Source organism: Argiope bruennichi, chromosome X1 (genome assembly GCF_947563725.1).
Source record: "Argiope bruennichi chromosome X1, qqArgBrue1.1, whole genome shotgun sequence".
In the NCBI taxonomy this organism is placed as follows: domain Eukaryota; kingdom Metazoa; phylum Arthropoda; class Arachnida; order Araneae; family Araneidae; genus Argiope; species Argiope bruennichi.
Genome location: NC_079162.1, coordinates 125,748,726 through 125,813,275, shown reverse-complemented (window position 1 = coordinate 125,813,275; position 64,550 = coordinate 125,748,726). Strand labels below are relative to the sequence as shown.

At 30.1% G+C, this 64,550-nt stretch overlaps 1 protein-coding gene across 2 annotated transcripts; it reads right to left on the bottom strand.

The window, feature by feature from the left end:
- Nucleotides 1-32,091: 32,091 nt before the first annotated feature.
- On the bottom strand, nt 32,092-63,340 carry LOC129958494 (uncharacterized oxidoreductase ZK1290.5-like). 2 transcript variants are annotated; one of them, XM_056071009.1, is made up of 9 exons: nt 63,157-63,340; nt 53,969-54,081; nt 51,360-51,484; nt 46,785-46,908; nt 45,253-45,354; nt 43,660-43,823; nt 41,796-41,906; nt 36,260-36,319; nt 32,092-36,000 (listed from the first exon to the last, which is right to left on the bottom strand). In XM_056071009.1, the coding sequence occupies exons 2-9, from the start codon at nt 54,051-54,053 to the stop codon at nt 35,824-35,826; spliced, it is 948 nt and encodes a 315-aa protein (XP_055926984.1). In that variant the 5' UTR covers nt 54,054-54,081; nt 63,157-63,340; the 3' UTR covers nt 32,092-35,823. The 2 variants fall into 2 exon arrangements, with proteins under 2 accessions (XP_055926984.1, XP_055926983.1); XM_056071008.1 differs by lacking the exon at nt 63,157-63,340 and adding an exon at nt 62,779-62,887.
- Between the last annotated feature and the right edge of the window lie 1,210 nt (nt 63,341-64,550).

Below are 64,550 nucleotides of genomic sequence, written 5' to 3'. Positions count from 1 at the left end.
TGAAAGATTTTTAAATTTATCATATTTATATGAAGGGTGATAAAAATTACTTCATTCATGGCGCTTGTTTGCTTGTTTTTGGATAAAACAGATTTAACCCTAAACAAATTATTATTCCCACTGAACCTTTAGCTATTTTACCTTTTCTTGTTTTATTTATTGTCGAGAAATCTAGTATTTATAACAAATTCTAGATGCATGCCTCTTAATTCCAAAAATGAAAGGAGTTTTTCTAAACTAGGAACTTCAGTCGTTGTCAGACTTAATTGGAATAATCTTTGAGATTCTTTATCAATTTTATTATTTAACACATGCAATATTTTAGCATCAGATAAAGGATTAGATTCAAATTTTAGATTTTTTAAAGATCGCATATGATTTCTAACTGCATCGATTAATGACCTAATTTGAGAGGGATTTTCATTATGTGGGAACTGTTAACAGATCTCATCTCCTGTATGGCGCCATGTTGCGCCATGCATCACATGATGGTTTCCCGCTATTATTGGCAGACGAGAGTTGGGTAGTGAGTCTGTAAGACATACAGCTCACGCTCATGTATCTTTTTGTGTTCTATGTTAGTAATGTTTTGTCCATTCTCCTTTAATCTCAATAAATATATTCCTCATATTAATGCTGGTCTTTGCCTTTTCCCACAATTATGTAATATTATTAATCGAAAGTATTTCAGATATGTGTATATCAACTAACGCTCGTTTATTTTGATATCTAGTTTCTAAGGTATTCAACAGAGAATCAAAAGTATCTTGATCGCTTTGAATTAACGCTGCTTCATTTTTTAAAGAACCTTTCAGATATATGAGTTTTTGAGTCTCATTCAATGATGGGTTGTTTCCAATAACATCCAATAAATTCTTGAAGTTTTCCACTAAATGTAGGCAAAGGTAAGTCAGGTATTTTAATATTTGCTTTTTGGAATAGTGCAAACAGTTTTGCTTTCAGTTTCATATTTGGAAAGAAATACGAGAAGGCTTAATTTCATTTCTTAAGCATCTTCTTCCAATTCAATAGTAAGCTCTAAAGCATCTTTTAAATCCACATCATCGGGCAGAGCACATAATTCACACTTTATTTTATCGAGTCCTCGTAGAATATCGTTAACTGATGTTAACTTACTGTTAAATATAGTATCCTTTTTGTAGTCATCAGAAGGCTGGAATTCCTTAATGAAGGTTTCAATCTTATTAATTTTAGTTTTAAATGCGCCTCTTTGATGATTTAAACTTGAGCGACATTTTTATAACGCTATCTCCCCGGCTCGACGGACCAATTTTATGTTATGCCGGTAGGTCTACTTCTGGCGGTATGCCAGCAAGTAATAAATTCGTCGATAGTGAACAATTTGAGATTAATGGACTTCATCCATATTAATTATAAAAAATAAATTTATTACTATTAACACTCATAATAAAGGATCAACAATTACAAGGAAAGTAAAAGTACGTCTATTCTGTATGAGCAGGACAGGTAAAATGAAGTATTTTCTAACAGGATATAGGGGGTGACACCATACATTGAAACAGGAAGTGACACGTGGTACAAACATTAGGTTTGTTAAGTGATTTATTTTATAAGAATTATTTATTTGATTACAGGAAATTCTAAAGCTTATGGATGTATTTATTAATGTTCAGTCAGTGCATGACAATTCCATTAATGACGAAGCAGGAGTTGAAACTTTCATAGGTTTTATTTTCACACATATATAGACACAGACATTTCTAAGCTACCACACAAACACATCACAACACGAAGGACAGGAGAGAGAGTATGTACATGTCGCCGCGTCGGCGTCTCGAATACATACATCTGGTTTAGGGAACAGAATTTCCCCTTTTCTCCACCGGAGGGAGTTAAAACTCTAACAATTAATAAGAAATGCATCAGCTGTTGTAACGTAAATTTGTAAATCAAGCTTTCAATGTAAATTTGTTACTAATTTATGCGTTATTAATTAACTTTTATCTAATATATAAAAATGAATTTTTGTTTGTTTGGATTTTATGCGCTGCCGTACCGTTTATCCAATTATGATAAAAACTTTCCCATCTTATTCCATGCACTTGCGCGAAGGTTATAGGCATAGTACAATTATCGGCATTTATTTTGAGCACAATAAAATAGAGAAGCAAATCGTTTCATACTTTTCTATTATTCAACACTAGCCGCCTTTGGCGACCAGCCGGTTCGCAATCTTAATGCTCGTTAAAATTTTAATAATTAAATATTTTATGTAACTCTTATTTTAATAGTTTCTTCATCAAAATATTTTAACGCTTCAAATTTTGATAGTCATATAATTCATTCATAATATTATAAAGGCCTTCAGCCATAACGTAATATGTATCCCTCTAATTTTCTGTTAGCTCCCGTAGAATTAAAGTGGAAATAGTTAAATTGTAATTAATATAAGAACATTTTTTACTGAAACGAAGCATTTTTTTAAAATATGAGTACTAAAACAGAGTCGCCAAGTATTTAAGCCTTATGGGCATTAAAGAATATCTTTCTTAATTTATGTAATATCTCAAGAAGTTTTCTACAAAATGTTCTCAGATTCATCATGAACAGATCAATTAATTAGCAATGTTTAATTTTAAATGCATGAAACTATAAGAAAATAAACAGAATCGTTTGAAATAATCGGTCGGAAACATGTTAAGCCTTCAAAACCAAGTCCATGTCCGTTGAAAATAGAGTTGTCAACAATCAGAACACAATGCCCATGCGTGAATTTTCTACGCCAGTTGGGGTAACGCTACGCAGATTAGAAATTTTTAATTTTATTTTAATTCAAAAGTACTTCATTATGAATCTGAAAGATCGATTAATTAACAATGTTTAATTTTAAATATATCAAATACTAAGAAAATAAACAGAATCGTTTGAAGTAATTGGCCGAAAATATGTTAAACCTATCCTCGTTAGCGTGGGGAAAAAAACTGAAGCCTTACTCATTTGGCGGTGGGGAAATGAAAAGATTTTTTTGCGGGAAAGTTAGTTTTTAATTAATAATTAAAATTCTAATTAAAAATTCTAAATAAGGGACTCTAGGTGCACATTCCCGATCTCCAAGGTATGCATGTGCCAAATTTGGTAGCTGTAGGTCAAACGATCTGGCCTGTAGAGCGCCAACACACACATTGAACTTTATATAAGTATAGTTTATTTTTGGCAAAAGACAAAAAGTGAACGGCAAACGGCACATGTCATTTGGAGTTAATAGAACTTATATCAAACAAAATAAATTTATTATCATCGATGTTAATCAATGTGAGTAAAATGAAATCGAAAATATTTAGTGCAAGCGTTATTTTTTTTTCCTTCAATGATTAGTCATTTACACAAGATATTGTCATTCAACGTGCACAATATTTTGGTTGCGGCGAACCGAACATATTATTCAAACAGAATCACATATTATCAAACAAAATTTAGTTACAATACCAACACATTTTCTCGTTAAATATTCTTGTCAACAGCTAATATATTTAGAAAACCTAGACTAATCAATGTCTGACTTCTTCTTTCAATGAGCTGCGAATGATAAATTGGACGTTTATAACCCAGATGAAAATTTCCCGCAGAGAAAAGTCAAAATAAAGTTTTACACTTCCTTAAAGTTCAAAAAAAAAACAAAAAACATTTATTTGAAATTTTCTTCGCCTTTCTGTGAAAATGAAAACAGAAAGTGGGAGCGAGTTAGAGCAATGAAATTTTGTATTTGGACTTTTAATCGAAAATGTAGTATTGCATCAGGTTTTGACTAAATCAAAATGAAGAAGACTATTGTTACGGATTTTCCTCCGCCGGGTTCTTTTGATAGTGGGTGTATAGTGTGAGAACACAATCAGCATGCCTCAGTAGAAAACAACGACGTTTATTTACACGAAGAACACAAGTACAAAAAGACGACATATATTTTCAGTCGAGACGAACACAGGACAGCACACAACAGCAGCTCACAAGTATTAGAAAAAAATAGTAATCGACCACAGCACGCGAAGCGGCTAGACAGAATCCCGCAGGAGAGATCTCCGGAGCTTCGCTCTACGGTCTCTCCAACGGCTGAACTTCTCACTGTCTTTTCTCGCTTTATCTGCCGACTCATTACTTCTCATAACTGACTACTACACAAAAGATACGACGCTGCTTCCATAGTAGACAACAGAATTCGGCACACAACAGTTCAGTACTCTCTCCAAGCAACGCTGTCACTCCGCGGTTGCTTCGCTATCCTCTTGAAAACTCGTTACTTGTCGGCGACTCCGACTACAATTTACGACGACGACTCTCGACGACACACCACAGAATGAGAGTGCTGGCCTTTTATACTTCCGGGGAGGCGGGCCTAGAATCTTCTAGACCAATCAGGCGTATCTCGGTTCCTAATGGACGGATCGACAAAATTCTCGAAGTTTCGAGCATTATCCATAGGTCGCCAAGCTCTGGGATTACTGGCTCGGCATCCGACAGCATCCAATACAGATGACTGTAAAACGGTCTTTCTTATGATGACATTATTCGTGTTGTGATGCAAAATTGCAAGTTTGTTACATTATTATGTTTGTTTATCCAACATATGCATAAGAACACGATTGCTCAAAAAAGACTTTCAAGTTATTTTAATTTTATTCCTGAAATAATAAGGCACAAAACTAAAACAATGTAAGCATCCTTCCAGTTGATTAAGAACAGGGATGGGCAAACTCCGGCCCGCCGGAAGGTTCTATCCGGCCCACGGATATAATTTTAATTTTGCCGATCCAAGGCAAATTAAAAGAAATATATATTTTTATATTATATATTGATCTCCTTTCTACTTTAATTAAATATTAGTTTTTTTTTATTCCTTTTTCAAAGGACTGATGATCTTTTTACTTTCTCTTATTTTGTTCTACAAAACATAAATCGACGAGCAAGCACAGACATCTTTCATTCGGTGAAGCGTTAAAAGAGGAAGTTCTTTGTTAGTTATAGCTGTAGATTGGTGCCAACAAGCGTTATCTCTTTCTCCGGGATCAGACATATGGGAATCCAATATAGGTGAATTAGATCTCAAATATGCGCATTTTAAGCTCCAGCCAGCGGCGGGTTTTTTTTGGCCCGAGTTCTAATATTATTGATTGCGTATGGAAAGATTGTGGACATACAGCATCATTGTGAATAGTGATGAAATTATTAAAAGTATACCGTAGCTAGTGCTTGTTTGGGTTATTCGTAAAATATTTCAACCCCAAAATGGCTACTAAAAATGTAAAGTTAATTCAGAGTGCCGTGCTTTTAATGATGAATGAACCTCGAAATATTTTTTACAGTTGTAAAAGATAAACCAGTGTGTCTCATCTGCAATGAAGCTGTAGCAGTCTTCAAAGAATATAACATTTCCCATCAGTTTACATCTAAGCATAAGAATTTAAATTGCGAAACAATGTCCGAATATGAAAGAAAACAAAATGCAACAAGTCTTTGTAAATAATTATCAGGCCTACAAAAAATTTTCAATAAGGGAAGCAGCAATATCCAAGAAGCAGCTACACATGCAAATTACATTGTAGCAAACAATATTGCTAAAAATAATAAAGCTCTCAGTGATGGGGAGTTTGTTAAACAATGCATGCTCCGAGTTTGTGATGTTTTATGTCCAGACAAGAAAAATAATTCTGAGACTGTAAGCTTATCTCGAAAAACGGTGACTTCTAAAATCGAAGACATCGATAAAAATTTGACATCACAATTAGAGTCGAAGATTGGCCAGTTTAAATTTTGATCCATAACTATGGATGAAAGCACAGATATAAATGATACTGCTCAATTAGTATTATTTATAAGAGGTGTTGATGAGAATTTTGAAATTACCGAGAAACTGGCGTGCATGCGTTCTTAAAAGGGAAGTACAAAGGGATGTCATATTTTTCATGAATTTCAGGAAGGGCTTTTAACTTTGAAAGTGTCTATAACAACTATATGTAATATTACGACCGATGGAGTACCAAATATGACATGAAAAAAATCTGGATTCCTTGGACTCTTTAATCAAAACATTCCCGGGAACAATGTTGTTTTTTCTACATTGTAAATTTCAAGATTCTCTATGTAAATCTGCATTGAATATGAAACCCGTGATTGATGCAGTCATGAAGCTTGTAAATATTATTCAATCTCATGGGCTTACTCACAGGCAATTTCGAGATTGTTCTTTAGTACGTGCAATATTAATATTCTGATGTACTGTATTACATGAAAGTAAAATGGCTTAGTGCAGGATGTGTTTTCGAGCGAGTTTGGCAGCTGAAAGACGACATTGTGTTATTCTTCCATGAGAAACAGTGTTTTGCGAAGTGCGAAATGTTAGAAGATACAGAATGGCTTTCGGACTTTACATTTTTCAGAGATCTTCTTTGTCATATGAGCAACTTGAATGTCAAGATGCAAGAGAAAAATCAATTTATCGACGATATCTGGGCCCATCTCAAAGCTTTTAAACTAAAACTTAATCTGTTTGCTGGGCAGCTAACTAAGAACGATTTTTCTCATTTCCCGAGGTTAAATTCAATACCCACAGTAAATGAAGAGAAGCTTAAGAATTATGAAGGCTTGAAAAAATTGCATTTTGAGTTCGAACGCAGATTTCAAGATTTCAGTGCCATTCAAACAAAATTGGATCTTTTTGCCATGCCTTTCAACGTAAATTGTGAAGCAGTGAGGTTTGATTTGCAGCTTGAATTAATTGAGTTGCAATATAACAATCATTTCAAGCAGTTGTTTCTAAATATACAAAAGTTAGAGTTTTACAAATCATTATCGAAATTTAATATCCCAAATTTAATATCTTAAGCCCAGAAATCAGTGCTATGTTTGCTTCATCTTATATATATGAACAAGTGTTTTCAACTATAAATCTTAGAAAGAATTATTTCAGACGTAGACTGACAGATGAGCATTTAGCCTCGTTCCTTAGAATCAATGCATCTCACTTCGAACCTCAATATAAGTAACTTTTAAAAATGAAATCGCAATTTCATTCATCTCATTAACATATATTTAAACTGCAATACTTTTATATTGTTTTTAAAATTTAGAAAAATTTATTTTGGCCCGCCAAACTTTTTTTTTTTTTTTTTTTTTTTCGATTTTTGGCCCGCGATCGAAAAAAGTTTGCCCATCCCTGATTAAGAAGATCAGGATTCTTTTGAAAATTATTTATTTATTCGCAAGAAAATTCATTAAGTCTAGAACACATTGCAGCATTGTATTGAGTCAGAAAAATGCAAATATATCCAATGTCTACATAAGGATTTCGCAACAAGCGTCGGATATACGCTCAAAACTAACTACATTTTGAAAATTAACGGAAATCGAGCTCTGATTTTATGCTTAGGAATCCATCCTGAGTAAAATTATTCATAATTAAGAAAGATATATTTTGAAAGAATCGTCTTAAATATAGGATTTGAATTAATATTTTTTTTCTAATTTGGTTCTTTGTTGGTTTCTGATAAAATTGTCTTTCTTTTCATGAATTATCTCCAAAGAGGGAAATAAATTTCAGTGCTAGATGAGTCAGCGGATTTTCATAATCCGTACATATACATACCACTAAAGGCACAAGCACACTTTATAAATATAGAATAATAAGAAGAATTTAATATCAAAAATCAAAAAGACCCCCTTTTAAGAGATACGATACCTTTACGGTAAAGTAAAGTATTCCTTTATATTAAAGGGATAAGATTTCTGAGAGATTTTTCCCTTATTTACTCAACTAAAGTAGTAAAGTAGCTTCTTCAAGAAAATTTATAATGCATTTATTTTTCCCAATAAAGATGAAATAGCACTTATTTCAAGGACTGATTTGAAAATGGTTCTGCCACCGCCTTTGGACATTGGGGAAACGAAGAGACAAAAAACATTTTTTTGGTTTGAAGTCGATCTTAATTCGTTGTATTTTGATTAAATGTTTCTAAATTCAAAAAAAAAGGGAAATTTTTAGTTAAATTTAATTATTTAAACTTTAGTTCAATAAAAGTTCCTAATTAAAACATTTTCTTAGCATTTTATTTTTAAATATGTACCTGCAGCATAATTAAGAAAAGTATAAATATCTAATGTCAACCTGCCCCGCGTATGGTGCCAACGTACCCTAGCCGATGGAGTTAGTTCATTCAACTCGATATTGCTCTCTTATTTTTTAACCAAATTGTAATTAATTCCGTTTTATACTGACCAAAGGGTTTCAGAATATGTTCGAATACTTATCAGCTATTTAATCATTACCGAAAAAAAAAAAAAATTCGCAATCAAAATTGGTGTCAACCAGCCCCGGTCTCCCCTAATATATAATCTTTTGATGACCACCTAAGTATTTTGATTGTTGTTGTCGAAACTTTCAATTGAAAAATATTTTAGAAATAAATCATAGAAAATATGACTTAAAAAATTCGAAAATAATAACTATAAACCGCAATAACGGAATTTAAAAATTTATCAATAAGAAAAATTATATGAAGAATTTTATTATTTATCTAAAACAGCTTAAAAGAATTTTGTTTCAGTTTTTATCCGGATATTTGAAGGTGATGTTCAGTGAAATCTTCTAAAACGATAATTTTCGATATAGTTCAAAAATGTAATTTTTGTAATTCGTTAAAAGACAAATGCTTCAAGGAAAGAGCATTTTAATCCTTATTCCAAACAATTTTTGTTCCCTAGCCTGAGAATAGAAATGCCACGTCTACGCGTTTCTCAATGGATCAAAAATTAACTCTTTAATCTTTGCCAGTTTGGGGGAATTCCAGTCCTATCTTTCTTTTATCTGAAGTAAAGTGTAAAGTTTGGATTCGTTCAAGCTTGTTAGCACAACATTTTGTTCAAAATCAAAAGATATTCAGCAATTTTAAAATCGCATGGTTTTATTGTTTTGTCGTAGTTAAATATAAAGGTTATTTACTGCGAATTGTCTGAAAGTTGCGAAAATTTGGAGCAGTTATTTCTACGCTGAAGGGACTCATTATTTATTAAATGAATGTGTAAGTATTAAAGTCTGGTTAGTTGTACAAAGTGAATTACATATGTCTGAATGAAACTGGCATCTTCCTTATATCTTCTTTTAAAGGTATTTACTTTAAATAATTGAATCAATTCCTGTAAAGTAAAAGCTACTTGATAAATTATTAGCACATTCTCCTGTTTCAAAATGAGCAATAAATTTCTAAAATATATGCATTTTATCAATGTATCAATTAATAGTTTTTTTAAAAAAATAGTCATGTGCAATGAACATTGCCTCTATATTGTCATTCAGATAATATTAAAAAGCTTATATTTCAAATTGTTGTCCCAAACCTTATTTATTATCATTTGCGTGCTCTATGGGCTTTCATGGGATGCACGACGAATTGCTCCGATTTGCGTTTCTTTTGCTTATTGATTCCTTTTCTATTGTTGTTGAAACTTTGTTTCATTGCTGAATTTTACGTTTTTATTGGTTTTTTTATTTTTTTTCTATTGATCACCAAACTTTCAGACTGAAAACGCAAGCAAACTGCACCGAACTTTCTAAGTGAAAAAAAAATAGATAAAAAAAACCTAGGATGTAACTTTAAAAACTAATTTCAGAGAGTGCTGCAGTTCTGCTGCACTTATGGACAAGCCGCCACTAGCTTAGAAAAACAGACAGATGTTACAGATTATGCTCGCACTATAAAAAATTTATTAGAATTTTTATGTGATAAAAATTAAACATAATTAAATTTAAAAACTAAAACAGAATAAGTAACAATATTTGAATTCATGTGGGTGGAAAAAAAATCTTTAATATTTATTAAAAGAATTTGGCCAAAGACTTTAATTCAAAAATCGCAGAATAAAATGCAAAGGTAAAATATGTTTTTTTTTCTACGATGTTTCTGCTGCTGCCCTCTTTTTTTCTGCATGGAAATCAATTTTATTTCTAATAATTATTTTCAAAACTGATGAATCCAAGAGAAAGCCTTTTTATTTTAATAAGTGTGGATAGCTGCAAGCAACGACTTAACATGAAAATAATTACATCTGCTTGTTTACGAGTGTCCATTTATTTCTCATTTCCACTCAGTTTTTCCCTTCAATCGGAATGCAACAAATTTTTGTTACCTCAATTTGTATAGGTTTCTACAAAAAAGATAATAAAGCAAAGAAAACTTCTATTTCAAATCTATTCTCAGAAATTTTCGGTATATTTTTAATAATTTGTAGTTTCCCTTAAAATTGATAAATTACTAAAAATAATTATGCAGAGTCATACATTTATTACACAAATCTTAATATGTGACTTTTTAAAATCATACATTACGTATTATATTGATTGGACAATAAAGATCTTTCAAAGCAAATTTGATATACTTGATGCAAATATTGATGTGTGTGCAAAATATTATATGTGTTGGTAGATAAAATTATGTGTTTGTGCAAGCATGCACAGTTATCTGTATATGAGTGTCACAGTTCATGCTTGTTCAAGAAACACAACCAATGAACACACGATGTCGCTGTTTTTTCGGATTATCTCATTAACCGTATGCATTGCAATTTTAAGAGTAAAGATCTTTCAAAGCAAATTTAATATACTTGATGCAAATATTGATGTGTGTGCAAAATGTTATATGTGTTGGTAGATAAAATTATGTGTATGTGCAAGTTATCTGTATATGAGTGTCACAGCTCATGCGTGTTCAAGAAACACAACCAATGAACATACAATGTCGCTTTTTTTTTTTGATTATCTTATTAACCATTGTGCATTGTAATTGTATGCTTGTTCGAGAAACACAACCAATAAACATACGATGTCGCTTTTTTTTTCTTTGGATTATCTTATCAACTGTATGCATTGTAATTTTTCGAAACATGTATTCAGTAATCCTGTAAAAATAATTTAAAATATCCACCGTTAAAGAATTTTTTTTAAAAAAATCCTTCTTAATTTTATTCTATTAAAGTTCAATATAACAGCAGAAATTCTGTCAATTCAGTTCAATATATATCAGAAATTTCTTAGCAGAAGTTCTGTCTATATCACAACAACGTATTTTTACTGTATTCAAATGCTAGGAATAGACTGCTATTGAATAATAATTTATGTAATTTTGTAACCCCGTATTTATTAAATCTAACCTTTTCGGTTGATATTATTGCACCGAATTGTTATTGATATTATTACACAAAAAAAGAAAATCGAAGTTTCGGAGGAAGAGTCAAACTAAATTATACAAAAATACTACATCTGCCGTTTCTAACTAGATCTTATAATCGAAATTATCACGAGGAAAAGCTTGTTATTACGTTAGGTATTTAAAATTCCTTCAATTTGCTCTTTCTCAATTTGTTAATAAGACATTTAGATTGTGAAACCAAAAGCACTTTCTAAGATACTCTTCATGTGATCCTGTCCATTACTTACCAACCGGTATTTGTAAGCCTTCGAGCGAAATTATTACTTTGTCCCTATAACAGAGCCTCCAAAGAGGGTCACTTAGGATCTGCGGATTTTTTTTCGTTTGCTCTACATCAAGGAGTCATGAGTGGATTTCGTTCGCCGAATGCTGTGCAGTTCAACCTCTTAAAATTCGATCGAAACTTTCTGTAGGGTATTCAATAGTGCTTCCTTCAGGGCATTTCGTAAAAGAAAGGTAAATATTTATTTTTATTTCGCTCGGGCTGAACACAGGTGACTCTTCTTTTGAGACGCGGGTAAAAATCTTCAAGTGATCAGGTCTGTAGGTCAGTGGTTCCGGGCAACACATTTTTTACGAGCTGTCAATAAGAGCTTATAATTGATATTTGATCGGTAAATTTCATTTCTTTTCACCTTTATATTTCAAGTTTCAAGAAATTGAATTAATAAATATAGAATTAACTCCATACAATTATTTTTCTATAACAATCAACTTTATGCAGTGCATCTCAAAATTAGTTGCACAGGCAATTTTTTTAAATAACGAAAATTTCAAAAAATAACGTAATAATCGTTAAAAAAATAAGTATATCGAATTGTAACATAAGTGTAATACAACAAATAAATATACTATAAGTTTTACACGAATCTGTAAAATATATAAAAAATTGACTTTTCGAGCTTTTTGGATTCAAATTTTGATCTACTCCTTTGATAATACTACCAGGCATACTTCCATGTAGTATTTGGGAATGTGTACTAGAACGAAAATCAACTATGCTCTACTTATTTCTTTAACTCCTGAATAGGCGAAAACTGATGACCATGGTGGCGATACATATCTTGCATAGGTACTCCCCTAAGGTTTTCAATTAGATTCAGGTCTGGACTGATGGCTGGTCAGGTTATAACAACAGTTTATAACAATCATTTGACTCTGCATTTACCAAACTCTTGCTGAGTAGGAGGTGTGAAATGACGCCTTATCTTGTTGGTATTTCCAGTTTTCTCTTCCTAAGATGCCCACAATTGGAAGTAGGTGGATTTTCAGGTCATTTTAATAATCCTAAGAACATTGTCGACCATTAAGAAAAGGAATATTTGTTGTTCCGTTGAAACAGAACGCGCTCACTTCCATGAGAGAACCCTCTCTATCGTCGACTAAAGAACTCGCGAAGTTCTCTTTATCGATCATGCTAATAGTAGTCCCAGCCATTAGGACCAACCAAACGCTTATAACGCTTTGCTCATACTATCTCGTGAACGGATAACTAGAGTAATTTTTTACGGGGATTTTAACTAGCTTGGAATGTGTTGTTAGATATGTAAATATATCGGATGAGTTCGTGAATGGACCAACTGGCTCAAAGGAGGTGGAAATGGTGGGGTGTAGAAAATTTCATTTCGCTATAACGTTCTTAATTTTGAAGAGAAAAAAATAATCCATTTAACCAAATTAGCGCCTCATTAAGACAAACAACTTTTGAATTTAAAGTTTTTCGATAACTTCAATATCTTAGAAGTTAGGAGCTGAAAAGTGATTTTCAAGGCCCTCATTTTGACTGTTTCTGACATCAACTATTTATGTTGCCAGGAAGTAACTTAGATGTAAAGGAATCTATTTTTGTCTTTAAGTTTGTACGAGAGGAATTTTTTTTAGTTCAAAAAACACACGCCTTCTATGGTGCCATTTCAGCATACGTGTCCGACAATTAGCATAAATGTCTATAGACATTTCATTATAGATATCTGAGATATTTATAAAATTTGCTTGCCTGTATGCGGCGGTGAGCTATAGATCTTGAAACAGGAAACCCTAAAATCCTCGAAATTCCAATAACAAACTTCTTTTCAAATTGAAGCTGCTCGCAAAATCTCTATATTTTGCCGCTGAGGCGTCTTTCTTGGTCGACTTGAACGCTTTGTTTGCAGTCGCACTATCACCTTTCGACAGAATTTCACAAATTCCAGATCTGCTATATTTTGTTTATTTATCAATATCAGCTACTTTAATATTTTAAATCTTTAAATGCTAAATGTTAGCTATATCAGCTGCAAAGAACTGAACATTGCGTGGTATTTTCCAACAATTCGCAAATTGATGAACGAGCAATAGTGGTTACGCCATATGTACGGAACGCAGAATATGCAATATTTTTATATACAATGGTTATAAAAACAAATTTTCTCATTGTCCACATATTTTGAGGATAGCTTATTTTGAATTTTATTTTTTCACAAAAAATTGTGACATACGCTTGATATTTCTGCATTGTAGTAAATTTATGTTATGATTCTACTTACGTATTATTTTTTTGTGATTGTTGTGTCACTTTTCGAACTGTTACTTGAAAAAATCGGTTGTCCATATAGTTTTAAGACTCACTGTTCCATAGTAAGGAATATATTAGTTACCATTCGTATTTCCAGCTGCTTTGTGATACACAGAAGATTAATCATTACTATAGATAATTGAGTATTTAATTAGGTTAAGACACAGAATTACAATTGTAGTCACAAAATCACATACCAAGTTAATATATGCAAGTCATTGTGATTTTGTGTTATCGCGTTTACATGCTTCTTAAAATACAGACCGAATATGATCCATCCTTTGTTAGATTTTATTCAAACTTAGACAGATGTCTACACTATCGATATTTCATCTTGTATCGAATTTTATCTATGTAGCTCTCTTTGTTTTGTAATTATCGTGTTAACTTATATTCGAACAGCCCGACAGACAAATTTCCTCTAAACAAATTTTGCTCAAAATTTGATAGAAATCTACTCATTTGATGTAAAGACTATATACCAAATTCCATCTAACTAGCTTAACCCCCTTTTTTAGTTGTGTGTTTAGTTGTGTTTAAATGTGTTTTTCAAACTCAGGGAGGTCTAAAACGTAAAGATACATCAAAATCTCGAGTTCGAATTTTTTGGCGATTACAGTACTTTCTCTACACTTCATATACGAGAAAGTAAAAATATCTGTAATATAAAACATTGTTGCGTAATTCACCAAAAGAAATAAAAATCAGCTAGCTCGGAGTACTTTTTTTCTTTTCAAAATCATTGATTCTACAGGATACAATTCCCTCTTTTCACACAATTAGTCCCACGGGGGGGGCATGTCGTAATTGAGGATGAGAAGGTTCCGACATGGTGGTTGGTTCCCGCCACCCTTGTGGGTATACGAACAGGTGGGGGTTGGTTATCTCCCATCGATGACGAGGCGTACTTCCTTAGGGAAGAGTTGTACCGTGGGCGGTGATGGCTCTTAGGACTCAACCACAGTTCCCGCCAGTGTTGCTGTAGCGGCGGTTCGGTCATTCAAGTTTTTCCGTGTGTCTTCGGGCGGGTCTGAGTAGTCATCTATGATTCTCACACAATCAGTCTGGGTAAATTACTTCGAGAAAATGAATGAAAATGAGTAATACTATGATCAACAAAATTAGATGTAAAAAAAAAAGGATATTATGTGCACAAGCTGTTTCTAACTATATTTACAAATACTACGTTTTTATTTTATATGTATTTGTTTCACGTTATCAGGCATAATTTTTTTAACTCTCATTTCTAAATTCATTAAGTTCCCTGCAGTATTTCTTACTTTATTTTGAAATTATTTTTTTCGGCTTTTCCGTCATAGTATTAGAAGTAGATTTATAGAACCGTAACGGTAAAGACTGCTATGAAATCTATTAAATTTTAAATTTCCAAGACTTCTGTGGTTATATTTACCTTCGCCTTATAGCATTTTTTTTTTCTGAAACATTCTTTAACTTGTTTCATTCATTTACTTCTAGAAAATATAGTCTTGCATTTTATTTAGAAATAAGAAACATTCAAAAATAAGTTTAGGAAGTTGCAAACTCCGAAGATTTTCTTATACCTTCCGTAGTTTCATAGCTCTGAACAATATTTGTAAAAATTGCAGAGATATCGTAGAAAATAACTGATTTATGTTCTAAAGTTGGTTTTAAAATCAGCCAGTAATTCTTTGCAATAAAAAGTGCGAACAATAAACAAAGATAACATTGAAAATTATGTCCGTTATTTTATTAAATTGTGTTTCATGGAAGTTAACTTATTTATTCTATTTGAAGAGTGAAATGAATGCTCGCAATACGCTGTTCAATCATAATTTCCCTAATGTAAGATTGAATTGATAAATAGTTAAGCAGGGTTCACACGAGGCCAACTATTGAGCGCAATAGAAGGTCACGCCTACTTCAGGAAGATCACGTGATCTCAATGGGACAATGGCAAATATTTGTCCGTATGAGACAACCATTTGCTATTGCCCTTTGGGATCACGTGATGTTACTGAAGCAGGCGTGGCCTTCCATTTCGCTCAAAAGTTGGCCTCGTGTGAACGCTGCTTTACACTTACTAATTTATTCATCAAATTCTCTTTTGTTTCCATTTTTATTTTTATTTTTTAAAAATATTTTTAATAAAAAATATTTGAGAATTTGCATTTATTAGATTCCATTTTTCAAGAATGAATTCAAATATTTGACTCAAGTTATTTCAGAAAAGGCATATTTTTATGGCTTCAGTGATTACCTGCAAAATATGACTTTCTTTAACAAATTTGAATGATATAAATTCGCAAAAAGTTTCACTGTCTGCTCTTGTGCAAATGAACTCAATAATTGCAAAACATAAAAAGAAGATTGGATAAAATTTGTTACATATATGTTTTGACATCTAAAGTGTAATCCATATAAAATTTTGAATCAAATATGTCAACGGGTTGGCCGTCTGTCGATCTGTATATTTGCATGAAAATGAACACGATGATCCAAAACAATATTGGCTTAGATAAATGAAATTTGGTATGTGATATTGTAACTGAAATTGTAGTTCTGTGTCAAAATTTGATTTCTTTAAGTCGGGGGTAAAAAAACCCCTCAAAATGCTCATGCGCTGAATTTCGAAAATAAAAATATGTGCCCTCGGGTGCACCCAGTCCACAATTTTTTTTATACGGGGGGGTGGGACCTAGTGCGGCTCGTTCATCACGGTTGCAGCACTCTTTGAAATTATCTGTTAGAGTTACATTTTCGGTTTTTTTTATCCAATTTCCTTAATTTTCCATTCAGCGAGTTCGATGTTCTTTGCTTATTTCTTAAGTCTAAAAATTCGACAAACAGCGAAAATAAAAAAAAAAGCAATAAAAATGTAAAAATCAAACAGATAATGAATCAACGTGCACGAAAAATACAGATCGTGGCGACTTGTCGGGTAGCCCATGAAAGCCCACTGCGCACACAACTGATGGATTGGTTGAAAACCAAAAGAACTTTTTGATTTTACTTTATCTCTCTCTCTCTCTCTCACTGTATGTTTCCGAACAGGAGCATATCTGTTTTATTGAATATTCAATTTCTTTTGTTGGAAGCTATTCTTCGAAGAAAAAGAAAGACACGTAGATTATTTTCTAAAAAGTTATTTAGATGTACAGTACACTCCCGAGTATCCGGCCTAATGTGGCGGAAGGACAGACCGGATAACAAAAAAGCCGGATAGACCGGAGTTCTATGAACTCATTTCTTTGTCTACCAATACCAGTAGTTTTTATACCAAAATTCACTGTTACAATTCGTATTTTCTCACTTCTTATTGAATACTAAGCCCTCCATTTATCTCAAGCTACGTAGAATGTGAATGCAGCCGCGGCCCGGTGAATCATAGAAGCAGTTGCCGGTAACGTGCTTAGTTAAAATAGAAGAGATAGAATAGATGAAGAGTTAAAATAGATGAAGGCTACTAATAGTTTATATATGGCACCGTATGTTTCAAGAATTTCTTTGAGAAAAGCAAGTTAAATTATATAAACTGTTCAATTTTTAACTTAAATTCTGTAATGCCTAATTTAAATGCAGGAAACATAAACAAAACATTAACGTAAATCAGAGGCCTAATTCTTAAGAAAATTGACTCAAACTGCTTTAATTTCCACTGATAAATAAGTACACCGATATGAAAAAGTAATCCTAAGATAAGAGTCAAAACTTGCAGCTTTGAATTTTTGAAAAAGTCCATGATTGACATCCGTTACACACTGACGAAACAATGAGCAACAAGCAGAACGTTGCTCTTTTCCTGTCATAACTTGTATTTTGCTCACGACACGCAAGAGAATCGTAGCAGACGCTCGCTTCCAATGCCCTGTCAATAATGCCAATACAACGCCTTGCATTCCTCATTTAATTATGATAAAAGAAAACTAGGCCGGATAGTACGGAAGCCGGATTCTCGGGAGTGTACTGTAAATTTTTTTTTATGAGGCATCAATTATTATTGATTATTATGTGTAAAAAATGATGAAAGTTACAGATAATTTATTTCATGTATTATTTGATATTTATTTTTGAACGAGCATTGTAATGCAACAGACTTTTTATATGGATTTCAAATTATGAATTTTAGTTTACTTAAGGGTAAAATAGGATATCTTTTTTTAAAAAATTGTAATATTATGATAAATATTTTTTGCAGTACTGTCTTTATGTTATATGCTGTTAGTTACCACTTGATTTACGAAGAAAGATCATTTCGGCTGAATATTATTTTTCAACATTTTGCGTTCCTCAGTATCAGATTTCTCGGATAAAGCGTCCTGTTTCTCACCACAGACTTTACGATGCGAGCTCCCTCTCACATTCTTCCTTTCAATGAGAAGCTTAAAAACATTGTACATGATTCGAACCTAAAAGACGTTATTGATATTGACGTTTTGATATACCAAAGTTTCCGTTCTTGAAACCCTTCGATAAATCTATAACAGCTCCGACTGGTTTTCAGCATTTTTTAAATTTTCATCATAATTATTATTATTTCTATACTTTTATGCAGACAGTTGAAATGGATATGCTGGCTACTGGCGAGTTTGGGATCTGTTATTCACAATTACGTTTGCATAATTTATGTCCAATCTTTAATACAGGGCTAATAGCTATCTTCTATCCACTTCAGGGGGATTTTCCTTTCTGCCCAGTTTAATTTCTGTGTCCATTGTGATATCATGAGTACTTTGCATACCCTTTCTAATTTCAACAGAGTCACCCAATTGCTATTGATATGCTGTCGTTTTTACATACCCTTCACGATAAGAGTTTCAATGTCATTATTTTATTGGATTCTGAGCCAATTCTGTGTTTTGGAAATGAATTAACGGATTATGTTATCAAAGAAGCTTTTTTATTTCTCCAATAATTTTGGATATCGCAAAATTGTTGGGATAACCATAAATTTTGGATATCCCAATGCCAGGAGAGTATTGTTTAGTTATTACAGAAATCTTGGGCTCAACTGATTCTGGTTCAATAAGACCATTCGATTAAAACTTCCATAGACTTGTGGCTTTTCTTGCTCATGCGAAAGACTGATGTAAATTTGGCTCATCTTCACACAGTGTATACCCGCTTTACCCATAAATATTCGTTATTTGAAGAAAATATACCATTGTGTCGAACTTGCCAAATGAGTTTTACTGTTTTACACTTTTTTATGCAATGTCCTACTTTTAATCATCATTGCAAACATTTGTTTGTATCTTTATCATTAACGATTCAAGAATTAGCGGGAGAACATATTCACCGAAATGTTTTTCCGATTCCTGAAGATCACTGATTTGTTAAAATTCTATTACTCCTTGGATTTAGATTTTGTTACTACTTCAAATTTTAATTTGGTTCAAATTTTTCATTTTGTTGATTTCTTGTCTTCTTGTTTATCAATTTATGAACTGGTTGGCTTTTAAAAGACATTGAGCAAAATCAGACTAATGTTTTTATTTGGCTTTTCCTTTTAACCTCTGTTGAATTCATTTTAACCATTTATCTGACGCAGCTTAGCCAAATTATATTTCATACGTCTATAAAATCCAGGCAACCGATGAATGAAATTTTTACCATTATTTCAGGAAGATATTTCGTATGTTTATAATCAATTGAATAAAAAAAAATGATGAAATGAAGATATTTATTTGACACTTACAACTAAAATGCCGCCTTAGAATTTTGGCGTCTTTTACAAATGTTCGCCGGAGCCCAGACAGCGAGCCCTGGTTTTTAATGTTTTTCAAATTGCAGATAAAAATTTTAGAGCTTAAACAGATGCTTTGTATTTTGAAGTGGTGCAATCAAATTGAAAGTATTTAACGCTGGAAGTGATAAGAAATGAAATAGATTCTTTAAAAGTTTACGAATCAGGCTTGATTAGAACATGCCATTTATTTGCAAATGACTTTTTTTTATGCTTTCTAATTCTATGAACATTGTTTTTCTATAGATTCAAGAAGTCACTGGCGAAAGCCTATCTGCAAGAGGCAACCAGTTTTACAAATCCAACTTTGGCCGCAGGATTATACAGTGTGCCTCCAGCCTCACGAACAATGACTAGCGAATCAAGTGCAGAGATAGACAGCAGTGTCCGGACTCCACCATTGCCCCTCAAACAGATGCTACATTCAACAAATTTGAAACAATCATCTTCGCATGTGAAAAAAAAGAAAAATAAAGCTTTAAAACGAATGAACCAAGCATTGAGTAAACTGAAATCCTTAACAGAGGAAGCCACGCTGGAGTATCGTAAGAAAGAACCTGAAGACGAATTTACCCATTTCGGAAGAAACGTAGCATCACAATTACGGGCTTTGCCGATCACAGAAGCTCTTTCCGTGCAACGAGAAATTCTTCATTTAATCCGAGAAAGTAGATTGAAAATAATAAAACCGAGCAAAAATGTTGACCCCTCTGCATCACGTGTCACTTCGCGTCATTCATCTTCAGAGTCAAGATCTGATTTGTTATTTGAAGCAATTATGAGTGTTGGAGGTTTAGAAGACACTTTATCGGAATAAGCTCTAACTGCTTAAAGAGTCGTTTTAAGTTTTGATACTTGGATGGATTAGTAGACGGTAATAACTTAAGGTATGTTCCACATAAGGATGAAATAAAATTATGAACCTTAAAATATTTTAAGCAAATAACGACATTGTATCCAATGTTTTTGTACGCTTATTTTATATTAAATGTATTTATTAACTCGACGCATCTTTTAATTCGTTTTCTAATTTTTCCAAGCATTTTTTCATGATTCATTCATGGAATTTACTGTATTCTGTTATAAACTGTGACAAAAAATCGGATTCTTTCTTTACTTTAGAATACTTATATCGAGTAGTTCATTTCAACTTTCTTAACTTTTTAATAAAGGAAATTGCTCTGGGTCTGTGCAAATTAATTTTCCTATTTTCAAATGTTCACTGCATTCGGTTGCATCATGATTTGTTACCATATCACTTTAATGAAAAAATCTTAGGCTTGAAATTGAAAATTGATGAAAGAAATTATTAGTTGTTACAAACAATGTTTTAATTTAAGAGAGCCCCTTTTTTAATATGTTTTTCCATTAGAATGAAAGATATTCCTAATTTTCACAAATAAAGTTTCTAATATTTATTTAGGAAACTTTCGGGCTGGGATAGCTTGGTTGATAGGGCGTTGGATTGCGAGTTCGAACCCCGCCGGCCGAAGACTCCTCGTGTGTGTGTGGTTGCTGGTGCACGTATTAAATCTGTCGTGGCCACAAAGTCCACGTCAGTGTCGAGTAATAACACTGGGAGTACTGGTTCTGAGGTGATCGTTCTCTGATTCAGGTCTAAATTACGATCTGTGGATGAATGAATGAAATGTATGATTGAAGTCCGCCCCGTAAAAAGGGTTGTGACGTGTGAGTAGCTAATTGGTACCCTTGGCCCTAGTTTACGCTACTGAAAAGACAACAGACGCTCATTCGGCTTAAATCACTGATAGATAATTGTCAGCGGGCTTATAAAGTGCTATAAGTCACAACACAACAGGAAACTTTCAACGACCTTATGCGGAACATACGTTATTTGAACCAGAAGCATTGATAGTTTGGTTTTTGGATTCATCACAGGAAAATATGATCGATAGAGAATTTAAAATCGAAGCAATTACATTAGTGATTTGGAGAATTAATTATTATGAAAAACTTAATTTTTTTTCTGGAAAATTACAATGTTAAATTATTAACATACAAAATTTGAAAATCAATTTTCTTTAATTTTAAAATTACTTTTTGCATTTAAAAGACGAAAAATTTAGTTTTATAATTATAAATTTTGTAAAACATGAAAGTAATATAATGAAATGTAGAAATGGAACCAGAAAAAAAGTTTCTTACATCACATATTAATTATAAAAAAAATTATATGTCATATTTCATACTCGCATTACTGTAATCATGGACAGATGTTGTAATATGTAACAAATTCTCCGGTCCTGTGCATTATCTTAGTTAATCTGCTTTATAATTTTTTATTGCTCTAAATTTACAAACAAGTTTATGGACATTTTGTTTTGCCATTATATGTTTTTAAGATTTAATAGTTTTTTTAAATTCAAATTCAATGATTTATAAGCAATTCTAAAATTATTTACCAAGCATTTGTTTATCATTTTTTACTTTGTTCATTAATGAGATTTTTAGAAATTGCTTTTAAAAGGCTTTTAACTTTTATCTTGCTATCTTCAGTATTTTACATTTTCTTAAAATTTAGTAAACGATTTTTATTTAATCGAGAATTTAATTGAAAACGTCTGTTTTTAAGATTTAATAGTTTTTGAAATCCAAATTCAAAGATTTATAAGCAGTTTTAAAATTATTTACCGCACATTTCTTTATCGTTTTTTATTCGTTCATTAATATGATTTTTAGAAATTGCTTTTAAAAGGCTTTTAACTTTTAGATTTAAAACTTATTTTCTCAGTTCCAACATTTTCTATGAAGTTGTACTAAGAAAGATGATTTTAAGTGTTATATTGAATAAATTATATTGAATGCAACATTAGAAATCTTGCTGTCCGCAGCATTATATATATATTTTTTTATTTAACTAACAATTTTTATTTAATCGACAATTTGATTCAATATGCCTGTATTTCAATTATGTTTTCAAAATTTACGATAAAGATGTATTTTTTGACATCATGAACGAATATATTAATAAAAATGCGTTGAATCCATTATATCGGTTAACTAATTTATTATTTTTATTTAATACTGCTTTATTATTATTAAATTGAAAACTGAAATGTTTCATAGCTCTTAAATCTTAGCTAATTATAGTAAATTTATTTTTGTTCAATAATGCAAATGATTTTTTAAAATTTATTTGTAAATATTATAATACACCATCACATATAATGTTTTTAAAGTGGATAAAATCCACTCTGTTTTGCAAAGTGTTAAACTTTCACTGCATTATGTTACATATAAAATATTCGAATTGAGATACAGTTAAGGAATTCTGCCGCTTTGCACCGAGTGAGTGAGATATTTCAAACAATGTGTATTTTATTGTTTATAAATGTATTTTTCGTCAATCTATGCGATCATTGGTCTCTCTCTCAAAAATTTAAAATAAAAATAATTATGAAACCACGTGAGCTGAAGTAAGTAAACATTTTATAATTTCTTAAATTGAAAAATTATAAATTTGATTTTTTTTACTTTCTCGTATGCGAAATATAGAGAAAGTACTGTAATGGTAAAAAAAAAAAAAAAAAAAAAAAAAAAAAAATCGGCCTCGAGATTTTGACGAATCTCCATATTTTAGACCTTTATGAGTACGAAAAACGCATTTTTGGAAAATGTCTGTCTGCGTCAAAGATAACAAAAATGCTTTGAGCTAGACCGATGAAATTTCGTGTATGGTCTTTTCACTAAATTTGTAGATTTCTATCAAATTGTGAGCAATATCTTATCAAAGGAAGTCTGTCTGTCCCGCTGTTCGAGTATAAATTAACACGATAATTACAAAACGAAGGATGCTAGATGGATAAAATTCGGCATACAGATTTAATATCTAAGTTGTAGACACCTAACAAATTTTTAATCAAATCGAACAATGGGTTGAACGTCTGTCAGTCTGTACTATCGGAAGATAGCTCAAAAACGCAATGACTTAAATATATATCACATTTGGTGTGCGATTGTGTGACTGCAATTGTAGTTCTGCGTCAATTTTTTGTATCAACCTGTTGGGAAAAAAGCGTCTAAAACACAAATTCACCTTTATTAAAGAATATGCGAGAAAGTTTTTGGGAGACTACTCCAGTTGGTAAGAAATTACGTTAGAATGTAAAAACAAATCATATATAATGTTCTTAAAAAAAAAGTCATTCCGTAACTTGTTACAGATGTGTAGCATTTATTAGAAAATAATAAATACTACACATATGTAACAAGTTATGGAAGTGCAGACATTGAAAATGAAGCTTAAAAGAGTATCTTTCCAGTTCACGGACAAACTTCAAAGGGAATGATATATCATGTGTGAGCTAAATGGACAAAAGGGTATCAATATTTATTGGATAACTTTCAAAGCAGATAGTTACATGTTTTGACAAGAAGAAAAGGAAAATTATCCAATTACCATGTCTAAATGGAGTAATTCAATTTAATAAACGCATGGGTTGCATTGAACATCTCGATAGCATTGTTGGTTGGTACAAAAACAAAATGCGGTCAAAAATATTATTTCCGAATATTTTATCATTTATTAGTCGTAAGCTCGAATTCCTGTTATTAGGGCTACATCAAAAAGTATTTCCTTGCCCAAATTTAGAAAGGAATGCTCCTGTTGATTCAACCACATTCAAAACGCACAGACCTAGTAATGAAATGAACAAAGGGTACAGGCTAAAAGGTCTAAATATTTCTTAAAATGATATTAGATTGAATGAAATGGGCATTTGTAAAAATTCATTAAATTCTCAAATAAATTATATTAAGAATTAAAGGATAGTTCCTAACATTTTGCTTTTTTTTTTTTTTTCATTTATTTCATGCAATTATGTTCAAAATCTTTCATATGTCATATAAATTAATATTTAATAAATGCATTTGAAAAGAAAAGTTTTTAATATTGTTTTCTTTCATGATGTTTTTTTATGTATATATATTTGAAAAAAGGCAAAAAATGACCGTTTGGCTGAGCATCTCAAATAATGCACTTTCTAACATATTATTGAAAAAAATGACTTTTTATTTGAAAAAAAAAAAAAAAAAAGTCGAGTAGGAATTTTTCCCTCAATTTTTTATGTATCAATGTCTTTTTTATTACATAAACAATTTTTTTCCATCAAAGTAAAAAAAAAAAAAAAAAAAAAAAAAAAAAATGATGCAGTGATATTGTTTTTATCTCATCTGTTTGATTGTGACTGATCTTTAGTTGAACTTATATTATTCAAATTGGTTGTGATTGATCTTATATTATTTAAATAGCCTTTAGTACTTACTATTCGTGTGTGATCATAAATTAGTAATAACGACAAAAGCGCAATATAATTGTATTTTTTTTTATCAGTATTGCTATGTATACTAGTTTTGAAATTTATTCTAATATTACTATGTATATCAGTTTTCAGCATTGCCAGTAAACCAGTTTTGTAAATTATAGGCATGATGTGATATATAGTGTTCAATAAAATGTGATTTCTACGTACCAATACAATAATTGTACTGTTTATTGTAAATAAATATGTTGATGTAGTAAAAAACTCTAGTGTTCTTTCTTTGCTGTTACACAACACGATAAAAGCAAGACTTACTTCTAGGGATTGCAATACCGAACCAAAATTTCAATACCGGTATTTTTTAAATCTTAATACCGGGATACCGGTTTTAATACCGGTATTAGAAATTTTAGAAAAAGAAAGAAAACACGTGTGTTTCTTTGTTTTATTTGCCAGTTTTGTTAGAGAGTGTAAATATCACAAAAAATAATTTGTAACTTATAAATTATAACAGTATATAATCACAAAAAAGTAAGGGAACCTCTTATTTATTTAAATCACAAAAAAAGTGCAAATATCACTATTCAGTCTGTGGTACTATTACAAATTTTTGAAATGTGATCTTAAAAAAACTTGATGTATCAATTGTACTGTCATTAAGCCTAAAAAGTAATTTTGTGCAAAAATTACCAGCTGTCGAAAACGCTCTTTCGGCATCTGCGCTAGCTGGTGGTACTGTTAGCAATGCGAGATATATCTTTTTCAAGGATTTACCTCGAAATCCCTCATCTTCAAATAAATCGATTTCTCGTCGGATGGTTTTGGATATAGCTGATTTCTGTATTGCATTTTGGTTCGTTGAAATTTTTTTTTATTTATCGCTAATTCTAATTTTTGTTCAAGAGACAATTCCTTTTCACTATCGACAGTAGTGACATCATAATCTTCGATAATTGAACCGAATTCTTCTGAATGTGGATAGTTTTGTGGGTAAAAAATTTTAAGAAAATTTACTCTAAACTTAATCAGATTTGAATTGGTTATTTTCTTTTCTTCTTTTTCATTTTCATTTTTAAAATCATTATAATTATGTAAATACCATAAGACATTTTCTATTTTGGTATGCCTTTTTTCTGTGCGATTTTTCAATGTAATATATAATTCTTTAGATAGTGATGTGTGCTGTTCTTTCATTGACTGCAACATGAAATTTATTGTTGCATTAGCTGTTATTAGAATCTCTCCGACATAATGCCTCAATAGTCAGTTTTATTGGAAGTAGAGCTGATATAGTTCTGGATATTAAGTCGAATTCACTATCTGAAAAAATAATTTACGGGTTTAAGTCGATTATAGCTTTTTGGATTTCTCAATTTCAAAAATCGCTCCATCATTAGGAATGAACTGTTCCAACGTGTTTTAAAATCTAATATTAACATATATTCTGTTTTATGTTCAGTTAGTATATATTTTAGTAATATATCCTTTTTTATAGGGGAGCATTTAAATATCTTAACAATTTTTCAAACTTTATAAATTATAGGAAGCAATTCTTGATATATTAATATTTCATCGTCATTCACAATATCTTCTTCAACAATTACATTGTCATTATCTTCATTGTCAATATCACTCTCACTTTTACTCTCTTCAAAGTTGGAATCCGAAGTTTCTATATCCACAGTATTTGGATTCTTCTGTTCTTTATTTTTTTTAATATAATATATCTATTACTCCTAACTGAATTCCATGTGCATAGCACAACTGCTGATTTGCACCCATCAACTTTCCAACTTTTTTTCATAATTGTTGCTCCATCAGTAGTTATGGATACAATATTTTCTTTCAGTGATAATCCATGTTTCGCTAATTTAGATTTAAGCAATTAATTAAGCCATTCATTAGCTAATTAATTTTACCCGTTAAGGAGACATAAAAAGAAAAATGTATAGTATTTTGCTATGTTCGCGATCCCTGAACATATAGTGGAGACCATTTTAAAAATTTCTAGTAAATACCGAAAAACCGGTATTTAAACTTGTGAATACCGGTATCACAAAATTGTACAAATGGCTCAAAATACCGGTATTCGGTATCCCGGTATTGCAATCCCTACTTACTTCATAACAAGACAAATTATTGAACATTTTCCCCTCCTTTCTTCGATAAATTATTCGCTTTTACTCCTTAAATTATCGATTCAACACAAATTATATATTAATTATTCATTCCATTATCCAATTTATTTGAAAAAAAAAGAACTTAATTTTAATAAATTTTTCACACCGGTTATTAAAGATATACAATAATTGAGAAAAATTGGTGCTATTCACTTGAATATCTTTCATTTTAATTACCTAGATTTTTAATAGGACGATTTTTCTTTCTGATCCTTAAAAATTTTTGATTAGATAGAAAATTTTATTATTTTGATTATTCATTTGAATAGATTGGAATTTCCTTTAAACGAAAACAATATGTCCGTCCTTTCGATGATGACTTATTTTGAAAAACTTTCAAATCGAATCTTAAAAAATGCAGTTAAAAAAAAGCGAAAAAGTTTGATGATAGCGAATTCCAGAAATTTCTTTCAATATTCCAAAGAAACTAGTTGAAACGTCTCTGCGAATAGACACACTATTGTGTGTCTATTGATTGTGTAACTTTCGCTGTGTTATGTTGTTGTTACTTATGGCACTTGCCATAGACAAGCCCGCTGACGATTTCTGCGATTTTAAGCCGAGTTTGTGCAGTAGCTTCTGAGGGTAAAAGCCCCTGAGCATCCGAGTGAAAAAGTCTGACTTCAAGTTCATATGAAGACGACATTCATACACTCGCTTGGACAACCCCTTTTTACAGGGGGGGGGGGGCTCTTTCACACACCTCACAGTTAGAACACAGGGTGAAGAACAATTATGCCCGAACCAGGACGCCCAGACCACGGGGAAGACGCGCTACTCCTAGGCCAGGACGCTGGCGTTAAGTTTCGTTTAAGATGTATGTTTCCAGTATTTTGTCAAAAAGGGAATCTTATACAAAAACAATTTATCGCAGCTACCAAAGATCTTAATCAGATGAAAGGTATCAAAATTAACATTAAATTTTACAAATCCAACACCTGAAATGCTCAGAACCTATAAAAGTAGATAAAGAAAATTATTTATTGTACAGACATGGACATTTTTTATGTACTTCCCACGAGGCATCTGGCTGTGCAGAGTTTAGGCTGTATTTACGGAACACCCTGTATATCAAGCATCTAAACTAACATTTAAACGGATTTCATGTTGAATTTTAAATTTGTAACAGTATTTGTCAAAAAAAATTCTGGTTATAGTACTTATTTTTTATTGAAAAATTTAATGTAAACATTTATGCATATAATTATATATATTATAGAATATATATGAAACTTGTCAGCAAATTTCATCACCCATTTTCATGCTATATGCATATATAATAAGTTTAGCATGCACATATTCTCGATTAGTAAAAATATTTATTATATTATTCAAATTTTAATGTTCATGTGCAAAAATATAAGATTTAAATTGTATTATTTTTATTGTTTGAGATAATTTACCAAATGTTTTGGTAAATAATTTGTTGATTTATTAGGAATGATAAAAGCATGATGGCAATACAAATAGAAAAATATTATTAAGGAATAAAAATCTGAAAAATTAAATTTGCAAATTTACTCGCCATTTAATGAATAAATTTGATTTCTAATCAAACTTCCGATACTCATCGAAATTTCTTCTTCGAAATTTCAAAATCAGTTCTGGATTTTTAAAGTTTTGGGTTTCAAAGACATTTTTAAAGAGATTAGGATCTTTCCTCCCCCCCCCTCCCCTCCCCTAAAATGCATGCTTTTATATTCGGAAAAAAAAAATAATTTTTTTAAAACTTAATACCTATAAAAATAATGATTTATTAATAATTCATAATATTTTATCATCAAATTATGTTTTCTTTCATTTATGATAAAGATTAAGGAATGATAAATGCTTTTCCTTGGACTTATTTCATATTATATGATAGAACAATATGTTGCATTTCAATTACATTCCTTCACAATTTAAAAATCTTTTCTTCTCTAATATTCAATCATTTGAATTGTCTAAAAAATGTCACCCATTTAAATTAAGTTTTTTGTTGAAATATTTATTATGATAAAGACTATTTTTAATAGTAGTTTTTCTATCTATAATTGCCTTTTATATAACTTTTTAATATTCTTACTTTCAATTTTATAATTCGAGTTTTGCAATATGCCTAAATGTTGATAAAATAATCGTAAATGCTAATAATATTCAGAAACATAAGCACTTTGCTTGGATGTTTGTTATGTTTTCGAAGAGTTTAAATAAATGATAATGTATATGAGAGAATTTTCTTTTTATTTGCCCATGTATTCTAATTGTCTTAGAATCGAAGGCCTTTTCTAAAACGTTTAATGTATTGTAGTTTTTTTCCCTTTCTCCCATAAATGCGCTTACACTATAATAAAAAATACATACACATTTCTGAATGAATATTTTTCATTTCCAAAAATTTTATGTTCGAATTTCTTTAGTTGCAATAATTTTATCTACAAATTGAGTTCAAATTCCAATTGCCACTTAAGTTAAATCTGCCACTGATATTTTTAAATAAAAATTTGTGTTATACATATATTGAATATAATTTTTCATGACATTAGATTTTGAATTCAAGATTCGTCAAAATTACTTAATTTAGCGTGCGAAAGGCATAAATGTTTTATGCGCATATGTAGAGGATGAAAGGGAATAAAAAATTTTTAAAAAAGCATTTAAGAAAGTAACATTTTAAAAAATTACATCACAATGAAAGAAATAAAATATGATATATTATGAAATGCAGACATAGCTAAACCAAAATTCATTTATAGCACTATGCTGAAATTAATTTAATTTTATTTTAATAGAAGGGAAAATATTATTTGTACCATAAAGGAAAATTAGTAAAATAACTTAAAATTCCTCTACTTTGGAGAAGCACTGATAAGTCTGTAGGTTAAGAGATTATTCATAATTCATTGCCGCAATAAAGAAATAAAATCGCGATATATCGATTCCTTCTTGGACAATATATCAATATGAAATCTGGCCATCGTCCAGGCCTACTGAGTACATATTTTTTGGTCACTTATCTACTGATGCATTTCTTCGTGATCAGTAGCGTCAGAAGTCCTCCAGGGTGAGATAATTCAGCAATAAGATATTATTTATGTCAAGAACACATGCACAAATAAAAGCAACAACGTTAAATTGGTTCCCTTTTGGATCGAGACACTCCTGATCACCTGTTGTATTATCCATACATTCATTCTCTAATGAAATATTTTCAGACGAGCGCGATGCACGATGATGACGGCATCTAGGCAGCAAAATTTGTTCGACTGCTGATTCGTCCGTTTTCAGGTCAGTTCCAAAATGAACAAAATTGAATTACGATTTACGTATGAATCAGGTTTCGTTAGGCCTCGTATTTCGTTATCTTACCTTTTGTGAGGGAAAGGTGGCTATGAGCGAACTCAAGATACAGATCCAAAACACTTTTCTTCCCGCTCTTCAAGCCAGGCTATGTTAAGCCGCGTTCCGAAGACCCGTGGCCTTACGGATTTGGTCATAAATCTGCAAACTGATCATTGTTGGATCCCCCACGCCTGTGAACGTCGGTCTGGAGCTTCCCGCAAATTGGCGGTAAAATGAACAGACATCAAAGAACCCAGGAAAACCACAAGAAGGGAAAACGTGCCAGACTCAAGGTGGCACAGGTCGTCGGAACGCTTTATCCAATCCATTTGTTTATACTCTGGCTCGTATATCGGCAAGAGGACCATTTGACGGCTGACTGTGGCGTGAACGAAACGGCAAGTAAAAGATGCAAACGTATTACATTTTCAACAATCTCATGGACATTTTAGTATCAAGTCAATTAGTCTAGACAATCATAACTTTTCATAAATAATCTTCACATACATTACATTGCAGCAAAATCTTTGCCTCGCCTTTTGAAGGATGGGCAAAACGAATTGTGTTAAAGCTAGTCAGAACTTGATGTACCATGCAAATGCAAATCAAAACTTAAAAAATGTTCACATTTCATCCTGCTGTTTTCCTTTAGTTTCCTCATTTGAATTAAGCCTTGAAAAGTTGAGATTCGAAGCAATAAAAGAGATAGTTTGCTTAGGACTTAAAGGATTCGCAGGAAACATTCCAACATTGAAAGACACGTTAAAAACAATGTATAAATAAGGGAAGAGAGAATCTTGAAGGATGCATCTGATTAAAAGGTATCCCCAGCAAGTATAGATTTATTTTAAAACATCAGTATGTTTGGGGTAATTATAAAAAGAGATCTTGTTTAAAAAGCATACAGTTTTGTTTGTCTTACGAATTGCTACTTATTAAGCATTTTATTCAATATATTTAATTCAATCATATCAAATAATCAGTTACAATGTAATTTTTATAAAGTTGTATTAAATGAGAGAGTTAAATTTTAAAAAATTAAAAGTGTCCTGAGAAAATTAAGTTATATAACTCATACTTTAATCCAGATCATTTAAAAATGCAATGAAGGTTATACTGCTTTATTATCCTTTATTAAGTATCAACAAGTGATATTGTGGTCACATAAATCTATTTTTACAATTCTGACTGCAGTAAAGGTTTACTTTGCTGAAAAATTAATCAAATTGGTTAGATCGAGATGCAATCATAGTATGCTGCTAAATGCATCTAACAGAAGAAAAAAAAATCAAATATACGTGGAATATATATTCAGAATATTAACCAGTTATATTTCAACTCCAGATAATTAGTACATTCTAACATTCGTTTCAATTCTACTCACAACTGCGAATAAATGCATATTTTAAAAATGCGCTTTCAAACTTCATCACAGTCAGAAATGTCATAAAATAATGTCAACTAAACAAGTAACAAAATTTTAGAAAAGGCATTACTGAAAGTTAAAACATTTTTAATTCATAATAAAAACAAATACATAACAGTTCCAAGTCACTATAAAACAAATTCATTAAGTAAATACACAATATCAATTTTTCCAATAAAATGCTGATAATATACAGTAATTAAAAAATGAGTATATTACAACAATTGAAACAATTCAACTGTATTCTGAAATAGGAAATTGAACTTCCAGTCTAAATTATAAAACAGTTTCTAAAAAATGGCAAATTAAAAAAATCCATTCCGATAATAATGTACAGTCTGACCCTACAGTTATATCTACATTTTCGAAAAAAAAAAAAAAAAAAAGAACTCACTTAAAGGAAACAAATATATTACAATTTTAGCTGCTACAATACTCCACAGACATACACATAATCAAAACAATATCACATAATACTCAAAAAAGTAGTATAGGATTTTTTTTTTTTACAAATATCCACACTTAGAAATATAAATGAAAAAAAGGGGGGTATTTATTATTTACAAAATTCGATTACAATAAGATCATGAAGGGTAAGCTAAAATAAATAAATACATTGTAGCTTATATGAACCAAAAGTGAAAAATACAGCAATGTAAATGAGTAAGAGACAAAAACAATTTGTGTGCACAAATCTAAAGACCAAAAGAAAACACTTGAAATCTGGACATATTATTCAGAAGCCGGCACTTTTTCTCACAATATTTATTATTGATAATGAATAATTTTTCGTTGAAGAGATTTATATTTTAATCAACTTCTGGATAGTTTAAAAACAATCGCTTGCACTTCAAATTTAATAAAAACTGTCCTTAAATAGAATTCTTTTATTATCTGAAAAATATTGACAAATCTGGGATCCTTAGAGGTTTTTTTTTTTGCCATGCAGATTTCATAGGAGAATTATTTGCTATATACAAAAATTCATTTTATTTTAAAAAGCAATAACAGCAATATAAATGAGTATGGGAGACAAAAAAAAAAAAAAAAAAAATGTATGTACTAATCTAAAGACGACGAAATCCTGACATATTAATCAGAAACCAGCTGATTATCAAAATATTTATTATTTTTATTATTCATAACGAAATTTTTTTTATTACATATGTTTATATTTTTAATCAACTTCTGAATAAGATAAGCAAGTTATCGCTTGCACTCCAAATCTAAGAAAAACTGTCCTTAAATATAATCTTTTTATTATTTGAATAATGTTGACAAATCTGGGATCATTCTACAGTTTTTTTTTTTGCAATGCAGATTTCATAGAAGAATTATTTGCTATCTACAGAAATTCGTACAGTTTAAAAAACAATAATAGCAGCACAAATGAGTAAAACAGACAAAAATAATTTGTGTGCCCAAATCTAAAGAAGACGTTTGCAACCTGGACATATTATTCAGAAGCTGGTTATTTTTTCCAAGTTTTTATTATACAATACGAATAATTTTTCGTTAAATAGCTTTATATTTTTAATCAGCTTCAAGATAATGTAAGAAAGCAATCATTTGCACTTCGATACTAAGAAAAAAACTGCCCTTAAACCGAATCTTTTTATTATCTGAAAAATATTGACAAATATAGGATCCTTACACAGTTTTTTGCCAATGAAGATTTCAAAGAAGAATTATTTTCTATATACAGAGTTACATATTATTTTAAAAAACAATAATAGCAATATACATGAGTAAGACAGACGAAAAGAAAAAAAAAAAAAAAATGTGAGCTCAAATGTAAAGAAGACACTTGCAATCTGGACATATTATTCAGAAGCCGGCTGTTATTTGCAAAATATTTATTTTTAATATTGATAATGAATAATTTTTCGTCAAGGAGCTTTATATTTTTTAAACAACTGCTGATTAATGTAAGAAAGCAATCACTTGGAACTCATCTGGATAAGCCCATAACAACAAATGCCATCACAAATCCAATACCTGATAAACAGTGACTCAAAAAGTCTGAAAGAAGCAGCACACACCAGCTAACGCCATTCAAGGTAAAAAATAATTGGAGGTTCTCAGCGCCATCTACTGAGTTGTTTAATATGCAACAGAAGGTCTATTTTTATTTAAGGTAAAGGATTAATCCCAAATCGTCCCTCGCTTAATTAAAAAATTAATATTGCAGTAGTTTCTGGGAAATTCATTATTAGTTAAATTATTAACGAGATTATTTGTTGCTTCAATATAGGAAATTGTTATTACAAACTCTTTTGATCCTGTTAAATTGTGAGAAAATTAGATTTTCGAAAATTTTAGAGTTTAGATTAGAGTGATAATTACAAAGTTCCGTTATTTTGAAGTTGAATTCATCCCTTTTATCGTAGATACCAACTATTGTTTTATCATTAGCTATTTCGATTTTTAAATCCAGAAAGGTAGCCTCAAGTTGATTTTTATTTGTTTCTGTTAGAATTAAATCTTTTGGACAGCAATTAGTCACAATATTGGTATTATCCAAGTTTATCAAAAGTAAGTCATCAATATACCTCCACCCGTTTATTAAATTATATTTAATTATTTTTTCTCATAGTAATGTAGGAAAATATTAGCTAAAGCACTTGAGAAAGCTGTTCCCATTGGAATGACCTTTACTTGTTTATAAAAATTAATTCCATTAAAAACGTAATTTTCAGTAATATTAAAATTACATAAATCTAGCCAGTTATTTTAGGAATAACATCTCCATTTAAATATTCGTCATATATAAAAGTACAGCCATTTATTAATTTATGTTGCGATTCTGAAATAATTCAGTTTCGTTTCCAAAATATTTATCATTTTAGATTGTTTCAATTATAGGTTTTAATTACCTAAAGCTAATATTTTTGGTTACTTTATATATATATATAAATATATAATAATATAAATATATTATATAACTGTTTAGGAAATGTTAACCGGAAATGAAAACCGACCGGACCCAATGCCGGGAAGCAAAATGTTGCTCTGCAGTTTTTGAGTATACCAAGATTTGCAATATGGCGCCAAAAAATTATTCTTACTCCCAGATTTCCCCTAAGTTACGTGACTCATGTTGGGTACACTTGTTTAGACAAGAAACAAGCAACTAGCTCCTTCCATTTATATATCAGCTCTATGCCAGCAACTTCCTCTCCAGTCAAAAAACTCACAGGATAATTAAATTTATCAGCGAAAACATATTTTCTTGCCTCTTTCGCATTCAACATCAAGTGTCATACACACAAGGACTAAGGGAAAGAAGAAAAGGGGGAAAAAAACCACCAGTTTCTTGAAATACATATGCATTTATAAATATATTTCAAACAGCGATTCTCTTTCTTACCATTAACCAAATTATTTTATTTTGGATTTTTTTTAAACTGCATCCTCATCTACTACGTTAAGATAACAAATGCAATAATCACATAATTCCTATGCTTTTTTTTTTCATATATAACATCTTTCTGAATATTATTACTCCAGATAATTTTTCTGTAATATTTCAAAGTAGAAAATCGTTGTAAACGGTTTCAATTATCATTTCTTAAATGTCTGTAAATTCTGTACATAGTTATTTTTGTTTTTTTCTTCTGTAAATAGTCTGGTATTTAATAAAATTCCCGTAACATGCCCATCAAACCGTTCAGTGACCATAATGGCTACGGATACGGGGGTATGAAACGGCAATCTATTCTGTGTGCACAATTAATATAACAATTCATAAGTCTATCAAAACTTTCGTATGTCTATTGTACGACTAGTACTCCAAATGCACATCAACACACCTATAATTACAACTACATGATTAAAGATTTTTCTATCACAGTTCATTCACTACTTTGACGAAACACATAATTATTACTAAGGTTTGGCTATAACAATGACTACAAAACTTAACAAATAATGGATTCTTTCAAAACTAACTTTATTTAAAAAAAAAAAAAAATCGACAAATGAAAAGATTTAAGAAACTATGAAAACTAAAGGATTCTAAATAAATAAAATAAGAATTCTTTTAGCATATTCAACAAACCAAAGATCATGCAATAACATTCAGAAATAATCAGTTTTGATTCAATAATGGCGGTAATTTATTTTTTCAGATTCATAGTTCACAAGCTTTAATTTATAGCCATCTGGTAAACGACTGTCAATTTTTTCCTGAATACTTGAAACATCAACGATTCTTCGTCCATCATGAAGAGAATTGAGTATATCCATTTCATCATCATTCAATTGAAAATCGAAAACCTGTTGAAATATTATTAAAAATGTAAAATAAGAATAAGCAGTAATCCTTTAAAGAATTTTTTAACCTTCCTTTCCAAACCAAATGGACCATGGCCATGTTTATATTTATGAAAAATTAAAATATTTAAGCAGAGAAAACAAACCTTTCTAAACAGTTATGATACAATATATTTAAATCATGTCTTTCAGTTTCGTAATAGTGTAAGGTATTTTTCATTAAATAATTGATCCAGATATAAATCTGAAATTGAAAACTTACCTCACAATTTTCTTTCACTCTTTTCACTTGCGTTGACTTGGGAATAGTCACAACGTTATTCTATAAAAAATAAAATTAAAAATCTCAATTTCCTTTTCGAATAATATTTCAACAAAATGTAATTATACATTTAAATAACTTGAAACAAATATCAATGAACGTATAATTTTCGTGATTATTATAAGAATGCGACAATACTTAGATTTCATAAAAGAACTTATAACTGAATAGTGTAACTATTAAATGTTTATATAACAAACATCGATATATAAAGCGCATCTATATTTAAAGAAGCCAATACTTCAGAATTTGAAGAATGAAGATATTTCATTGTTAAAATGCAATTCATATAATTTAACTGCTCGACGATTTCCTTCCTGACACTAAATATCTCTTACACGAAAAAAAAAAAAAAAAAAAAAAAAAACGCTTCATAATCGAGATGAAGAGAACGAAAGTATAACTCATTTTTAAAAAAGCCCAGCCGGAGAAAAGGTTTAAAGGTGCAGCTGTTAAGTGCCCATCATTTTGTTTAAATGCATGTTAGTATTTGCTATTCAATCATTTTTGTATTATTCACTTCTTAATTTTTGTATTATAAATTATACTGATTTTAAAAAATTCTTTAAACATGTAGAAAAAATGTACAACTGATGAATTCCCTTTAATTCATTCAGAAATGAAAATTTAAAACACACACGCACACTTTTAATTTTAAAAATTGCGTTTGTGTATTCCCTCCTCTTCGCGCAGATACTCGAAAACTCAAAACTACGGTCTTCAAAAACTCGGTAAAAACTGCCAATATTTTGAAACAATTAAGAATTATAATCGTGATTTAAATAAAGGTCACTACGGCTACGGTAGACCTCTTAACCTTGTCAGAAATAAATCAAACCTCGAGCACTTATTTTAAAAAAAAAGAGAAAGAATACTGCAAACTTTTCAAAGCGTAAAATTAATTAAATATTCAATTAATTAGAAATAAACCGAGATTTTGTAGTTTTTCTATAGTAATTACGGAGCAAATTATTCTACATTTTTATACTATCATCCAATTTATCCTTTTTCAATGATGCTATTCCATTTCCATGCAATTTTTCTCCGACTTTCACTTACATCTTCATGCAATTTTTCTTCGATTTTCATTTATCATCTTTCTTGTATATTACAAATATTAAGTAGGCGAGGGCGATTTTAAAATAAGGAATTTTATCAGTATTTTTTTTTATCTGGTTCAGTTGAAATTCTAAATTTAATTAAAAACATGAGACGATAAAAATATGTGCGATAATATTTTATAAAGAATTTTTTTTTCATTAAAACTATTATACATAAAAGTATTTTAATTTCGAGCAATGACAGATGTATAGAATAGCAGTTTAATAAAGGTGGTCAGATAGAAGGCGAGAATAGACATAAATCTACAAAACATTATCAACCCCTCGACATAAGACTAAGGGGTCATGGTCCTTGAAAGGAGTGTCAGAAATGAACATCTCTTTCGACGGAACATGGAATTATTTTCCGAATTAATGTTGCAATTTTTCCATCTTTATTTTATGATTGCAAGGTACGTTCTTTTTTCTTTATTTAGTTAGTGGTAGAAGGAAATGGTTCAGTCTGTCAACCAATTAAAAACAAGACCTCACTGATCCGCAAGCATTGAAATAAGAAAACATGAAATAATTCTTTTGATGACCTGTCCCTGTAATGACCTACCTAAATGAAATTTTAAGAAAGGATTGCAACCAAACAGTTAGAAATAAAATGTCTTCCGAAGACGCGTGAAAGAACAATATAAAATGTGGAAAATATATGGGGTTGTGGCAGATTTTTAAGATGGACGGAGAAAAATTTGTAATATCTTGCAAATATTAAAGTTAATCGGTTATAAATGTCATAGTAAAATATGAAAAATTCGCAAGTAAAAAAAGCTCTAAATCATTAGATAAAAAAAAGGAACTATTTATGTATATTAAAATTTGAAAAGTGAATATACTTTTGAAATTTAAAAAGCACCCCCTTATTTTCATTTTTTAAGCATATGCTGTTGTTAAATACTTTTCCTCCCTCAGAGCTATTGCAAACTAATGTTCTCAAAACGTTTTTTAAAAATTTCTCAATTGTGTGCATTGGTTTTACTCAATATGTTATACCTGAGTATTCCATAAAGAACTTTCCTAATCATCATTATATCAAGGATAAAGTGCAATAAAGATTCAAAAATACTTGGAATTATAGTTTTTACTGCAGTGTGATTGGCAGAAGAAGAATTACATTCTATTTGCTTATTGAATGTAGAATCTGAAGAATTGGGATACTAATTCATTGCACTTGTTATGATATATACACAATATTGCCATCAAATTGTAGTCGTTCATATTATATTAGTAAAATAAGTGTAGCTTAATATATAGATAGTAAAAAATAAGCATTTTACAGTTAAATAAACCTTATATACATTTAAGTAATTTACTTACTTCATTGATTTATAGTGAATTCAGATCATTTAGCTACAGTGAAGTAACTCTGTTTAGCGTGGATATTGCGAAAGAATACCAACAACAGCTGCGAATATTTTTTTTAAAGTTACTTTAACCATTAACCAGAGTTTTTACCAAGAAATTATCATAATGAAATAAAGCATAATAAATCAGGACCTTGCAAATTTAAAGCCGAGAAAGAAATATTTGGCTGAATAAAATGTCACCTCTTTTATGACCTATTCAATAAAGTAAGAATCCGTGATAACAGCCTTATCACCTCATTCATAAATAATATAGATGCTATAATTCTCAGAATAATTTCATCGGCAAGCAATCGAAAAAGTGGATAAAAATAAACTAAATTTTTCATAAACCTCATATTTCTTAGCCGAAAGGCAAATACTAAATATAATTGACTTGTCACTTAATCGACTCTTCTGCTAAATGTAGAGCAAATATAGACTGAATGCATGACAGTTTCATATGTCCGATAACTCATCGACTATTGGCTAAACTGGCGACAACTGAATTAGATTTCTGAAAATCTGGCTGAATGTCTGCTTACATCTCCCTTTCAGGTCGACGACATCTGTTGCTTTGATTTCTTAACGGACCGACATAGAATAGTCGACAAAATGTGATATCTCGGTTTGCAAATGCTCGTCGGTTATTCTGCAAAATGCAGTACAAATTATAAAGGTTGAATGATCAACAACTGAATCATGCCCGACTTTAATGTTTCATTCATTTCTTAGTCGACACACAAAGAATAATCAGAAAATACGCGAGTTTATTCACCTGTTGCCTTGTTGACTTCTTGCCGAACTTGTCATTCTACCATCTTAAGTCAAACTCTGATATTTCGATTGTTTATAATACATTGCTACATAAATTATTATATTCGTTAATACCCGACTCGCCAAACCACTGTTACAAAGCAATAAAGCATTCTGTCGACGAAATTTTCAACTCCTTGGCGACGGGAGGGCAATTGCTCCTCCCCCACTGTCGCCACCTCTGTTAGAAATTAATCCAAACGTTTAAAAAATTATTTTCTGAAACTACTGTTGAAATTAAGCTCACACTGAGTCATTTCTTTTAAACAAAGTATCTTTAATGTCCGTATCACGAGTTATTCCTCCTTCAGATAATATCAAATTATTTGAAGAAACCCCTTTTCTGCTATTAATTCTCTCTTTATTTCTTCTAAATTTTTGTATTCATCACATATAAAAGCAATATAATTGTAAGATTATTATTTATTGAGAATGAATTTAATATAATTGCTATAAAAAGATGCAAAATTCAATCAGTGTTTTGGCTCATTAAGAAATTACATGCTCAGTAGTTAGATAACAATGGCCTTCATACCAAATTACTAACATTGATTTGAAACAAGTATTTTTTTAATAAATTCGTGTGGATATAAAAAAAATGTTAAAGAAGATGCTGTGTCTTGACTTTAGAAATTCATTTAAGAAAACCAACATCAAAACTCTGTCTACAGCATTATTAGAACTTTTATAAGAACCTTCCGGTTATTTATCGCGAGTGTTGAATCCCTTTTATTTTCTAACCAAATATACATTCCTGTCTCTTAAAGAAGTTACTCATTTTTTATGTAAAAGAAACACTAGCCCTTTTCTAGTGATTGTTTAGTTATTAAACAAAATTTTATAATGTTAAGTTATGCCTAAATTTATGAGTGATTAAGTAATCGCGTTTCAAACTGCTTCTGGGTCCATCCTAAAACGTATCTGGATGATGGAACACTAACTTGTCTTTGATAAAGGACAGCATGATGTTATAGTTAGACGTCATAATAGTGATTAGAAACAGCAATTTGTAGGGAATGTGCGACTATAATAAACTGTTTAAAATCTAAGATCAGGGTTGTCTACAAAGGAATACAATAAAGTATAACCATAATACTAATCTAGCATAAATACTTTTTATGTCTTCAAACATTTTGAAACTCTTGTATTTGAGATTAAAAGAAGTATTACAATATTATTAAAGTAAATGCAATTTTATTAAAATGTTTCTTCTTAAACATACCAATTAACTTTATATAAAATGCATTTTGTGAATTTGTTAAGATTACACAAAAATGTCCTTTCAGTAGAGAATAGATTTGACGAAATAAAATCGATGATCATAAGTCTCTAGCTCATTAAAATGAAGTGGACTGTAATTTTTAAAGCAGTTTATTGTGAAACTCAACAAAGATATGAAATTATGATTTGATTAATACTAATTAAATTGTGAAAGCAGTATAAAATTGCAATATTAGATATCACCCTCGCTTAATAGGAGGTAAATTTGAACAATAATAGGATAATTTAGTCTCCTGCTTAGTAGAAGAGCATCTATCTCCGTCCAGTTTGCACGAGAACACAGTCTGAACTGAGGTGTTTTCTCTTTCGCCACCCCAGGAGATGGCGCTGCAAATGAGCTTAAACAATAAAGTTTTACTTTTTTTTAAAAAAAAATGTTGCACTTTCCCGGAATTGCATGAAATGGAATCCTTATTTTGATGAGCAACATAAGGGTCCATTATTATGATCGAAGGCTGAAAGAATAATTTTACATACATACATCCCCAATTTATGGCAAATTCATGTAATTGCTCTAATGAATTCATTGTAACTAATATTTTCAAATATTGAAAATCTATAGAAATTTTAAAAGATAGCCATTTAACTGCTATTTGTTACCATGAAATTAGATAACACCACTTGTTGGCATATGTGTTGTTTTGACTTAACTTAGAATCCATAGAATATTTATTGTTTATCGATTCTATGTAATTTTGGATCAAGCGTATATCAAAGGTTTTAATTTTTGAGTGTTTTTTAATGTGCTCTTTCGATGAGAAAATAATAAAGTGGTTAAGTAAATGATCTCATTCAAGGCAAAACACATAGAAATGGGAAATTTTTAGAGAAACAAAAAGGCTGAAAAAAAAAAAAAAAAAGAGAAAATAATAGGAATTTAAATTACATAATATTAAGCTTTATTATGAATACGATATTAAAACATAATACCTGAATAGACCATCTAATCAAAACTTGTGCTGGTGTTCTGCCACACCGTTTAGCAACTCGAATAACAGCCTTTTCTCCTAAAAGCTTTCCTTTACCAAGTGGGCAATAACCCTATGAAAGAAGATATTGCATAATTTATGTAAATAAAAAAATATAGTTTCAAACTTAAAGTGTCAGATATTAAAAAAATGGCTAAAATGAAAAAACTGTATTGAAACAAAAGCTGTTTAGAAAAACTTATGGAAAAATTCACAAATTATATTAAGCAACGGGCTGAATTAAGCACTGTAGGGACATTAAGAAATGCTGGTTCCACTCCTTAACTTTCTCTTCCCAACTTCCAAAATCAAATATTTTGAAATGATTTTAGTTTGATATTAATACAAGCAGTTTATAAGCAACAAATATTTTGACAAACGAATATTATAAAACATTTAATTGCGAGTCATCTTCAAGAAAATTCATTTCGTATATAAAAAGTTATAAAATTTGTTAAAAATGAATTTGAAACTAAATGGTAAAAACTTTTTTTAAGTCATGCATTCTAAATATACAAAGTTTGCCAAGTATGTTGACTTGTTAATCAGTCAGCTCACTGATCTACAAGCGAATTTTAAAAAATAGAATCCAAAGAAAAATGCTTTGCAATTTAAACGATCTTTGATTTTAATACAAATTAAGTTCGAATACATACTGTAAATCAAATGAAAGCACAAAATGAAATTACCTCGAAAATATTGTAAGTCTCAAAATCTAAAAATTCTAAATCTTGCAGAGTTCCTTGGCACAGTTACTTATTTTGCCTATTTGATTATCCAGTCTTGATTAAATAGGATAAAAAAAATCTCAAATATTGGAATGGTATTTTACTGTAAAACAAATTGGCATGGTTTCATCAATGGAGCATTTTGATATTCAAGAGTTCATGCAAATAGTTTTCATTGAAAAAAAATCTTTTGACAAGCACAAATCAAACAAAATTCTAACACAAACAAACTGAGAAAAAGAAAAGAAACCAACATAAACTTATAAAAAATGCAACACCTGAATTGTACCAAATGAAGACTAATTTTTTTTTTTGCCTTTTTCCTTAAGTCTCAACAACTGATTTTTTAAATTTGATAATCTAATTGATCTACAGATAGCAATTAAGGTTATTTGTAATACACTTATCATGCCTTGGCACATGAATATTCTATTGCATTTCATGGTGTGATAAGCGACGCAACAGGCAAATGAAAGTTACAAATTACAAATGAATTTACAGATAAATGAATTTTAATAAGATAAAAACATCAAATTTTACTCCACAACCAATATTTTAAAATAAACTAAATTTCTGAAATTCTCACTTCTTTTAAGTAAAGTAGATTATATTTATTTATTGATTTTTGATAAGACTGGAAAAGTCAGTTTTGAATATCTATAAAGTTACAAATAATGACTGAAAAGGAAAAGCAATTGAAACATTTAATAGTAGCTATGTATTTTAAGTTAATATTAAGTCCCATATTTATCGCCATAGTTCTATTTTAATATTTCAGAATTGGTTGTTGAACACAATTTTAGTATGAAAATTTATATACTAAAATTTTTTAGAAATGAAAAAGTATTTTTAAATTACATCTCCTAATTCAGCATGTAATAAAGCATTTATTCAGTAATGCACTAGAAATAGGATATTACCAGATTCTATCAAATGCAAGTTCGTTTTGTTTTGTTTTTTGAAATTTTGTATTTAATGACCAATATAAACAAAAGCTTTGACTAAATTAAATACAAAAGAAACAGTTTTAAATTTTTGTATATCATTCCAATACAGCAGTTACTGACTTTTTTTTAATTGAATATACATTTTAAATACCTCCATTTGAATCTTGTTTTCATGACAGAATTCCCTCAAATCAATAGGATTTTGAAAGGGATGGAATTCCACTTGATTTACGTGAGGTGTTACGCTTGCAGTATCCATTAGTTTCTCAAGGTCCTCAATGCTGTAATTACTAACACCAATAGCACGGCATAAGCCTAAAATAATAATAAAATCCTTTCAAGTATCATAAAATAATTATAATTTAAAAATAGAGCATTTAAGTAAGATACATATACTACAACAAGAGATTATCAAGTTTTTTCTCAATTTTATAATGTAATTCATAATTTATAATGCATTTTATAATATTTTTACAGGCCATTTATAGAAAGGTGATTCAAACAAAACGACGAATCTTTTATAAACGATGCTCGAATTATGTTAATTCTTTTAAGAAATATTCACATTTCTTTCATCAAACAATATGGAAAATCCCATATAGTTGAAATGAGACTCAAATTGGGCAAAAATTATGCTAAAAGAAACGAAGGGCACTTTTGAGTTGAATTTAATTTAATTTGACATTACTTATTCTGTCTCTAAACACAAAATTAAGTTCTGGCATGTGATATGAGAATATCTCAGCTAAACAATCGTTTTGCAGCTGGACAAGCATAATTGCAGTTCATTACAACAAAGTTCATTATAAAAATCGCATTCATTACAAAGTAGAGTATTTCAGGCAAGCAATTACTTCATCCATTGATATCAATCAAGGAATTACAGGCAATGTTTGCAAGCAATAATAACGCGTTTCCAAATCATTTGATATTTCTACGCAAACCTTGCAATAACGAATGAAGAGCCTCGGACGAATTTTCATGTGCCTTATCGAAAACAAATTTTAATTTCTGCGATGCTTTTCCCATGCCAGTTGCTTTGGAAATGTATGTGGGAGTTTCATTGAACTGCATGTGAACTGGATGACAGAGCGCCACGATATTTAATTGAACACTGAGATAGATGCAAAATAGTCCGTATTATGCTACGGCCCATGCATCAACTCCTAATTTAAGATGTACGATCCGTCTTTGATCTGCAGGCAATGCGCCCCCACATAATAGTTGTATTTATGAAGGAAGTGAGAATTTGCTTATTTAAATGCCAAAATTTCATGTTCATATTTGAGGCGCATTGTAGCGAGATTCATACAAATGGTAAAGACCGAATTTCAAGATAAATGTCGGTATTATTTTCCTTGAAACTCATTAAGAAATTGAAACAAAATTATACAATATTCGAGAAAAAATAAATGAAATTTTTATATAGAAATAAAAATATCTGTACAATCACAAATTAAGAAGTTATAATATAAATATGAGTATTTCTACAAATACCAGAATATTTGTTGACCAACATTAGAAACACAAAGTTAATAATTAATCTGATAATTTTATCAAGGAACATACACAGAAAGACTTTTAATTTTTAATTTACAAATAGGTTGAAATCAACAACTTGATTCCGATTTTGTAACAGTTTAAGTAACCAAAATTCATAAGTGAGAAACAGTTTAATTTACAAATCAAATGCATTTCAAAAAATTTGAATTTTTCTAGAAAACCTAGATTCCTTAATAAATACCTTCATCATACAGCATTTCCAATTCTCGCCACGTTTCTTCCAAAGTTTTTTCTTTATGCATAAAATTTGAAGGACATAATGGCCAATGCATCATAAAGAGATCTAAGAAAGAAAAAAAAAAATCTTCATAAAAAAATTGTAAAAATCAAATCTGAATTTTGAAAATTCATAAATAAGGCAACAAATTAGAAATTTAGTAATTTCTACCAAAAACCATTAATTTTTTATTTTCTATAAAAACTTCATTAAGAAACTTTTATTCATTTCTTATTAAAATAAGTTAAAAAAAAAAAAAAAAAAAAAAAAACTTCTTATACTAATGGTCTTGACTCCAAATAGAGAGGATTTTGGAATTGAAAAATGTGAATAAGATAAACAATGGGAGTTTGAAATAATTTTAATTAGAATATTTTACTAATATTTATCAAACTGCATTATATCTTCCACTTATTGTTAATTCTTCATTTGCATATTTTCCCAAGTAAAGTATATTTATGGCCACAAAATTTAGCTTAAGAAAATTGGATAACAAATCGAAAATGTTGAAGACATGCTAATTTAGGTGATATATTTAGGAATAGTGGCAGCCAGTCAACTCCGAAATCAACAATTATTCATCAATAGATTGCAGTTTCTGTCAAAAACTCCTTTTACCATAATAATAAGGGATAATAACTTATCCCTTCTTATAACAATTTTCATCTGAAAATCATTTTAGAAAAATATCTAGGCAGTTCTTTTTAAGAGTAACCTCTACAAAAAAAGTAAATGTTCAATAAGCTAAATACCAAGCTAAGCACCAAAATTCAAACAGCCAATGAGAGAAAAAAGACAGAGCAACTCTAGGGAATGAAAGCGAACATCGGATGAGAGTGGAGGGAAAAAAAAAAAAAATTCTGTCATTAAAATGTGTCTGGTTCAGCAACTCTAGTGCCTCTATATTCAATGGGAGAAAGGGTTGCTTTTAGTTTTCAAATAAATTACTCATTTGTGCGCACAATGGGCTTTCACGAGCTGCTCTCTTGATCAATTCATCTTCTCAGCTCCTTTTCAAATTTTTATTTTTATTTCATTTTCATTGATCAGTGAATTTTAGAGTGAAAAATTGAGCAGCGGGCACTGAGATCTCCGAGTGCAAAAGCAACCAAATTAGATGAAAAACGAAAATGGAACTTTGAAAAATAATTCCAAAGATTGCATAATAACTTACATTGTTGCTAGCTTTGTTCAATGCGAGATATTGACTTGTCTAGGGCAGAAAATTACAACAAATTAACCTTTTGATAATGTAAACAGAGTAAAAATAAAGTCCATTGTAAATTTATCACTTTTTAAGACTGCATTTAAACTATATTCTGCAATACTTCAAAAGCGATAATTAAAGAAATTTAAGATAAAATAAAAGAAAAGAATTATTTCATAAAAAGACTGACTTATGATCATGCATAAAAATAAATATCGATGCATATCACAAGAACAAAAACATAGCTTCACTTTTACACAAAATATAGTCATATTTTCAAAAGAGATACCTAAATAATCAACTCCCAATCTCTTCATGGATCCTTGAAATGCTTTGCGAGTCGTAGATTTTCCATAGTCTGTGCACCAAAGCTTAGATGTTAAAAAAATATCCTCTCGAGGAACACCACTCAGCTGAAATCATTTGTTAGGTTATTGTTTATACAAAATAAACACAAAAGTATTTTATTTATTTACAAAAATTAAATAATTTGTATTCTGTGCAAACATATTTCGAATATTACAGCAAAGAATAATAGAGGAAGTTAGTTTCTATAATGAAATAGCTATTAAATACATCATTAAAAATCATGCATCTTTTTATATTAAAAAATTTAACATTAAAATCATTAATAATTGTTGCCATCAAATTATATGCAAAATAATTATATCAATTACTTATATTTAAGTATTAGCAAAAATTTAGGTCAAAATCTATATAATCGGATCATTTCAACAACATTTAACATATCAATATTCTTTTTAAAAATTCCATATGAATATACAACTCGTTTTTAGAAAGTACTGACAGATTCAGATATTAATTTAAATTTTGTATCTTATTAATAACTAATCATATATTTATCGAATAGCTTAATAGATTGTTGAAAGGAGGTACGAGTAGGAACCTTTCGTTATATTCGTTTCGTTATGTAAAATCGTGATTTTTGACAGCTTCTGCAAAAACTTGCAATAAACGTTAATGTTTTGAGTTCTATAATGATAAATAATATATATGTGGTGAAAAGCAAAGACCAGATTTATATGTGAAATATATGTATTAAGAATACAGGGGCAAAACATTACTGAATTGACATAAAACACATAAAAAGACACATGAGGGTGAGCGGTACGTCTTACTGTCAAGCTCTTGTTTGCCACTTAAGGCGCGAAAGCAGCATGTGATCAATGACGCACCATGGTGCAATACAGGACACGAGAACTGTTAGCAGCTCCCAAATCGGCCATTATGACCGACAGGCGACCTGGCCTTAAGTTATACCGTACATTGATGTAAATCTATACTTATAATAAAGCTCAATGTGTGTGTTTGTGAATGTGTGTGTGTGTGTTGGCGCTCTATATTCCAGACCGTTCAACCAACAGCTACGAAATTTGGCATGTATATACCTTGGAGGCCGGGAATGTGCACCTCGGGGTTATTTTTTCGAATTTTTAATTAAAATTTTATTTATTTAAAAAATAAGCGAAATTTTAGCGTGTTTCTGCTATAACTTCCGAAAATATTACCGCACAAAAAAGATTTTTACATGAAGTTAAAAATCAAAAATTTATCTTTTAAATGATACCAATGTTTTAACCTTAAAATTAATTTCTATTTTTAATGAATTTTTAAATAAATATTTTAATTATATTTTTCAACAATTTTTTTCGTAAAAATAAAATTTAAGCTGCACGAGCGCGTTTAGCATTCAAGGGAAAAAATTAGCTTTTTTCAAAGTGTTGCCATCACATTGATTAAAGCTCCAATTAAAAATAAATTAAATCTTTTTGGAAATGAAATCTGCAAAAATATAATTTTCGGCACGTGTCTGTAGAAAATGAAACAAATATGAAATATTATTTTTTCTAAAAAATAAATTCAAGAAAAATTATTTTATGATCTTTTACACACTCTATATTATTAATCCAAAAAATCAGTTTTATTTTAAGGCAAGTTTTGTTTAACATGAACAGATTTGACTATGTATGACTACATTTGATTATGTAGTTGTCGTAAGGTGCAGTTTGAAGTAACGTTTTTATAGCTGTAATATGCACATCTGTCTGCAGAGCTTTAAAAATTTGAAGATTGACATAGTCTTGAATGATCATGCAGCATGGGTTAAGAGCGTCGACATGAATAATCTTTGAACCTGTTCGATGCTCAACTTTCGTAGTCAAAGTCCTGAAGGTATAATGATCATCGTGAATGCGGGAATTCATTTCTTTTTTATTTCACGTTTTGACGAAGGCATTGCAGTCAGCGATAATTTTAAAGTGCGATCCGAGGATATAGAAGCGGAATTTTTTTTAAGAGCTTCTACAATGGTGAATACCTCTAGTACATAACTGGTGTATTTTCTTCCGTTGTCTGACGATTTCGTGAACATACAATGGATGAAATTTGGATTTTTGTAACAGAACTGCCCCCAAGCCATCAAGTGACGCGTCTGTATGAATTTTAATGAGATTGCCTTCATTAAAAATACTTAAAACTGGTTTTTCAGAAAGTAGCTGTTTAAAGCGATTAAGGTGTGTTAAGGTGCGAAAGCATCATGTGATCAATGACGCAACATGGCGCCACACAGGATATGAGAACTGTTAGCAGCTCCCACATATTATATATACAATACTTTAGTAAAAATTGCTATTTTCTTCATAAAAGAAATTATTTTCAAGTCCTTAAAACATAACTAGGATGTCTTTAAAGGTAAGGTAAAGATTCAATAACGTGCCTTTGAACTGTTATTATTTTAATGACTTAGAAATACGTGGATATTAAGACCACACGCTTCTTACAGAAAACAATGGTCAGTGATTAATTGATACTTTTCATCCAAAGCAAGTTTCTCTTCCTAAAATATGAATTACATAACTACATTATCACATGGAGAAATGTAATAGTTAAATTTTTCAACAAATTTTTAACAAACATTTGAAAACATAAAAATCGACGCAACAAGAAGCTATCCATTTAAAATAAAAATGAGTGGATGTGAAGAAAGTTAATAGAAAAAAAAATGATTATCATTTTAAAACAATTGAATGGTTTACTTCAGAGTCTCATCATAATAAAGTAAGGAAGACTCCTATGGCTTTTACACATCTCTGATTTAGATGCAAACTTATTTGTTTTATAAAATAATTAAAAAAATATTCATCTAATAATATTTATGACTTTATTATACAAGATATTTGAAAAAGGTTGCAAGTGCTTTAACTTTTTACCTACTGGGGATAAGTAGACACTGTATATTGAAAATGTGTTGGAAATATAGAAAAAAAATTAATTTGTCTTTAAGAAATAGTCTTGTTATTAATTTTCAAAAAGTTAAAAGTAACTTTTATGCAATCTCTCTAAACAAAATAGACAATTAGAACCCCCCCCCTTTTTTCTTATAAACGGATAATTATAGAAAACCATAGATCTGTATTCTTAAAACCAACCGAATTATTAAAAAGCAAAATAAACGACTTGAAACCAATTTTTCTTACCATTTCAAACTGAGAAAATAGAGATAATACAATAATCTAAAACAGCATCTTTCAGATCTCATAGGTTCCCAAATATTTTTTGAACTACCACCTCCTTTACAAGGGGAAAAAGAAAAAAAAAATATGTTCCTCTCTATCTATATTTCTATAAATCTCTTCTATAATATTTAGTCACACCAAATGTAAAAATACTGTTGCATTTCATCCATATCTATTTTATCTGTATATCTATACAAATCACAAGATAGAATTAAGAAGTTCTTCAAATTTAGTAACAAATTTTCAATGACAATTTCACAAATTACCACGTTCGGTGATATGTTCTTCTTAAACTGTAAATAAATCACTGAAGTGAAATCACACATAATCAACTACAATGAAGATGAATTTTAGATAGATAGATAAAAATGAAAAAAATGCTAAATGTGGCAATTAAGTTATGAAATAGCCTACTTTCCTTTCTAAATTCGTATTGTCTCTCGTACTTTGTTCTAATACGATGTGAAGAACTGAACTTCTGTATTGCATCATTATTTAGGGTTAATAGCTTCACTTGATAACTTAATAAATATAATGTCTCATCGGAATCGTATTTGATTGATGTCTATCAGATAGCCGTAGCTGGTATGTATGTCCATTAAGGCATATTATTATATTAATTCTCAAAATAAATAGGAACACCGCGATCGCAATTCTTGACTGTCTTAATGATCTCCATTTGCCTCTGAAGATGTTACCACCCCTATGGAAGTCTTCAGCACCCAATGGGGCAGCATAATGTATTCGTTGTGATAGATGCTTTAGATCTGCCACAAAATTTTACAAATTTATAGAACATATTTTTTAGTTGCCAAAGGGCCTTTATTTAACATTTTTATTTTCAATACGATCTGACTTGGTCAACTTTTTCTTATCTTATTTTGAACACTTTTACAATTTACAGGGCACACTTACCGCCAACAGACAAAAGGTTAAAACGCCTTTTTCACCTTTTTGGAACATCCTACACATCATTAATTATAATACTACAAACCTTGAAGGTGGGAGAAACTATAAACTCTTTATAAGAAAGTATCTAAAAGCAATTCTAGATACACGCAAGATAATAAAATCAATAAAAAAAGGAAAATATAAAGAAAGGTTTTACTTCACATATATAAACAATAAATAATTTTAACTACTTAATATAATAATAAAATTGAAAATTGTCACATTTTTATCAAATAAGAAATTATACTGGTTTTACAAAGAAACGATATTTATTAATGAAAATATTATTTTATAACAAATACACGAAATCTTGCTCAAGAATTTTATTTAGATAGCGGCATATGGTAAAGCATGATCTATTGTAACTATAAACTTACATGTATTGCACTCTGCAGGAATTCTTCACAACCATAACGTTTAGCTGTATCAATAAGTCTGTAGTTACAATCTTTCAAAGCATAAACAACAGCCTCCTGAGAATAGCCACCACTATGAGAAGTGCCTACATGAATCAAATCGGCATTATACTACTGTACTACTTACATAAATGTCAGAAACAATTTTAAAAGTTCTATTCATGTTAACATCATGGCATTTCGAAAGAAACATTATTCAAAAGATACTATAAAAAAAACTGGCTATTTCAAAGAAATTATATTCAACACATAATCATCATTTTCTATATTTAACTCCAACAAGTTTGATTCACCATTTATCAGAATGAAAGATTTTGACATCTGTAAAATATTTCGAAAAATAGGAAAGAAACCTTGAGAGAAACTAATGCAGACAAGTAAACTAATGCAGACAAGCTATCAGTTTCGTTGAATGTCTTTATTAGAGCACAAAAATATTTTTTAACATCAAATCCGAGTTTCCACATAAAGCTGAGATATAAATGGAGGGAGCTAATCGCTTGTTTTTTCTTGAAATAAGCGTACCCAACACGAGTCACAAGACTTATGGTGAATCTTAGAGTAAGAATACTTTTGTTGGCGCCATTCCGCAAATCATAGCATACTCAAAAACTGTCGCACAATCTTTTGCTTCTCGGCATTGGGTCTGGTCAGCATAACATTTCCTGAAAAGTTTTTTTTCTTTTTGCTTTGAGATTATCATACTTTGAAAACTAAGCACAGGGTTTCGAAAATAATAGCTTCTTTTTCATAACATCAATAGCTTGTCGATTTATATCATGTTTACTTTTTTACTTTATTTTGCATTAATTAAAAGCGATTAATTTTCTTCAAGTAATTTTAATTCTTTTATTTACCTTACAAAGTCTTAATTTTACAGTACACGCTGAAATACTTTCTTTCATAATCTAAAACAGATAAAAAAAAAGAAATTTTTATAAAAATAGATTATAAATTTTTTTCTTTTGACAAGGAAATTTTTGTCCTATATGGTAAACATGCCCTGAAAAAATTTATTTCTGAAATTTAGAGACTGATTGTAACATAAAAGAGTATTGTAAAATAAAATAAGGTAAACTGAAGTAATATTTTGATTACGCTTTAGCAGAACAATGCAAACTACTGTTTAAACACATTTTAAATGCTTTTATGACTTAGTTCACTTCTGGTTTATAATTTTGCCAGTAACTTTGCTTCTAACTATTGCAGAAACAAAAATAACCCATTTTTGGAATCTTAAATGTGTTGACCAATACAAAAAAAAAAAAAAAAAAGAAAGAAAAGAAAGAAAAATAAAAAAAAAAATTTGATATTTTGACCAAAATGGTGATTTTAGGGTATGATGTTCTTACCATAAGTTATTATTAAATTTTGACATTCAGACAAAATTATCAGTAAAGATAGCATTTTTTTAATAATTTATTTTTTCAATATCTACTACTTCCTTTTCAGATCTTAATTAAAATTTATGAAAACATGCAATTATTACTTGAACATTTACGAAATTTTACTATATAACATTTTCAAAAAAACAGTTTTACTTTCACTATTTCATTCACAATGACGATTCAATATTGTTCAAGATATAATACAATTAGAATATTTATGGCAAAAAAAAAAAAGCACTGCATATTGGAAATAATAAGGAACTTTATTTGCATTAAAATAATTGCACAGTCAATGTTTATATATACACTTGCATTGTTGAGAAAAAAAAATCACACCAAGCTTGCAGTGAAGTATGTGCAACATATTTGAGATTAAAATAAAGCAAATAGCAAAATATAATACAATTATATCAGTTTAAATGAAGCTTAATAACAAAAACTAAACCAAATTACGAAATATTATTCAGTTATAACATCAAAATCACTGAGTGATCAAAGTTATGAATTGATTTAAAATGGATATGAATATAATATGTTTATCGCACATGCTTGTGAAATTATAGAGGACTATTCATAGAGCTTTTTCTATGTATCCAACTGCACAGCAAAAGTGAACCATGGCTTAAAAAAACTTTTAAAATTTAACAGTTAAAAGCGAGAAATAATCTGCCATTGAAATATAATGAAGAATATGTACAGCAAATGCAAATTCTAAACACACAAGTCACATGATTTTATCTTGCCCTACACCAGAATAGGGTTGCAATCCCTCTACTCGCTATTTCAACTCTGAATTTCCATTACAGATTTTAGAGTGACCCAAGTTCAAAGTTCAAATCTGACAGCCGAACTTTTAAAAACCTAATGCAAGGAAAGAACTCAAGATACCTCAAAAACTAACCTTCCTAAATACAATAAATGTACTTAGGAAGGTTTAGAATGAAAAGAAATTAAGAAAAACTCCATAGCGTACATAAAAACTTTTCTTGAAATTTGAATTACTTTTAAAGATAAACAGATATTGAAGGCTGGATTTCAGCTTTAGTTATAAGCCATTACAGTATTATGTGTCTGACACATTTAAATTTAAAAAAGGAGTTGGAAAATAAAATCTTAAATATATAATTTTTACATCAGTTAAAAAAAATCAATGTTTTTCAATCTATTCCAAAAATTTCTCACCTAATCCAAAAATAGGCATCTTCACATAGTTAGAAAGTTCTACCTTTCTTGGGCCAAAGTTTCCTTTGGATGTTGTGACAGGCATCTCACTAATGATAAATGTCGGTATATCCCTAAAATAAAAGTTCAAATTAATAGACTTCATGGCTTAAACAGTAAAAAATTTAATATATATTTAAACTTATAATGTTTCCTATATTAATATACATTATAAGAGGAAGTACTCGTCAGCATGCGAAATTCAGGGCTTTAGTGCTATTGCATCTAGACATTATTCTAGCAAATTTGAGACGTCTAGTCATATTAAAACCAATGATAACATGACCCAACCCATACAGATATTAACAATTTTTAAAGAAATTCCGTTACTGAACTGCTCTTTCACTGTATCATCAAAATACATTTTTCAAAGTCAAGATTGTGCAGGCTAACCCAGAACATGAAGCTGTTTTAGGTAAACAGAACATATATGGATAGTTTTCGGAATTCTGCGGTGTAGTATCGTAAAATAAAAAATTGCCTTATTATTGTTATTTTTAGTATAGTTTGTGCTCATTTTCGTGCTACAGATACAGCCATAAGTTGTCCAAAGGTTAAATACGATTTTGAAGAACTCGCTTTCGATATTGTAGATACAATACAGCGCTTAACGTACAATATAATTCATAAAGCTTGCACTGCAGATACTCACAATATAAAAAGCTAATTATCACTATTTGTTTTTCAATAAATTATTAAGAAATTTTATCGACACAGTGGCTTGAAATGGATATTCATTTTTTATTGTGATCAGTTTTTTAGATTCATAAACATTTCTCTTGTCAAGCTCCAAATCTGCTTCCTATAAAATTTTCGTAATTGCTATCATATTCATTCGCACAGATTATCTAGAAAATAGTACGTTAGTAAGTTAAAGAATCGATTTCTTTAATTTCCTCAACTAACAATTCCTTTTCAAACACTTTATGACTCAACGTTATCAAACTAACAAGATCTTTGAATAAATGTCTGACTTTAAATTTAAAACAAAGCTTACAAAAAGGGGTGTGAAACTACACAACAAATACTTCGTCAAATGGATTGAAATGGATGGAGAATGCTTTGAAAATAATATCTTGTGTGTCCGAAATTAAAATTTAATTTGAGAAATAATATATCATGCAAAAATCTACGAATGACTAAAACTAAAACAATTTCAGATGAAATGTGAATAACCTCCAATTTTTCAATTTATGCTATTTTTCGAGTACAGTTCTACAGCAGTTTTCATATGATTTATCAAATTTTATTTTGCTAATCGCTTTTCAAAGCTATTTATATTTATTACAAAATTAGCAAAGATTGGATTCATTTATGGATGAGTGAGCGCGTTGAACCAAATACTCATGGCAAAAATTACGGAAAAGATTTGGAAAAACCTTTTATACGACTTAATGGCTTATAATATATATCCTTCTGGAATAATAAAATTACATATGAATGAGGAGAAATGAAACATAGAAAGGAAGAAATAATAAACTAAGATAATATTTGAGACAGACAAAATATTTCCCCATGTCAGAATCAAAAAACAATTTTTTTTTAATCCCTTTCTTTATCTTACAATTATAAAAACTGACTGCAGCCGAGATATGAAATATTACTCCACCGATTTTAAGAAGGAACTGATCATGAACAGTAAAACGGTTCCACTTTTCTACAATAAAATATTAAGCAACCGATAGTTACGTTTAATCTGTTGAACAATTTGCATTGATATGCAATCAATTTTAACCGTTCGTAACAGCTTGATTGCCCATTACTTGGACATCCGTAATTGATGGCAAAGGATTTACCGAGACAAAATGTTTCCCTTACAGCGTGAAAACGGTTTTCATTTATATCGGATCCAACTGCATTTTTTTTTTTTAATGTAACACATGTCTGATCTCTTAAAATTGTTTCAGGTATCGTTTAATATTTATTCTTTTAAAAGAACTTTATGAAAATCTTATCTGAACTAGTTTTAGAAATTTTGTTACCTTATATTCTCTATAAGCTATATTAAATTTTTCATTTCTCCCATCTTCCATAGTTAAACTCCCCCAATTAAGTCTATGTGGAAACAAATCTCTTCCACATACTTACATACATTTTTATTAAAACTTTTAATACAATGATTCATTTATATACATACAATGTCTAGAAAAAAGGGACGGTTTTTGAAACGGATTAATAAACAAACTACATTAGGTAATTAAATTATTTTTGTAAGAGATTGATTAAAACTAGGATATTTTTTTTTTTTTTTTTTGCACTAAATGTCACCCAATGTACAGCGTTTACTTCAGAAGCTGCCAATCATCGAAAAACTGTAGCAGATCATGAGACAAAGTTCTCGTAGTGCCTGTTTCCAGCAACGACATGGAACATGGCAAGTATGAAATTGGCTGCGACATCGCTCATGGAATGGCCAACCATCATGCATTACGATATGCTCCAGTTTTTCTAATATAACGACATTTTGTCAACGCTTTGCCAATTTCAAGTGATCTCATAGGAAGAAACGGCAAAGTTAAAGTTCGGCGTATACAAAATGCCATTAAGTGGCTAATCCATACCCTAGCCAAGACCCGCGACCAATGCAAGGAAGAGATTATCAACATATTTTTTCAAGAAAGTGAAACATTGACTAATCCGATGAGACCACACATCATTTTACACAAACTAGGCTAATCTGGATACCTCATTAAAAACATTACGAATGGCAGGGCTGCAAATTCCTGTAAAACTTAAACGTACTGATTTGAATTAATTGATCCCACAATAATCGGTCCAATGATAGTTCTGTAACATACAGCTACCCATATAGTAATTTTTTGTGCAAGAACTCATTACTTCAACGACAAATTGTACTAAATAATTGTACAACAGGGATAAAAATATTATGAGGAATAATGTTTCCTGCTGTTCTTTATATACCTTATTAAACCAGAGTGTGTGGTCTCACCAAAATTTTCTGACCTACTCTCTAATAATGATGTCATACCTCCCCCCCCCCACACACAAAATACTATACACCTTGGGTAAAGAAAAGACGCCTTGCATGGCTTTGGCGTTCAAGAGTTAAATATTAACTTTTTGCATGGATTTCGCATTTTTAATGAATTATCGTGTGAACCTTGGCAATTAATTCCGGGCAGGCGGTAAATAGTATCCGAAAATCAAATTTGTAATTTAGATACGTTTTTCCCAAACGATTGAAAACAAAATTTGACATAAACTACAAATGTAGTCGCAAAATCACATACCAAATTTGATATAGTTAAGTCGTTGCGTTTTTGAGTTTTATAACTCATCTTCTGAAAGTATAGACAGACAGACATTCAAGCACTTCATGGATTTGACTCAACATTTGATGGGATTCTACAGCATAGATGTTAAATCTGTGTACCGAATTTTATACATCCAGCTTTCTTCGTTAATTTTATTTATTTTCGTGTAAGCGCATTTTCGAACAGCAGAACAGAGACTTTCTCTGAATGGATTTTACTTTGATAGAACTCTATAAATTTGTCGTAAAGATCGTATACTAAATTTCATCTGCCAGATTTAAAACGTTTTTGATTTATCTTTGTCATAGACAGATATAATACCAAAAAAGTGTTTTTCGAGCTCAAGGTCTAAAAGGTGGAGATTCGTCAGTCTCGAGTTCGAATTTTTTTGAGGATTACAATACTTTCTTTATACACTGTATACAAGAAAGTAAAAATCGAATACGAATAGTGAAACTCTATTAAGAATAATATATTTTTTACAAAAAGCTAATAATATGCCGATTTCAAACGTTCAAAGGATATGCACGAATGTCAAACTTTATAAACTTTTCGGTCGATTCGTTTTCTCATTCCCAAAACTGACTCGAGATGAGCTTAAAAGTGAAAAGGGGGATTTCATCAGCTCCGAAACCAGCTAATGTGAACTGATAAGAGGAATTCAGTCGGATACTTCAATTTTTCGTTTGGTCGAACTATCAAATGCAAAACATGATAAAAATAAAGCTGGAAAAATCTGAAATATCACTCATTTATAGAAATAAAAGTGTAAGTTAAAGTTGCATTCAAATTGGAAATATGACTTTTTAAAAAAATATAATAGCATTGGCATTAGGACTCTTCTACATAGCTATATTTGGACAACCTTTAATTTCCCAACTGCAACCCCCTTTTTGTGCTTATAAATGAAACAAAAGTAATGCAATGTTGTTCATTTGCATTCTCATATCTCCACCAACGGCTATTTTAAATCATTTAAGACATTTTATACTTTATATTTTTTTTATTAGGATATTAAATAATTTACAGATGCATTTTTAAAAATGGTTTCAATTAAAAAAAAAACACACACACACACACAGCGGCAGTGGTCGCCCCCTCCCCCGGAAACTTTCTCGCACACTCTAGTAAATGCGTTATCCCCCTTTCCCCGCATAAAATTTTTGAACTTGGGTAGGGCAGCAAATGCCTGGCACGGCATTAACGAACAATAAGAAATATAGATCCCTTGCGTGAATCCAACATTTTTACTGAATCTATCGTGCGAATATGTACTTTGAACACCTTTTTGCCGACAGAATAAAACGAAAATTTGACACAGACCAACAGTTGCAGTCATAAGATAACATACTCAATTTCTTGTTCTGTTAAAGAGTTATTGTGTTGACAAGCACAGAGAAAAAAAAATAGATACCGACAAACGGTCAACCTTTTCGCAGACTTAGTTGAAAATTTTATAAAATTTATGTTTTGAATGTTTAACCTTTTCACTAAATTTTCGTAACTTCTTTGTGTTTTGGAGTTATCGAGTCCAATTGCAAATGAACAGCTAAATAGACTTACTGTGAGTGGATTTCGTTCAAAATTTAACCGAAATCAAAAAATCTAATCCTTAGTCTATATATCAAATTTCATCCATCTAGCTCAAAGCGTTTATGAGTTATTGTATTCACAAACAGAAGACATAATGACAAAAGTGCGTTTTTCAAACTCGGGAAGGTCTGAAACATGGAAATTCATCAAAATTGAGTTTGAATTTTTCGACGATTACAATTCTTCCTCTATATATCGAAGTAAGAAGTAAAGAGGTATTTTGTAAAAAGAAAGTAAAGAGGTATTTTGTCAAAATCTAGTGACACTGCATTATCCACACATAAGGAATAGCTCAAAAAAAATATTCAATTACGTTTAACTCGTTCAAACATACAACACTACATGAATTTATATATATACAGAATTTAGCTTCTGCTCCCCCCCCCCCCCCCCCGCGATTACTATTAATAATCGTAGAAAACATTTTTACAACTCCCGTTTCTTTCAAACATAACTTTGTTTGACATGTAAGAGGATTAGAACCTCTTGCATGCATCGATTTTCTACCCTGACCTTTACATTTACTTAAAAAAAAGGCGCAAGGGGGGTTGTCTTATCGAAAGCTACATTGAAAAATCTGCTTTGTTTTCTATTTTAGTAACTTTTATTTCTACCAGGGAGTCCTTCGGTAAATTGAGATGCCCTCCCGCCTCCCCCCCCAAAAAAAAATGAAAATCAATCTGCTCTGGAAATTTTTGGTTATTACTGCTTTTTTCAAAAATTACTTGATGTAAACGGGCACAATGATCTTTTAGGTCTTACCTCTTCGATTCCGATCAAAATTTGAGTTTCGTTAAAAAAAAATTTTAACTAATGAAATTAAAAATTAATAAAAGATACATGCTTTTATATTTTTAAAAATGCCCAACCTTTCCTTATTTATTAAGTATCAAGAGAAAGGGTACAAACATTGCCCTTCTGTAGAAAAATAAATGCAAGTTATTTACAAAATTGTCTTCCTTTCGGTCATGCATCGACCAAAATTATGCAGTATATACAAATCCTCTTATGTTTAGAATTACAAAAATGATTAGTGAATTTCAAGTTTGTAAGTTTATTTCTGATGCAACTACAGTCTTATTGATTTTGAACGTGAAGACAAAAATATAAATTGCATTTCTTAAAGGTAAAATAAATCATATACACTTAATTCGAAATTCGATTTAAAAAAGTTCCCATTTCAAAAAACCCATCAAAAAAAAAAAAAAAAAAAATACTGTATTTCAATTTTGTGACATGATTTGTTCAAATTAAAAAGCATCAATTTTAAAAATATCTCTTTTACGAAATACTTTCAAATTCTATCAGCAAAAATAAGCATTCTTTTGTCCTTTTAAAAAAATATATAAATATATATACATGCAAGTCAAAACTTTAGTCCTTAAAACATTTGCGTTAGCGAGTTTGAATAAATGGATTGATATAGAAAAGTGTCCTCAAATAGTACTAAATCCACCTGCAACAAATAAGATAATTTTTTTTTAGTACAGATTACCTTAAGCTTTATTATTATGTGTTAGCAGAAAGAAATAAACAAATGTCTTTCTTTATATATTATAAAACGATAAAAACTGCAAGCGACTAAAATTATACTTTGTGACCTTTCTTAAACACGTTCTTTTCATAAGCAATACAGATGCTGCACCAGCAGAATTTTTCAAGTTGGTTATGGGCTAGTACATTTGTTACTTCAGTAAACAACTAGGATTTCATTAGTCGGCTTTTGCTCTTATCATTTAGCTATTGTTCATGAAAACCGACTTTTAATGAGGAAAAACAAGATTAACCCCATTAGTGTTCCAGGGAAATTATGGACACATTTTAATTGAATGAGATGGGAGACCACTTTCCAGTTTCTTCAAAATCCTCATAGGAAGAAATTCTTGAGTTTTTTTCCCAAGTTCATAAGATAAATTTTCTTCTTAAATTTAAAATAAGAAGGTTAAGTTTAAACATTAATTCATCTGAACATAAGCAAATTATTTAAAATAAACTTAATTTCCCAATAAAATATAGCAAAAGAGAAATACACGCTTTACAAAATATCTACAAATAAACAAAATTTCAGGGGGGGGGGAAGAAGGGAATAATTTAAAAAACCTTTACAGTTTATGTTCTGTGAAAATTAGAAAGCTCGGATACAATTTTGTCTACAAAAAGTTTCATAGCTGTCAAAAACTTAAAATTATAATTATGATGCAACTAATAAAATGTTTCAGTGTATACATTACTAATCATTAATGAAAGAAATACAATTTTGACAAATGGGAACTTAACAATTTTACATATACTAAACCTTTTAATGCCAAGTCTTGCTTTTAAAGGGAGTAACATATTTAATTTGTCTTCCAAAATATTATGAGAATAAGACTGAAGCTCTAATACTTTGTCTTGCCAATAGGATATATAGTGAAATTGTAATTAAATCGACTGACAATATATGCATCGCAACACAAGTTTTGGTGTAAAAAATAAAATGGTTTTTACTTGTGACTACATGTGTTTTTTTTTTAGTTAATTTGTACTTTATTCACCTATGTTGAATAAAAAGTTGCTACTTGAAAAGCAAGATATTTAAGTTTACACTCATCACAGATTTTTTTCCACCATGAAGTGCTTGATAGCAACAAACAAGTTCTAAGCCATAAACCATATATAAAACAAAATAAGATTTTTAAAGTATTTCTTTCTATGACTTATTCAAGGAATAAAAGTCAGAAAATATTTTTAAAAATCAAAGCATTTAAAGAATTAGATTAAAATAATTTAAAGAAAGATTATTTTTTCCAGAAATTAGATTAAAATATATAACTTTCTCGCAATTTTAAAGAGAAATTTTTTTTAAGGAGATAGTATATGGATAAAAATGATTAGAGAAAATATGAAAACTAAATAAAAATAAAAGGCCACTAGCAATTACATTACAGTAATAAGTATTACTAATATACAAAGAATCACTAATAAGAATGATGGTTCTTAGGACTAAACCATAAAAATTACATTTTTATTCAATAAAACAAATTTGTAAAAAGAACTTAAAAGATTACAACAAATTTTAAAGAAAAATATCAAACATATTAGCAAATAAAATCTAAGTGCGCTAATTTCAACAAATTTATAATATATTAATTTCAGTTTATTGACATTCTAAATAAAGTATAATACAATATTTTTCTCTTCTCAAAATAATTCCAAAATTTGTTCCATTTTCTTTACTTTGTAATGAAAATGGAATTTCAGAAACACGGATAACTTATAAATACTATTTAATAAATATCAAAATACAGACTGACTTTCCCTTATAGTTTAAACAACCACATAATAATAAAAGGAGAAAAAAATCTTGCAGCCATCTATTTTTGAATTAAAAAGCAATATAGCACTAATCTATATTTAATTCTGTTATTCAAACGAACTAATTATTTGAGCAATGCACACTATAAGAAATGTGTAAACAATTACTCTTCAGTCAAAGAGCATGACTGAACGCATACAAAAACGTCATTAATTTTGATCAGCAGATAAAAATGAGAGCTCTAAAAGACACGACACAAAAAGTTGATTGAAATCAATTTAATAAAATATCTAACGTCTCTTTATCTTAAGCATAGTATACTCTAACAAAATCATAAATGATTCTGTCATATATATTGCAGTTGCTTCAAATAATGATCTCATTCAACACATTGTAGTAAACTCAAAGACTGAAAATGGTTTTGCATCAAGATTTTCTGCAAAAGCCCGCAATTACATAAAAAGGGAGGGAGATTAAAATGATGCTAAACTTACAAGACACTATGGTGCAAATAAAATCATCATTAAAAAAAAGTAAAACAAATTAAGTTTTAAAATGAGATTCTCCACAGAGAAATAAAAAGTCAAATACATACAAAAGGCACATACATAAACATGTCAGGCTTAACACTCAACGCTTCCATAAAAAAAACTGAATATTTTTCAAATAAAAAATCAGCTTTACTTGCATCCCACCTTATAAGCAACCGGATAAGAAGAAGCTCCCTCAGAAAGTCGAGCAAACTTTTATATACTTCTCTATCCTATCCCATCAACATAAAATAAACAATTCGAAAAAGCGCGCGGGGAAAAGTGTGCTACAGTTTTCATCCTTTGAATACAAAAAGAGCACATGTTTAATGCGTGGTTATCGGGTAATGAACGTAGATAAAAACTATCGCATCTGCTTAGAGAGCTTTCCTTTCTTTATCACATTTCAAGTTAAAATAAAGTGGTCGCCTGACTGTCACATGCAAGTAAACTTACCGCGCCTGATTTCAGACCGCAGTTTTAAACACGTGGATGAAAAACGACGTGAAGACTCTATCTGCATCAGACCAGCTGCTTGGCTGCGTTATTTACCAACCTTTCGACCTCTGAAACTTAATTTAACTTCGGCACCAAGACACCAACAAACGTCAAACACCTCCTCCACTACACAAAAAGGTTGTAGTTGTAGTATTTCAGGAACTGGTAAAATTCAGAATTTAACTTCTCTCGTTTCCTTCTTTTTTTCCCCTGTCTCTTCAAGTTCTGATACTTATTTTGGTACAGGCCAGGTAAAAGTCTTTTCAATTCTCTTCTCTGAAAACAATGATTTTGTAAAAGTAATGAGATATCTGTCAGACTACATTTAAATCTTAATATTTAAGCCGTCACTTCAGAATGGTGGCTAAAAGCAGTTAAGAAGCAAAGCTAGTTTCTTTTTGCAACTATTGTATATAGATTCTTCAGTAAGAAGTATAGATATCTTTTTTAGCAAACATATTATAATAGATCCAGGCTCTTAAAAATTCATAATATGTGCGTTTCGTAAGTAGTTATCATGCGTTCAGTAATTTGATATGCCTCCTATTCATAAACAGATGGTTCTTTGGTGTTATAATGAATTGAGCTTGCGGCCTTCTACTTTATGGTACTAAAAGGTTATATATTTTATCACTGTCGCTTCATAATTTCTGATATAAGCTATATATATATATATATATATATATATATATATATATATATATATATATATATATATATATATATATATATATATATATATAAGCAGGATGCAGTTTTGAAGACAGTGAAAAGACTTTTTACATTTTTTAATCCACCGGGAGAGTATAATTATTTACTAGCAGAGACACGGACAAAGCAGCGCGGCACAAAGAGCAGAAGCGGGGAAGAAGGGAGAAATAAATTATCCCTTGTCTTATATAACATGAGATATGGATAGGGAAAATATTATTTTTCAGTGCTAATATATTATTAAGATTCTGATAGTGATTTCTGACGCATGTCAATCACATGTAAAGGAAATACAGGGATCTTTTAAAAAGAATGAAAGAATGTGCTTACTGGACATTTTTTACCCTTTCACGCGGAGCGTGTGAATGTGTTGGCGTTTAGCCAATTCAGCAATTTTATAAAGCTTCTTTTGAATTAATTAAGTAGAGAAAGTGGAATTGGATCAAGAAATAAGAGAATGAACTTACTATGGGCTAAATTAAGATATAACTTTGGAAATTAATTAAATTGAAATTAAAAGTTTAATATATATATATATATATATATATATATATATATATATATATATATATATATATATATATATATATATATATATACAAGAGAAAGAGAGGAGCTTAACGCTGTTTTAAACTTCATTT

Bases quoted from the DNA above. Each gene is read 5' to 3' on its own strand.
- LOC129958494 (XM_056071008.1), bottom strand. From the start codon at position 62,813: ATGGAAGCGTTGAGTGTTAAGCCTGACATGTTTAT. The intron at 51,485-53,968 runs GTGAGAAATTTT...TGATTCATGTAG, and splicing joins GATGCCTATTTTTGGATTAG to GCACTTCTCATAGTGGTGGC. The intron at 36,320-41,795 runs GTATTATGTTTT...TATTTTTTATAG, and splicing joins TGATTAGATGGTCTATTCAG to AATAACGTTGTGACTATTCC.